At 34.7% G+C, this 60535-nt stretch overlaps 4 protein-coding genes and 1 long non-coding RNA gene across 6 annotated transcripts; 2 read left to right on the top strand and 3 right to left on the bottom strand.

The window, feature by feature from the left end:
• Positions 1–4606: 4606 nt before the first annotated feature.
• Positions 4607–7481, bottom strand: LOC148275300 (uncharacterized). Its single transcript, XM_088235867.1, has 2 exons — positions 6912–7481; positions 4607–5922 (listed from the first exon to the last, which is right to left on the bottom strand). The coding sequence occupies exons 1-2, from the start codon at positions 7444–7446 to the stop codon at positions 5018–5020; spliced, it is 1440 nt and encodes a 479-aa protein (XP_088091993.1). The 5' UTR covers positions 7447–7481; the 3' UTR covers positions 4607–5017.
• Positions 7482–9742: 2261 nt separating this feature from the next.
• On the bottom strand, positions 9743–17597 carry LOC148275299 (uncharacterized). 2 transcript variants are annotated; one of them, XM_088235865.1, is made up of 3 exons: positions 17490–17597; positions 12873–13478; positions 9743–11327 (listed from the first exon to the last, which is right to left on the bottom strand). In XM_088235865.1, the coding sequence occupies exons 2-3, from the start codon at positions 13435–13437 to the stop codon at positions 10354–10356; spliced, it is 1539 nt and encodes a 512-aa protein (XP_088091991.1). In that variant the 5' UTR covers positions 13438–13478; positions 17490–17597; the 3' UTR covers positions 9743–10353. The 2 variants fall into 2 exon arrangements, with proteins under 2 accessions (XP_088091991.1, XP_088091992.1); XM_088235866.1 differs by lacking the exon at positions 9743–11327 and adding an exon at positions 11748–12028 and having other exon boundaries at positions 12476–13478.
• Positions 17598–20779: 3182 nt separating this feature from the next.
• Positions 20780–30579, bottom strand: LOC148275298 (uncharacterized). Its single transcript, XR_015824057.1, has 3 exons — positions 30520–30579; positions 27595–27981; positions 20780–21839 (listed from the first exon to the last, which is right to left on the bottom strand). It is a non-coding gene; the product is annotated as an uncharacterized LOC148275298 (long non-coding RNA).
• A 14482-nt stretch (positions 30580–45061) lies between these two features.
• Positions 45062–48593, top strand: LOC148275297 (uncharacterized). The gene is made up of 2 exons (XM_088235869.1): positions 45062–45169; positions 45638–48593. Exon 2 carries the CDS (start codon positions 45649–45651, stop codon positions 47941–47943), a length of 2295 nt encoding a protein of 764 aa, XP_088091995.1. The 5' UTR covers positions 45062–45169; positions 45638–45648; the 3' UTR covers positions 47944–48593.
• A 6214-nt stretch (positions 48594–54807) lies between these two features.
• LOC148275296 (uncharacterized) lies at positions 54808–59994 on the top strand (the record flags this gene model as incomplete). The annotated part of the gene is made up of 3 exons (XM_088235864.1): positions 54808–55126; positions 57391–57727; positions 59901–59994. Coding segments are annotated over exons 2-3 (373 nt in total), but the record flags the coding sequence as incomplete, so codon positions are not given.
• Between the last annotated feature and the right edge of the window lie 541 nt (positions 59995–60535).

The following is a 60535-nucleotide window of genomic DNA, read 5'->3' as shown; positions in this document are numbered from 1 at the left end:
TTCGCTTCCATACATTAGGGTTGGTACCAGAACTCCATTATGAACTGCTAATTTAGCCTCTTGCGATAGACACTTATTTGCTACGACAGACTTTAAGGCACCATTAACTCTGTTACCGGCACTAACCCTCCTTTCAATATCCTTGTCTATATTTCCATCTCTAGTAAACATACTACCCAGATATACAGATTCTTCGACCTGTTTCAAACTATCTCCATTTACTACAATCTTACATTCAGTCATAGTTACATTTCTTTCAAAGACCATGACGTTCGACTTTTGCACATTCATTAGCAAATCACTCTCCTTGCACACTTCGTAAACCTTTGTAACCAAGGATTGCAGTTCCTCTTCGCTGTCAGCTCCTGCCAGCCTGCCAGCTTCATATACCTACGTGTATAATAAACACAAAAGCATAATATGTTTTTGGTTAGAAATATCTACTGCGAAAACCGTTCGTCGGTTAGGTTTAACGGGGTTTGTACGAACGTTAGGCGGCTAAGGTTAAGGAGAATTTTTTTTACACATTCCAGGCAGGGGTGGAAAGAATCCAGTGTTTGTTTTAAATTTTCCCTCACCGAAAACAGCAATGTACATGGTTAACTGAGCTTTCATGGGCATCTGGGTATATATATCTCTAATTTAGCATATTATTTATTATTCCTATTTCTTATTATAGTATAGAGCAAGTTTCTAGAAACCATATCTCAATTATCATTTCAATTAAATTTTTATATATTTATTTAATAAATTATTTTTCTATTGATTTGAATGTTACTATTATTACACTTATTTGTTTATAAATTTGTATAAACCACTTAATTTTTTTAATTACACTTCGACCGGTTTCGAGGTTACTACCTCATCGTCAGGAATTTAACTAACTTATAATTACACGCGTTGCTATTTATATAATAAAATATTGTATGAAAGAGACAGAAAATTTAAAGAAAGAGAGAGAAAGAAGATAAAATAAATCATAACGGGAATAGTTTTAAAAGAAGACTCGAAGTTAAATTTAATTGATTATTTATTATTTGAAGTTTTTGATTAATGGCTTTACTAATTTCTAATCGTTCTAAATTATCTACACGAAAACCATTTTTATTGACATGCAAAATTTCTACACACGTTTCTTGATTAAATTCATGGTTTTAGATATAAGATGATTTGCGAATTCTGAAAAATTATTATAACTCAGACATCTTATAAGTATGTTCTTTGATTCTAACTTTAAATTTACGTGAAGTTTTTCCAATATAGAAATTTGGGCAATTTAAACAATTTAATTTATAAATTCCCGAATGATTTAATATATCATCCTTATCTTTACAATTTGTTAATATTTTACCTATGTTATTATAGGTTAAAAAAAATTAAGTGGTTTATACAAATTTATAAGCAAATAAGTGTAAAATGTCATACCACAAAGTGAAAAATGTTTTTGATAACAATAAGACACTATTATTTTTTACATTTGATTACGTATGAATCTAAATTTGTATAATTCAAATTTTAATATTTATATAAGACTATCTTTTTTACATTGTATTCTTTGAGATTTTATTATTTATTACTTATAACTTGTTTTTCTGAATTGTTATTATATTGCATCACATGTCATTATAATTTAATCTGATTAATTTTACTATGTATTTTTTATTGTTAATTATTATGGCTTGACACGGGCATAGCCTAAAAAGCCTTAATAAATATATATATATATATATATATATATGGTTATTACCTAACTAAACGCAGCCCATCTCATTTGTCACCTTGATATTATATTTTTTAAAATAATATGTAACAATATATAAACTCAATTTATTTATTTATTTTATTGGGTAAACAATCAGCATGTACAAAATATATTGTCAATTTCTTCGTATATTAGTGTAGGACACTTTTATATCCATTGTCATAAAAAAAATAGCCTCGGTAAATCTAGTTATATTGCTCATGCGAGCAAGAATATGCATTCTCAGTGTTGTAGATAATTTTAACATTGATTCAACGTTGACGCGTTGTCTGCGTAAAACAAATTTTGTCTTGTTGGTCTAGATGGCACACGGAATGAGGAATAAATTTTGTTTGGTCCCAACACCTATGTATGGAAGTGAAACGTGGAACTGGCAGAGGAAGGATGAAAGCCGAGTGAACGCGGCTGAAATGCGATCTCTTAGACGAATGTGTGGGAAATCAATGTATGACAGGATTACGAATGATGAAATCAGGCGAAAGAGTAAATCAGAGTCAAGTATAATTGATAAGATTAAGAAAGGGTATCTGATGTGGTTTGGTCACCTAGAACAAATGGACGACGAAAGAATGGTAAAACAAGTAAATATGGCAAAAATGAACGGCAACGTGAGACGAGGACGATCTAGGAAAATGTGGCATAATCAGATAAACCAAAATCTTAAGCCTGGTCATGTCAAAAGTAGGCAGAACCGAAGGACATGTATGGATGTGGAAGAAGCTAGAAATGTATGCCAGGATAGACGTGTGTGGTGGTCTATTGTATCTGCTTACTCCTACGGGGAAATGGCGTGATGGTAGTAGTAGGAGTAATTTTATTATTTATTAATTTGAACAAAAGCAGCTGGTCTAACATTATTCTTTGATTTTTAAGAGAGTTTTTTTACATGTATATCATCAAAACTCTTTATTGCTCACTAGTTCAACCCCATCTAGAATACGCTTCTCCTATTTGGTCTCTTTCTACAGAACTCATATTGACCATATCGAGTCTGTCCAACACCGTTTTCTAAGAAAAGTGGCATGGTTGCTCGAATTACAAAGAGGTAATTATTCCTATTTTGAAATAGAGCAATCTCTTAATCTGTCTTCATTGGAGAGACGTAGAACTGAGATGGACCTTATATGCATTTTCAAAATACTTAATGCTTTAAGTGATGTCCCATCTCTGTTGCAATCAATTTCTTTTCATGTTCCCAACCGTGTCACCAGAAGTCAAAATCTGCTATTTATAAAATCTTCTAAGAGCAACTTTGGTTTTTATGCCCCAATGTCCAGAATGTGTAGATTAGTCAATTCATCACACGGCTTGGAATTTTTTGGAATCGATCTTCCGGCTTTTCGTAGATCTCTTCGCGACTAAACAGTCTGGGATTAAGTTGGATTGACATGGTTTAGCTCAAAGTTTTAGGTCTTTCGTTTTTTTAAATATATTGAATACAATTATTGTTTTGCCCTTGTTTGTCTTTGCTAAATAGTTTTATGTTCTTTTTGTTCAGTTTCTTGCATTAATGTTTCTTCGTGTAACTGTTGTCATTGGCTTAGGCCGTATATATAATAAATAAATAAATAAATGTGTGCTTTCAGCATAGTAAAGAAGTTTTTGTATTTGTATCCACACAATGTCTCGATGAATATATGTCGTAAATATTTGGCATTTGTGCGGATGTTGGGCCACCGGGACAGTAACCTGTTACTTGATGCCTGCACAGTAGTTAAATATGTGAGCTGTACTAATAATGTTATTTTGCTTTTTGTCTTACTATTATTTATGTATATAATCTGTGTGGATTTAAGTATGGATATGTTTTATTTTATGTATGTTTTTTAGAAACCATAAGTGGAGGAGCCATTTGGCCATGCGGAGCGGTGCGTGAGGGGTGGCCAAGGAAAACGGTTTGGATCCCAGCAGAAAGTTATAAGAATCTCCTACCTTCCGGATCTATCTTGTTGGTGACTGGAGGCTGGAGATGGCTCTGGGACACTTCACTTCTCACTTAATTTATGGTGGTTTTACGATGTGCGGTAGCGGGGAGGTTACGCGGTGCGGAGCGGTGAGCGGCGGCGATGTAAATGACTCGATGCTCGATTCTTAACTAAATTACTACTGGGCGGTGAGGGACAGGGACAGGTACAGGTGCGAGTGGGTGAGAATATCAACGTTAATGTGGGTAATATAAGTATATATAAAATTATAAATAAGTATATAATATCGGCGTAACCAGCGCGTCAGGCTGCCACGCAAGAGATCTCGGGTTCGATTCCCGACATGGTTGATATGAAATTTTTATTTAAAAGGGTGTTTTCACTCTAGAATATTTCACAGTCCCTGGATTGGTACCTGAAGCGTAAGATGGATCATCTTACCTTCATGTAACAAAATGATCAAGATACGCTGCGATTGGCTACCAATGCAGTGTCCTATGCACCATTAGGCACGGAAAGGGAATGATGTTTAAACACTTAGCACTTTTGTGTTGTAATTAGTATATAAATAACTGTTCAACAATATTTTGAGTTTGTACAAATTTTTGTAGACAAGGACTGGATTCAACTCCCTGGGGAGCTGTTTATATTAACATATTACAACAGAGATGAAGAACATTTAAGAGAAGGTAATATAGAAGTCCAGGCATCTACAGGGCTTATGACCTGTCAATGGCTGGTTTAAGTGGCCACTTTACACACTGTGTAACATTCACCATTCTGCCTATATTTGAACATCTATTTTCCTTAAATTCTTTCATCTGTTGATGTTTGTGAAGTTAAAGAGCTGAAACCTTTATTTATGCAGGTGAGATTCAACTAATTGAATTATTTCACCTACATACTAGGCAACGCCTGAAAATATTATTTTTTCAATTTCTATACTTCTTCATGGACCAGGTAATTTATCAACAATATTTTGACTTCGGACGTCAACCGACAAGATGGAGCGGCACAGTCACTGAATTATCAGAATCATCACTGACGAATGCCTATAGAAGAGCACAAGACCGTTCCAGATGGAGGGAGACTGCCCACAGACGTGCTTTGCCTGGAGTCAGGCGGAATCACCATCCTCAGACATGAGGCACGGATTGAAGAAAGAATAAATTATCCTTACAAGAAATATGACTGAAAATAATCATTCTCACGTCTTTTAAAGAACCCAGTGGTCCAAAGTTTTGGAACGCCAAACGCAGTGTACTTCGAACATCTGTTTTATGTATGTACACACTTGTACTGTCCTAAATAATCATTAATATTTACATTATTAACACGCGGATGGTTTCACGCCAGTATGACCCTTCAAGTGTTCCTTCAAACGAATTTTCCGTCGAGTTGTAAAACTACATTCTGAGCATCCAAACGGTTTCTCATTAGTATGTATTAACATGTGCTGCTTTAAAATATCACTTCGTCGAGCTTTGTAATTACACACTGAGCATGCAAACGGTTTCTCGTCAGTATGTATCAACATGTGATGTTTTAAAAGATCATTCCGTCGGCATTTATAATTACATTTTGAGCACGACAACGGTTCCCCGTCAACATGTGTCAACATATGCCGTTTTAAAATATGCTTCCATTGAGTTGTGTATTTACATTCAGAACATGCAAACTGTTTTTCACCAGTATGATGCCACATGTGCCGTTTTAAAACATTCTCCCATCGAGTTGTAAATTGACATTCTGAACACGAAAACTGTTTTTCGTCATTATGTATTAACATGTGCCGTTCTAAATGATCTTTTCGTGAAGTTGTGTATTTACATTCTAAACACGCGAGCGGTTTCACGTCAGTATGTATCAACATGTGCCGTTTTAAAATAGTCTTCTGTCGAGCTCTATAATTACATTTTGAGCATGCGAACGGTTTCTTGCCGGCGTGCATTGACAAGTGTTGATTTAAAATATCCTTTCGACGAGTTCTATAATTACATTCCGAGCATGCGAACGGTTTCTCGCCAGTATGCATAGACACGTGCTGTTTTAAAATATCTTTCCGTTGAGTTGTATAATTACATTCAGAGCATGCGAACGGTTTCTGATTGGCACTTGTCAAAGCAAGTTGATTACAAATTTTATTCTGTTGGATTTTGTACGCCTCTGGTATTGGTTCTCTACTATGAGACGGTAGATTTATACTCTTCACAAGTAATGTTGACGATTCAGTATCTGAAATCAAAAGAACATAATATTAACTAGGGAAATCACCCTTCTTGTAGACCCCGGCTAGGTTTAGAGGGGATATATCTATGAAAATTTGTACGTCTAGTTAAAATATTCAAAGAGGAATACCATTTTCACGTCCTTTTCATTATTCAGCCTATCTCTAAGTTAGGGCTGAACCAAACCAAAGGATAAAAAGTGTATCTTTAGAGCTGCTGTTTCTGCATATTATTTCTCTGCTCCGGGTGAATTGCCATTCCAGTCCGCAATAAGCTACAAACGCGATTTTATGGTGCCCAGAGAATACCAGTAAAGTTAAACTCGGAAAAACGCGGGAACGTCTTTAGAAACGAGGACACCTACTAAGTTATAAACAAATATCATGGTAAAATTGTTGCCTATACTGAGAAAAATCTATTTGAATGTTTGACTCAACAAAAGTCGTTTCCAATTTTCCTTATTCATATTTTAGACATCATACATACTAGTAGTTATTAGTTCCATAAAATTGATTCAATCAAAGAGATTTTTAAACAAAATATCTGGTAAACAGAATTAACAATCATTTTTTTAAAGAGCGTTTTTAACTAACTTTGAAACTAACCTATGAGTATTTTGAGGGTTTCATCAGTTGATGTAGCTCAAAAAATGACATGAACGGCATTTTAAAATGTTTTCACAAATGTTGTTATTTAGATGTTTTGATGATAATTTTTCAGTATGCTGACGATATATGTGTAAACATAAACACGTGTAACATCTAAGCCCTTCTATTAAGAAAAGAGAGAGATAATTTACACATTTTTTTAAATTTAATATATTATCTAAACGACATAAGATTTACGCTTGTACGCCCGACGCGCACCGCTTTATTTTAATTTAAAAATTAATTGAAATAAGAAAATAAAATGAAAAGCTAATCCACGTCGGAATCGTATCATTAAACAGATACCTATAGACTTTAAATTGAATTAGGCGGATGCATTATTACTCACTAGAATCATTGGTGAGAGAGGATTGCAAACATTCTTGTTTTATATCAGAATATTCTATGTCAAGTTTAAGCTGTTGAATACTGGTCCCCGGTTCAGTCTTTACGGTAGCAACGCCTAGCTCCTCGCTTCTATAGGAACATGACGCCCCTTTCCCAGTATAGAAAATATCTCCTAATTCATCGCCAGTCCCCGGTTCAGCCTTCACGGAAGCAACACCTTGCTCTTCACTTCTGTAGGGACATAACGCCCCTTCCCGAGTATGAAGAATATCTTCTTTTATACCGCCCGTCCCCGGTTCAGCCTTCACGGAAGCAACATCTGGATCCTCTGTTTTGTAGGAACATGACGGCTTTTCCTTAGTATTGATAACACATCTTTTTATGTCACCATTTTCTGGTTCAGCCTTCACGGTAGCAACATCTAGCTCCTCATTTCTGTAGGAACATGACGCCCATTCCCCTGAATGGAGAATATCTTCTCCTAAATCGCCAGTGCCTGGTTCAACCTTGACATTCACTGAAGCGATATGTTCCATAGTCGAACACAAACACCTCGCTATACTTGAAGATCAATCACCTGAAAATGTACACGATGCATCCATAATTTTGATTATTCATAAGACATTTTCATCATTCAGAACAATATTTCGTATGGGAGCATATCCGACTCCATACATAACCCCTTACTAATAGAAACGAGGACGAAAAGTACGTCTATGGTTTTGCAGTCATAAATATTATAATAGAAAATCTTATTATTTAACAGCTGAATTTTGATGCCGATATTCTCTCTGATTGCTCCGATGGTAGCAAAACATGTTGAATAATCACACCTGGTAAAAAATTTCGTGACATATGAACGTGAATATTATATTAAATGATATTAAATATTTGTACATAGCCACTTACCGACTTTTCTATGTCTACCGAATTCGAGACATACCCGTCTCTTCGTCAGGACACGAATTAAACCAACATGCAAAACCCACTATACACCTTCACCATAGTTGTTGCACAATAATATAAAACCAACACGACATGCATTTTAATAAGCACATGCACTGGTTAGGACAAACATGCGCTGGTTAAATTATGAAAATATTCTGTTGTTTAAGAAATAAATGAAAAAAGTAGAGGGGTTGGAGGCAGGGGGTAAGTTTAATGGGTTTAATGGGGTGATTATTACAGTGGAACATCGTATAGAGGACTATATCCTGTCTTGACGAAGAGACAGGTACGTCTCGAAACCGGTAGACATAGAAAAATCGGTAAGTGGTTATAAACAAATATTTAATAACATTTAGTAAAATGTTTGACCACAAAGTTAATGTTAACATATTACAACAGAGATGGAGAACCTTTAAGAGAAGGTAATATAGAAATCTAGGCATCTACAGGGCATATGATCTCTCAACAATCTGTGACCACTTTACACACTGTGTGTAAAGTGGCCACTTAAACCAGCCATTGACAGGTCATAAGCCCTGTAGATGCCTAGACTTCTATATTACCTTCTCTTAAAGGTTCTTCATCTCTGTTGTAATATGTTAATATAAACAGCTCCCCAGGGAGTGGAATCCAGTTCTTGTCTACAAAAAATTGGACAAACTCAAAATATTGTTGACAAAGTTAATGCTTTAAACATTAATAATGAATATTATTTATAGCACATGACGGATTTTTATTAAACTTTAATAGGGAGTTGAAATTTCCTTGTGTATGGTTAGTTATTTTTAACACGGTTGACTTATGTCAAAGTGTTTTAAATTTTAAAGGACAGGTATAATGTAAACAGTTCTCAAAATAAACTAAATAATATTATGTTCGTCGTGAATGAATTACCTACGGTACACCTTTGCCCACAAGATGTGCCTCAAAGGTCAATGAATACAATTTATCATTTTTCAAACTTACTTCATATTCTTACTCAACGAAGTCATCGAACAAGAAGGAAAAAGAAGAAGACGGTCGATCTATAAAATCATACCGGGCGGTGCATACGCGTGAAAGAATAGCCAACGTGCTGGGGCAGATTTATTATAATAAACTATCGTTTAATACAGACAACACTTTGGGAACGCGGAATATAGCCCGTAATGTTTGACGTGCGGTACACAGCACGTGTGACGCGCAGCCGCGATCGGCCATTTACATGAGGATGCACAGATGGTTACAGATTACAGACACCGAAGGAGGCACATAGACAATACTTCAACGACAACAAAGACCATAGATATAAGTTGTTTATATTTAAACAGTACTAATCTAAGTGTGTTCATAAATTTATTGTGCCCTCTTCAGGGTTATTAACACTTTGTATCCCGGATTTAGAACATGACCGTTCCTTTGTCAAAGCTAAAAATGAACGAAAGCTTAATATTTTTAATCTTACAAATAACAAGTATAAACCTTAAATGCATTATCTGCTAACAGGAGCTTGGAATTTTTGTGTCAGTTTTTCATAATAATGTAAAATTACATTCTGAACATGCGAGCGGTTTCTCGGCGAACGGTCTCACCTGTATGTTTAAAAATGTGTCTCTTTAAATCCTCTTTCCGAATTGCTATATATTTACAATCTATTGATTGATTTGGTGTTTATTTTGTATAACTCCATATTTAAACTTATAATTAGACAGACGCCGTAGAGCCGTGAAACTGGCGTCGCGGGTTCGATACCCGCCAGTTAGAAAAAATCCAACAAAGGTTTTTCTCAATTGGTCTGGGTGGTGTGATTTATTATTCATAACTTTCTTCCACATCCTTTCTTTCCCACCTGCTGACAAGCCTCTTATTCCTTTTAAAAAATACATTTATGAAATCAAACACTGATTTGAGTACTGAACACTTCATTTTATTTCTACAAATATAAAAACAAAAATTTCGTCACAATTGTTCGGCTTTGTTAGTGCATTTTCAAACGAATGTGAAGAATAGATGTATTGAATGTCCTTATATAGTTATATAATTCAGGGTGCTTTAGTAAAATAAATAAATTATAAACTATACCATGTACATTTATCATAATTGTGGGAAAAACCAATAGTTAAGAGCAAGGCCAAGTGTTTAATAGGTAATAGGGAATTTATGTATTTATATTTGAATGGCGGAAAAAATTATAAAAAAATAAGTATTTATTGACAAACATCTATGTATTGTGATGTAATCAATGAAGCTCTATAGTTTTATATCTTTAGATAATTGTTGTGGAAATTATATTACTCGTAATATTATTAAAATAGTTTGGTGTTCTTTTTTATTTTATTTTACAATTTGCACAATCAAACGTTTTTTAACACTTATCAATTAATATGTGCATTTTTAAATTACTATTTCATAAGTTTTATGATTACATCCTGAGCGTGCGAATGGCTTCTCGCAAGTAGGTATATGTTAACATGAGACTTAATTTCACTTTTCTGGGATGCTGTAAAATTACATTCTTAGCATACAAACGGTTTCTGACCAGTATGTTTTAACATGTGCCTTTTTACATCCGCTTTCTGATTTGCTGTATATTCACATTCTGTACATTTAAATCGTTTCTTACCAGTATGTATCAACACATGCTTTTTCAAATTACCTTTTCTAGAACATATGTAATTACATTCTGAGCATGCGAATGGTTTCTCGAGAGTATGTGTTAACATGTGACTTTTAATATCACACTTCTGTGATGCTGTATAATTACATTCTGCACATTTGAACGGTTTCTTGCCAGTGTGAACGAACGTATGCCTCTTCATAGCACTTTTCTGTGGAGTTTTATAATTACAGTCCGGACATTTAAATGGTTTTTCGTCAGTATGTACGAACATGTGCATTTTTAAATAACTTTTTTTAATAGTTGTATAATTACATTGTGAGCAAGCAAATGGTTTTTCGCGACTGTGTGAAATCACGTGACTAATGATACTATATTTCTGTGATGCTGTATAGTTACATTCTGAACATGCATACGGTTTTTCACCAGTATGTTTAGACATGTGTCTTTTTATATCCCTTATCCTATTTGCTGCATATTTACATTCCGCACATTTAAACATCTTCTCGCCAGTATGTACGGACATGTGACTTTTAATTTTATTTTTACGTGATGCTGTATAATTACATTCTGAACAAGCGAACGGTTTCTCACCAGTATGTACGAAAATGTGCCTTCTTAAATAACTTCTGCTAGAAGCCCTATAATTACATTCTGAACATGCAAACGGTTTCTCTTTAGCGTGTATCAACATGTGCTTTTTTAAACCACTTTTTAAGGGAGTAAGGTAGCTACATTCCGAGCATGCGAACGGTTTCTTGAGAGGAGTTTTTAATACACATTTATCATAAGATTTTTTCTTTCTTGGCTGTGGTTCTGCACTATGAGACGGTAGATTTATACTCTCTACAGTTAACGTGGTCGACATAGTGTCTGAAAAAAAAGTCACAATATTAACATAAGGGGAGCACTGGATCACCTTTTTGCAAATACCAGGGATATGAGCCTACTTGTGATAGATCCTAGCAAGATCTAGAGGGAAAATAATATTGATTGAACACTACTGTTCACACTTCTGTTCAATGTACTTCATATTCCTAACGCTCCTATATACCTGCGTGAAAAATTTCAACGCTTTATCAGTTCATAATTTACCTCTTCGTTCTAATTCTCAAAGTACTCCCTTAATACCCATCTACAACTTCTTTTCTAACTCAAATAGTGTCCATGCGGCTCGACTGTGGAATCACCTCCCATCCACCATCAAAGATGTTACTACATTATCTGTTTAAATCACGTCTGAAGAAACATCTCCTTTCTCTTCCTTAATCTCTCCTCCTTTCCTCTTTCCTCTTTTTTCCTTTTTCCCATCGAGTAATAATTTTGATTTAATGTAATTTATACACAAATACGTTTATTACTATTTTAATATATCTTTAGCTTTTTAATCTTATTTTCTATTGAATATGTTCTGTAACTTGAATTATAAAAATTAAACTATTATTTTATCGGCTAGTTGGAAGAAATTGCCATTTGGCAATAAGCCCGCCAATGCACAAATAACATTATGTACAAAAAGTAAAAAAAATATAGAGAAGAAACAGAGAAGCCTAAGCAACAACAGGGCTTATGACCTGTCATTGGCTGGTTTAGATGGCTACTTTATAAACTGTGAAACATTTACCATTTTGCCTTTGTTCGAACATCTGTATTTCTTTAAGTTTTCCATGTTCTTTGTTAAAAAAAAGAGCTGAAACCTCCATGTTGTAATATACTAATATTAATTACTCCCTGATGGTTTCAATCCAATATTAGTCTACAGGAATTTGGACAAACTCAAAATATTGTTTATCAAACCTACTCGTCGTGAAAGTAGTATAAAAATTTAAAAAATATTTTAAAGCGTTGTTTTGTCTGTAGGTGAAATAATATTCAGTCAGATGAATCTCACCCGCATCAATAAAGGTTTCAGCACTTTTACTTCATAAAGATCATACATAGGCATAAAAGTGAATGTTAGTGTGTAAAGTGGCCACTAAAACCAGCCAATGACAGGTCATAAACCCTGTAAATGCTTAGACTTCTATATTTCCATCTCTTAAATATTGTTGATATCTGTTGTAATATGTAAGATAAATAGCTCGATTAGAACTCAAAATATACTTGATAACTAATCATCATCATCATTCCCTTTCCGCACCTAATGGTGCATAGGGAACTGCATTTCTACACCAATCGCAGCGTATCTTAATCATTTTTGTTAAATGAAGGTAAGATGATCAGTCTTACGCTTCAGTTAACAGTCCAGGGACTATGAAATATTCTAGTGTGAAAAAACCCTTTTTAAATAAATATTTCATATCAACCAGGTCGGGAATCGAGCCCTGACGCTGACCATTATACCACGAGGCAGACAAACTGACTTGATAACTACTTGTTTTATTATTTACAAATACGCGTTTATACCATAATACTCACTAGAGTCACCTTCAGTGTTGCGAGAGGATTCCAAACATTCTTTTTTTATATCAGGATAGTCAATGTTAATTTCGACCGGAGTATCACTTCCCCTAATATACTGTTGTCCAATACTGGTCCCCGGTTCAGCCTTGACGGATGCAACACCTCGCTTCTCTCTTCTGTGGGGAGATGGCGCCCCTTCTCCAGTATGGAGAATATCTCCTCCTGCATCGCCAGTTCCCGGTTCGGCCTTAACGTTAGCAACGCCTGGTTCCACACTTCTGTAGGGACACAGTATTCCTTTACCACTATGGAAAATATCCCCTTTTACATCGCCACCCGGTTCAGCCTTCACGGTAGCAAGACCTGGCTCCTCACTTCTGCAGCGAGACGAAGCCACTTCCCCGGAATTGAGAATTTTTCCTTTTACATCGCCAGTACCCGGATAAGCCTTCACGGTAGCAACACCTGGCTTCTCACTTCTATAAGAACACTGCACCTCTTCCCCAGCAAGAAGAATATCTTCTCCTGCATCGCCAGTTTCGGGTTCAGCCTTCACAGTCACTGACACAATATGTTCCATAGTAGAATACAAACACCTCGCTTTATCAGAAGATCAAACACCTGAAAGTATAAACATTACATCCATGGATTCAAAACTCATCATCATTCCCTTTCCGCACCTAATGGTGCAAAGGGCACTGCATTTGTACGCCAATCACAGAGTATCTTAATCGCTTTTGTCCCACGAAGGAAAGATGACCAGTCTTACGCTTCAGGTACCAGTCCTGGGACTTTGAAATATTCTAGTGTGAAAACACCCTTTTAAGTAAATATTTCATATCAACCATGCCGGAAATCGAACCCAAGATCTCTTGCATGGTAGGTAGTTTTATTACTATAATAAATGTACAACTTATTTCGCGCAAGAAATATTTGTTCATCATACTTAAATATTAAATTCTATTCTATATGTGCTTCAGTATGGCGATGACCACCCCCGAAAGCGACAAATGTTAGTCTTTATTGGGGAGGTAGTACCTCGCATACACATACTGAAGTTCCTGACAAAAATATATTGAAAGGCCCCAGGAAGGGCCGCCAAGTTAACATATGCCGCGTTACGTCGGCAACAGTAACCAAGCATACCCTGGAGGAACTCAGTGGGATAAAGCCATGGATAATATCCGCACTCCCTCGTGTAGAGAAACCGAAGAAATTTCTCCAAGAAACTCTCCACCATAAGAAAGTACTTCAACTCACACGGTCCCCAAATCATCGAGCCACTCTCGAGTCTACTTCGCACCAACGAGTTATAAAGAATTCTCAGTACTCGTGTACTTGCAAAAACCCTGGCAGTACGCAAGACGAGTCCTAACATCTTCAACGAACTACCACAAACTGTTTCGGTCTGATCATGAAATGTCCGGGAACTCACAAAAGTGATGCCTAGATCTTTAACCTTCGCAATCCGCATAAGATAGCGGAAGAAAAGCATTTTGTGGGCCCTGGTGAAAGACATAACTGAGCATTTTGAAATATTGAACAATAATTTATTTCGTCTTCCCCATTCAGATACTTATTTATTTATTATGGATAACTTAAATATTTCTAGTCTACAAAAACGTAGAACTAATATTGACTCCATATATATGTTCGGCATACTAAATGGTATAATCGATGTTCCATCATTACTGGGACAAGTCAAATTCAATATTCCGACTCGTAGATTGAGAAACAATAAAGTACTGTTCATCGATCAGCATAGAACAAACTATGGCCTAAATTCTCCAATGACCCGCCTTTGTCGTATTGTTAACTCAAGACAGGATCTGGACTTTTTTGGTTTAAGTTTACAACGATTTAAACGAGCACTAAATAAATAGTCCAGATCTTGTCTCGATGTCCCTTATGTTTGTCAATGCTTCTTTCTTTTTTCTTTAAATGTTTTAAACTACTCTTTTATTGTAATATTTAAACCTTATAAATTGTATACATGGACAATGTCCGTTAATAAATAAATAAATAAATAACTTATACAGCGCCATTTTCGTAATAAAATACCTCAAGGGCGCTTTACATAGTGATTCTATTGTTAAGTTAATTTAATTGAAGCTTTTAAATTTGTAATTTAATTAAAATAATTTATTTTGTTGTCACGTGCTACGGATTTATTCAAATGATTTAGAGAACAAGTGGGTTTTAAGTTTTTTCCGAAACATCACTTCACTTTCACAGCCTCGCACCTCTGCTGGGAGAGCATTCCATGCCATAGGGCCTGCGACCGCAAATGCGCGTTCACCAAATTTAGTGCGCTGTTTGCGTAGAGGTATAATAACTTTTCCTCTCGCCGTAGACGTAGCTGATCTAAGCGTGAGACGCCTGTCAGCTAGTTCATCTGGAATGCATAGTTCCCTTAGATATTCCGGAGCCGAGTTGTGCAGTGACTTATACATAAGGCAACAGAGTTTGTATTCGACCCTCTGTGGAAAACGTACCCAGTGTAGTTCCCGAAGTAGTGGAGTGATATGACTGAACTTAGAGATTTCGAAAATAAGTCTCGCTGCGGCATTCAATACAGATTGTAGGCGAGTCATTTTGTTCATTGGTAGACCTGCATAGATACCATTACAATAATCGACTCTAGACACTACAAACGCATTTATTAATTGACGGGCGGCATAACCGGCAAATTTTTGCGTATGCATTTAATTTGTCTCAGCTGGTAGAAGCATGAACTTATCGTTCTACTAATTTGAGCTTCAAGAGATAGGTCAGAATTGAGTAAAACTCCCAGATACGTTTATTATATCCGCCTGGAGAGTACGAAAATCATCTATTCTGTGTAATTCCGCGATTGACGTCATAATATTACGCTTGTGGAATAAGGATGTTTAGTGCTATGGGAAATTGGATATAAAAAGGTTTTCTTACATGCGGTAAAAATTAGAACAGTTAATTGTAAAGCAAAGTTTCTCGAAAAATTGCATGAAAAAATTAATAAAAATTAAGAACTTTATACTACATGACAAGTTTTTGTGAATTAAACCAATCAATTACATTACACAATACAATTACAATTAGTTTTTATTTTTTTAATGTTTTTTTTTTCTTTTTCTACTCGGTATTTTGCTATGTTTTTTTAAATTTGCTTTTTGCTATACACATACATTCATTTTTTTTACTATGACTTTAAATATGTTTCTTCTTACTATGTATTCTGTTTTTATTTCGCATTTTACTGAGTTTTAAAAGATTTTTATTTGCATATTTATATATTTTTAATGTTTTTTACAATGTTTTTACTACATTTATTACTTTGTTTTTACTATGTTTTTGCTTCATTTTTTTACTACATTTTTTACCATGTTTTTAATTTATTTTTCACTTTGTACTCTATCCTTTTCTACATATTGATTACTGTTTTTTTATATTTTTTGGCTGTCTTAGAACGGGGTAAATAACCCTAGTTAGGCAGTCAAAGCAACTTTGTATAAATTATGATTTTGTGCATGTAATATAATATGACAATAAATGAATAAATAAAATAAATTACAGTGTTTTTAGGAGTTCAGATATATATTCGGTTTTTGAAGCCATATTTTTTACTTTTGATTTACAACTGATATGGCTCAAAATTAGACAGAGGAGAGACTATCACTCCCTCTCATTTCTGTTCAATGTACTTCATAGTCCTAACGCTCCTATATACCTGCGTGAAAAATTTCAACGCTTATCAGTTCATGGTTTACCTCTTCGTTCTCATTCTCAAGGCACTCTCTTAATACCCATACACAATTCCTCTATCTTCTCTAACCCATATAGTGTCCATGCGGCTCGACTGTGGAATCATCTCCCATCCACCATCAAAGATGTTACTACATTATCTCTGTTTAAATCGCGTCTGAAGAAACATCTTCTTTCTCTTCCTTAATCTCTCCTTCTTTCCTTTTTCCTCTTTCCTCTTTTTTCCTTTTTCCCATTGAGTAATTGTTTTGATTTAAGGTAATTTATAAACAAATACGTTTATTTCTATTTTTATATACTTTCAGCTTTTTAATCTTTTTTTTCTATTGAATATGTTCTGTAACTTGAATTATAAAAATAAAACTTTTATTTTATTGGTTGGTTGGAAGAAATTGCCATTTGGCCAATGTACAAATAACATTATGTACAAAAAGTTAAATAAATAAAAAATAAGTATTTTTCAACGTTTGCCATATTTTCATAGCTACGGGGCTCTACTTTTACTACCGACGAGAACTTGTGACGTCACGGGCGGAGTGATTTAAAATAACAAAACTTTAAAAGTCCTAGCGATGAGAATACGACATATAAATATTTTCAAAAATATTGCCTTAGTTTGATAGTCAAATACATATTTTTTAAAAGCACTGAACTTCCTTGTTATAATAATATTGATCGACAATCGCGCATTCTTTAGATTTTTATTTATAAAGCCATTAAGCAAAAGAGAAAAAGAAGACGGTCGATCGATACAAACTGATTGCGATCAAACCTAGCGTCTGTCAATTTGCCTGCAAATCGGTGCTCACATAATACATGAAGTATGCTTTACAATATATTGGCCGTAATATAAAAACACCACAAATACTAAATAAATCAGTTACTTACATGAATTAACGCGAGTGGGAGTAATGTGCCGTCGTTATTAAAGTGTCCCGACCTGTACACGCACTCCTTTCCATGACACAAGCGGCCATTTCGAGGAGACACATAGACAATATAGGTCATAGACAAAATGGTTTACTACTTACCCAGTACTTACCTAACGAAGCATATGGATTATGATCGATTTTGGTTCAGGTCTGTATTTCGCCATGTAATCAGTTAAAAGCATAGAATTAAGAATAGTCCCGCAATAGAAACCGCATACGCGCATCAAACAAAAGGCGACTAAACTACTCTTAAAAGAGTGGTTTAACGTTTTGACTTATTAGTTTTTTTTATAGACGTCGCTCAGTACGCAACTCCCGATTCGAATTCAACTATGCCGTGTTGTGTCGTTTTAAAGTGAAGAAATACTGCTGGGATCTCAATAAAACAGGATGAGATCACATTTAATTTTATTTGTTTTATTTTATTTTATTTATTTCGAATACAAACAGATGTATAGGTGAAATTAATATTTTTTAAAAAAAAACTATATTAAATGTATACATAGTAGGGCCTGCCATCCAATTATATGTATTCACTAAATAATACTGTAATAAAGCGACAACGGCTTGAAGTTTAAACTATATAAATAATAAATATACTTTATATTAAAATAAGATAAATATGGACAAAACAAGGAGATAGTGGAAAGGAAAAGAAGGAAATTGATAAAGAGTGGTAAAGGATGATTGAAGGAAAGTGAGAGTGGAAAATTGCATTTGATTTAATGATTAAATGAATTATGAATGAAGAGCATGAATCAAGCCAATTAATTCTCTTCTGTACATATTGTATGGAGTGTTAAATATATCAATACTATTAAATTTTTTGTTAAATGTTTCACATATAAGAGGGGTCATAAAATTTATAAGTAGCAAATGCATTTGCAAGTACCAAGTACTTTACTCATTTTTTAAATTATTTTTACACCTATCAGATTGTCAAAGAAAACAAAATGGATATTTCGTAAGTGTTTTTAGGGTAGTATTTTTTACCCTACTTTGCTCATCTAATGAGAGAACTAATGAAAATTGTATCTCGGATTAAACAACTCTGTGGTGGACATTTGACCGACATTATCTATAAAACATAAAATATTATTTGACATTATATAAAAATATCCGTTTTACTTAGAATATATTTTTTTAATATTTTAAATTTAAACTTCATTAATTCAATTACGCTTAATAAATGAGCCTTTTCTTATTTACTCTGTTATGTCAATCAATATTTCTAAATCGAGTATAAAGTCTACTCTAAATCGAGTATAAAGACTCATACCAAAAAAGTCCAGATCTTGTCTCGAGTTTACAATACGACACAGTCGGGACATTTGAGCATGCGAGCCATAGTTTGTGCTGTGCTGATCGAGGAACAGCGCATTATTATTTCGCAACCGGCGGATCGGAACATCGAATGCCACCTGTTCTAGTAACGATAGTACATCAATTAAGCCATTCAGCAAATTAAACATAAATATGGAGTCAATGTTATTTTTTCGTTTTTGTAGACTTGAGATTTTTAACATTGAGTCCATTTCTCCGTAAGTGTAGTCTACCCTCTCGAGCATGGGTGATTGGCCATGCTACTTTTCTTAGCAAGCGATGTTGCACCGGTTCGATATGATTTATCGGCCTATGTAGAAGGGAGACCAGATCACGGATGCATATTCTAAAAGAGGACGAACAAGTGAGCGATGTGGTGTTTTAACCGTGAACATATTAGTAAAGTCACTAGATGTCCCGCTAACAAAACCCAAGAGTTTTAGTGACTTGTTAATCATAGTATCAATATGTTCATTAAAGGTAAGTTTACAGTCCGTGATAACTCCGAGGTCCTTAATAGACTTGACTACATCTAAATTAATATTTTCTATTTTGTAATCAAAGGAGATATGTTTTTTCATTCTACAAAAAGACATTATTGAAAAAAATAAAAAAAACATTCTAGGTAGCTGGCTTTGCACCACATATTAAAAGAATCAATATCTGACCGGAGCAGCAAACAGTCATTTGTATTTTAAATTAAATTTAAGGATTTTACTGTCGTCCGCAAAGAGCCAAAAACTAGTAATGGAGAATACATTTTCTGCATCGTTAATAAACATTAAAAAGAAGGGGTGCCAGGTGAGCACCCTATAACAACAACATGTTTGCATACCACTGATTTTCTCAAATTGAATGGTTTGGGTGGGTAGGACGAAATTGCCTTTGGGCAATTAAGTGTAACCGGTTTGTGCGCATTTTTGCTAAAACTCAATAGAAACTTTTCAAATTGTGTTTTCTTTTTTACCGATATTAATTTATTAACTACTTATGTATGTATATGGTTATCCATAGAATTAAGAAAAGTCCGGAAAGAGCGTAGAATCATATTAAAATACATCGGACTGTGTCCAAAAATCCCCCCACTATGCCCCCACTTTAAACACGCGCATTCGTGGTGTCACCGCGTAATGTTGCATGATGGGAAAAAATATAATCATTACACAAATGTAAGGTAAAAAAAGCGATTTGTTAATTTCTCTCAAATGCGTGCATATTGATCGCGGAAACATTGATTGACACAACAGAGTAGATAAGTAAAGGGTCATTTAATAAGAGTAATTGAATCAATGAACTTTTAACTTAAAATATAAAACAAATTTTATTTTACATAAAACGAATATTTTTAAGGCATGTTAAATAATATTTGATATTTTAAAGATAATGCCGGTTAAATTTCCACCACAGAGTTGTTTAATTCGAGGTCCAATTTTCATTAGTTCTTTCATTAGATGAGCAAAGTAGGGTAAAAAAAAAATCTACCCTGGCAAAACTAACGAAATGTCCATTTCGATTTCTTCGACAATCTGACAGATGGAAAAATAATTCAATTTTTAATTAATGTATTTGCTACATGCATATTCATTCGCTAATTACACATGAAATGTGATCCCATCCCGTTTCTTTAAGATCCTAGCAGTATTTCTACACTTTAAAAGGACACAACACGGCATAGTTGAATTCAAACCAGGAGTTGCGTACTGAGCGACGTCTACAAAGAAACTAATGCGTCAAAACGTAAAACTACTAATTTATGAGTAGTTTAGTCGCCTTCTGTTTGATGCTCGTGTGCGGTTTCCGGACTATTCTTAATTCTATGTACATAACATATTTTTTTACAAAACTGTTATTTTTTTATTTCAAATACTTCCTACTCCGTGTTCAACTATTGAAAACGGTTTGCATTCAATAAAATAATATGCGTTTCATGGATACATTTTTATTGACAGTATGCCGATTCGCATTAAGAACAATTATATAAAATGAAGCATTATTTCTAAGCGAACGGTTTCTCACCATTGTGTTGAAACATGTGAATTGATTTTATATCTATGCGATGCAATATAATTACATTCTGAACGTGCGAACGGTTTCTTGCCAGTATCTATCAATAAGTGCTTGTTTAAATGACTTTTTCTAGAAGCTGTGTAACAACATTGTGAACATGCGAATGGTTTCTCGCAAGTATGTGTTATCATGTGACTTTCAATACCATTTTTATTTGATGCGGTATAATTACATTCTGAACATGCGAACGGTTTCTCACCAGAATGTTTTAAAATGTGAAGCTTTAAATTCTCTTCCCAATTTGTAGCATATGTACAATCAGCACATTTAAACAGTTTCTTACACTTATGAATCAACATGTGCATTTTTAAATTACTTTTTCTAGAAGTTTTATGATTACATTCAGAGCATGCGAATGGCTTCTTGTTGTTATGTGTAATCATATGACTTTTAATATCGTTTTTCTTTGATGCAGTATAATTACATTCTGAACATACGAACGGTTTCTCGCCAGTATGTTTTACCGTGTGACTCTTCAAATCCCTTTTTCGATTTGTTGTATATTTACATTCTGCACATTTAAATGGTTTCTCACTAGTATGTATCAACATGTGACATTTAATCTTATATTCATGTGACGCGGTATAATTACATTCTGAACATGTGAATGGTTTCTTGCCAGTATGTATCAACATGTGCTTTTTTAAATTACTATTTCTAGACGTTGTATAGTCACATTCTGAACATAAGAACGGTTTTTCCTTAGTATGTACCAACATGTGCTTTTTTAAACGACTCTTTAGGGGAGTTATGTAACTACATTCCGAGCATGGGAAAGGTTTTTTACCAGAGTTTGTTAATACACGTCTATTACAAGATTTTTTTTTTTCTGTACTGTTTTTACACCCTGGTAGTGGTTCTAAACAATGAGATGGTAGATTTATACTCTGCTCAGTAAATGTTGTTGACTTGTTGTCTGAAAAGAAAAAGTCATATTAACCAAGTGGGTGTCATTAGACCACAATTTTGCAGAAACCAGGGACATCAGCCTACCTGTAACAGATCTTGGCTAAGACTAGAGAGAAACATTATATAGTGATTGGGGTTATCTATGCGAAAATAATTATTATTGGACTTCTTCTTCTAGTGCCTTGCCGGGTCCCCCGACGTTAGCGATCACTACAGCGAAAATATATGTATCGGTCTAGCGCTACTTAAATATTTCGCAGCCTGGACGACGGCTTATTGATGTACTCGCCGTAGTGATTCCTGGGAAAAGATGACCAGAGTGGTTTCCCGTTGCTTTCTCTGGTGGATTTTTCTGTCCGGGGTTACCTTCCCTTAGCTGGTTGGTTTTTGGTTTTGAGGCGCCTTTCATTCTCTCGTTATTTGCTGTAATCACACCACTATGAGTGTGATCCCATTGCCCGGGGTTCGCGACGTGGACGCTAACGAGTTGGACTAGTCAATAGTGCTGCCGATGGAAAGCAACTGGGCATTTGCAGCATTTTATAGAATTGCATCCTCCAGCAAGATGTGACTCACTGCGACCCTACTGACAGTTTGAACCCCATTATTGGACTACTGCGTATTAATAACTATGATTTTTTGCATCCATACTACGATACAAATATTATACACGTTTTCAGGGCCAGACCGCGAAACTTTACGGGAACATTCTTCATGGTAAGCTTTAAAATGAAAATCTAAATATTTTTTTTCCAAAATGTTATTTTTAAAAAAAAAATGTAATCTCAAAGTGTGATAAATCTCTAATTTACTAAATGTTATTTATTTATTTATTTTTAAGAACCAACAGTCGACAGTGATACAATAACATAAAAAAATACGGTTTAAAGACAGACCAGCGGAGTTTTTAAATAAAAATCATACATATTATTAAATTATGTTACAACAAAAGTGTGTGTAATTATGTGTATTTGTATGAGAGTAAGTGTAGATGAGTGTTTATGTGTATTAGTGTGGGAGTAAATGTTTAGATGTGTATAAGTGTGAGCATCATTAAATAGTACATGGGATCGTATCGCAGCCAGAAATAATAAGTGTTAATTTATTTTTAAATAAATTAAGGTACATGAAAAATATATCAGTAGATGAAAAAAAAACATTATAGTTAAAGCAAGAACGATAGAGGAAAGAGTGTTGTGCATCGTTAGTGCTACAGACTGGCAGATGGAATAAATACTTATTTCTTGTCACGCGAAAGGGGACATTAAATAAGGGAAAGGGCGGCCTCCGTCGTGTAGTGGTCATGACGCTTAACTCACGCACGGAAGGTTCCGGGTTCGATTCCCGGTGAGGACACAAAAATTAAAATGTGATTTTTCTCAAGCCTGGGTGCTCTGTGATGTAATTCACCACTGTAATTAGGCCTCCTGGCCTGTTGTGGTGCAAAAAAAAATGTAAAAATTAAGTTATAAAATGTTTGTAAAACCACTTACCGACTGTTCTATGTCTACCGGTTTTGAGACGTACCCGTCTTTTCGTCAGGACACCAATTAAACCAACATGCAAACCAACATGCGAAACCCACTATACACCTTCACAATAGTTGTTGCACAAAAATATAAAACCAACACGACATGCATTTTAGTTTAATTGGTGTCCTGACGAAGAGACGGGCACGTCTCAATACCGGTAGACATAGAAAAGTCGGTAAGTAGTTATATACAAATATTTAATAACATTTAGTAAAATGTTTGACAATAGCACTTCAACAATGTTTGAGTATGTCCAAATGCTTGCAGACTGGTTGGATTTCCTCCCTAGGGAGTTATTCGTATTTAAATTTATTGTAACAGAGAGGGAACACATTTTTGAGAAGGAAATATGGAAGTATAGGCATTTACAGGGCTTAAGACGCCTGAAAACAATTTTACAATTTTACTTCACAAAAGTCAACAGATGGAAGAGTTGAGGAAACGTGGATGTTTAAACACGGTTAGAATGGTGAATGTTACACAGTGTGTAAAGTGGCCACTTAAACCAGCCAATGACTGGTCATACGCCCTGTAAATGCCTAGACTTCCATATTTCCTTATTTAAGGTATTCTCCATCCCTGTTGTAATTTGTTAATCTTAACTCTTAAAAGACTGTGCTGAATAATCCCTTTGCAGCCGGTGTGGTAACACAATGTGACCACAAGCATAAGTCGAGATATTTTGAAATGTAAGCTAAAATACCAAATTATTTACAATGGTATGTGTTAAAAATGATATTTATTCAAAGATGTTACATAAAAAATATAAAATTAAAGCATATTTATGCAAAATAAAGTTAGAAATTGTGTTCATTCCTTTTAAAATCCCGCCAGCAGGCGCTACCGCACGCGTCTGGTTGTTGACTGAATTCCGAATTACATTTACGACTGAATTTAGCGGAAATAGATCAACCGGGAGACTAGAAAGTATGCTTTGCTAATACAACTTTTATTTAATGCAAAAAAGAATATCAAATTTTTATTGCAAATAAATACTAGATTTTATTAGAATAAATAAAAACGCTGTTAAAACATATTCTTAGAATAATATTGAAATAATACCTAAAAAAATAGCAAAAAAAAACTTGTAATAAATATAATAATAGTACGTAATACGTAATATAATTATCATAATTACACATACAAAAAAATGACAACGTAAACACGTGTTTTAAAACTAGTTACGAACAAATTTTTTGAACACTTTAAATTAAATAACTTTGGTTCTATTTAACGGTTAAAAAAAGCTTTGAACATACTTTACAACAGTTTGTTATAACTTCAAAAAATATACGTAGAGTTGAAAAATCTTTTTAATGTCATTACAAATCGCTTCTTCAATAAACGCTTATATAAATTATAAAAGCCTGTCCAAGAATTGAGTCAAAACTCTTAAGCATTATAATTACTTAATTAATTTTTTGGGCACCTCAAAACACACAATTGTTTTCCTTTAACGTCGATAAATATTGCAGATTTAGTTTCGACGAGTTTCAGAAAATGCACTATGTTTATTTGGGCATTTTTACACCATCCTGTTTTTCTTGTTACATCTTCTGAACTTTCGTGTGTTGGCAATTCAACATCATGGAAATTGATGGTTTGGTGCAAGAAGAGAAAGAACATGAATAGTACGTTTCTAAAAACATTTCGGTAGCGTTCGTTTGCTTTCGGTGGAATTTCACACACTATGTTTACGTGTATTTACGTTAAAAACTACAAATTGTAAAGCTAACGACCGCGGAAAGAATATTCTTAAACTTCTATCGTTGATTCTCTAATCAGTGTTTTTTTTATCCATAATACAGTTACTTTATTTATATTTAAATCAAGATTAAAATGTCACTATCTAAATATTTAAATTGTTCCTTTATCCTTCTTCTTTCCTTCCCACCCCCTCTCCGCTCTTCATGGTAAAGTAAATATTTTTACACTAAATGTTTATTTTGTTAATCTTTCTTTTTAATTTTTGTATAAAATTGTAAGATTCAATATGTCCATGTATTTATAATTTTCTCAAACTGAACGGTTTAAGTAGGTAGAAAGAAATTGCCTTAAGGTAATATGCCCGCCCTTACATGTATATATATATATATATATATATATAAATATATTTATACATATATATATACATATATATATATATATATATATATATATATATATATATATATATATAAAGTGTCAAATAAATAAAAATAAAGGAGTTTAAACAAGCAATATCCATCAGCTCCATCAAAACTCTAAGCAGCCACCTTCAAGTTTTTCTCATACAAGAATATTATCTTGTTAATTTGTCTCCAATATCCACAACTACTTTTGTAGGGTTGTAGTGAAGTATAATTTCTGGATTTTTCGCTCCCCTCTAAAACGGTTTCTCTTTATTCATTATCATTATCTGATTCTAAAATTTGGTCCCCCCTCAAACTCCTTTGGAAGGCTCATTTTCACTTTCTGTATCTGTATTTTCACACTCAATATTGTCTTCCACGTCTAATACATCTTCTCTATTTTCCATCTCCATGTTACTTTCATCACTTGCATATTAAATGTTCTCAATTTCTTTGTTATTAAAATTTCGAGACATCGCTCATCCGGGGCAAAAACGACACAACTAACTTTTTTTTTAAAACCGTGATAAGTATGTCACAAGTCTTATAAATACGTGTTTTATCCGGTGCAAAAACAGCAGAATGATAGTTTGACTACAAACTACCAGGGAGCATTTGTGCCAATGAAAAATTTGAACAATTTTGTAAGTACTAGTGACAACAACGCCTGATTTGTAAGTTGCGCGCGGGGACCTGCCGAAAGCGCTTGTGTCTGTGCCTGTGTAGACATAAAGGTGATTGTGACAAACTATTTGTAATTTTTTTTGTGTAACAACGACCCTACTGTGATTTTTCAGGACCACAAAACTGATGGAGGACCATCAGCACCACAAAATATTAACGGAGATTGGATGAGTAATGTCTGTAATTATGACGAAGATTTCTCGCTAACTGATAGTGGTGATGAATTTAAGCCTGCAGAAAAGGAAAAAAGAAGCCTTATATCAACATCAAGCTCATCATCGTCATCATCAACCTGAAGCTCATCATCGAGTAGCTCGAGTACTGATGTATCAATCATACGCGATGAGCCAAATAATGATTAAAGGAACCCTAACTAAAATAATCAACCAATAATGTCAAATAGTATTGAGATTTTTTTTTTTAAATAATGAGATAATAGTCTTTCGATAAGTGAATTTAAATAATAAATATATATTATCAGTTGATCTTATTTTCACCCACAGGTAATAACTTGCCATAATTGTCTAAAAATATATTATCCCAGTACAACAACGACGTAAATATAAGTATTAATATTTTTATTGGTATATTTTAAGATCATTTGAAGTAATTTTTGAAAACTTTTTGCAATCCGTTAACAAATTAACAGTCCAAACTAACGTAATATTCAAAAAAATTGTGAAAATATATTTAAAAAAGTAATTTATGACTATAACAATCTTTAATAAAATAAAATCATATTCACTGCAGTTATGTCGTTATTGCACCGGATAAGCGACATGATAAATTATGTAATGTTGTAATAACTTATATTTACATATAAGGTTTTAATCAAAAATCCTTGGGCACACTTCCACTTATTTGTTTGACCAATTAGCGCTTTCATCCTCTAATGGACATCTTCAGACTGGCGAATATTATACAATGTAAGGATGATTTACAGAAATCAAAATATTATCTTAAGTGTGGAAATGAGTGAAAGTGTACCAATTATTTTTGATTAATAACTTATATGTAAATGTATGTAAATATTACATCATTACAATGAAATTCCATGAAGAATTGTCAAAAAGTAATTTAAATCAGATAAATTGTGAATAAATTGTAGAAACATTTCGGGAACACGGTGTGTTAAATACAGCGTCAGCTTAGTATACTACAAAAAACTTCACGCGACTAATGTGTTCTCCATCCAGTCTTTGGTCTACGAACATTTGGACTAACTCAAATATTGTAATGAAACCAACCGGTCCAAGAAATGTGTTCAATAAATGTTGCAATAAATTTCAATATTATTAATAATCCTTAATTTCTCTTTTTTGCAACAAATTTAGACAGTCTGCCCAACCACACCTATTTTATCGACAACAATAGTGTTCTATTCTAAAACGTACATAACTCCCCGAATGGTAAAGTAGATTACAGCAATACTCACTAGAGTCACATTCTTGTTTGATATCGGGATAATCAACGTCAATTTCCGTAAAGATCTGAATATCACTGTCTATAGCATACTGTGGTCCAGTACTGGCCCCCGGTTCAGCCTTCACGGTAGCAACCTTCAGCTCCTTGCTTATGTAGGGACATGGGGCCCCTTCCCCAGTATGGAGAATATCTCTTTTTACATCACCGGTCCCGGGTTCAGCTTTCACGGTGGCAATACCTGGCTCCTCACTTTTGTAGGGAAACGGCGCCCATTCCCCAGCATGAGGAGCATAGGAGTATCCTACTTCGCCAGTCGCTGGTTCAGCCTTGACACTAACTGAAGAGATCTCTTCCATAGTCAAATTCAAACAACTTTTTATCTCTGGAGATCGATCACCTGAAAATGAAAAGATGCAAATGGAATATTCAATATCCACTTTAACTCCTTAATATATTCTGGCGTGCAAGGCGAGTTTCTGGCGCCTTTAAACCAGAATTATCCAGCTAAGGCTACCTTCGTAACCCTGACAGAAAAATCTACCAGAGAAGGCAACGGGAAACCACTCTGGTCATCTTTTCCCGGGAATCACTATGGCGAGTATACCTAATAAGCAGTTGTCCTGGCTGCGGAATACAAGAGTAGCGCAGTACCGAGATACTTTCGCTGTAGTGATCGCCAACGTCAGGGGGACCTGACAAGGCACTGCAAGAAGAAGAAGATGCATACTAGTTATTTTTTTCCGAATCATTATTAATTTAAGTATCAGCGATACCACTATAACCCTAATTTACATTTGCAGTAGACAAGTAGGTACTGAAATTAATGGACTAATAAATTAATAAAAACATCTTCGTTCATGGAAATCGTATTTTTTTTTTTGCTAAGTGACGTTAGCAGGCGCTACTCAGGGCCGCTTTTGTGGCGTTCCGATATTAAACATCGAAGGTTCTTAACTCAAATATATATCATTATATATTGACATTGTGATCACGATCAGTGATCAGCAAATTCTAAGCTGATGGGTTTTTTATTTGATTTTTTCATGATCATCATTTTATACTCGTAACAGAATCTCCAGTACGGCGGTGAAAAGGCCATAAAATAGAAGAAGAAATCACTTAATAAAAGACAACTTTATAAAATATTGCAGGAGGCAAAACTAGCAGTTCACAATGGAGTTCTAGTGCCAACTCTAATGTATGGGAGCGAAGTATGGAATCGGAAAAATAATGATGAAAGTAGGTTAAATGCTGTCGAAATAAGATCCCTCAGGCAAATGTGTGGTAAAACAATGTATAATAGGTGCACAAATGTCGATATCCGTGAACCATCTGAGGCTGAGACATGCATTTCCGCCAGAATTAAGAAAGGGATGCTGCGTTAGTTTGGACATGTGGAGCGAATGAAAAGCAAAAGAACAGCTAAAAAGATCTTCGATGCGAATGTTGATGGATGCAGAAAACGAGGAAGACCGAGAAAGACATGGCACGATCAAGTCCATCAAATACTTGAATATGGACATGTCAAGAGTAGGAATAATCGGCGTGCGAGTGTAGAGGAAGCGAGGTATGTATGCAAAGACAGAGTGACATGGCGTTCTATCCTCTCTGCCTACCTAAATTCCTAGCTTCTTCCTTCCACACTCATACATCTTGTCATACATGCCCTTCGGTTCTGTCTGCTTTTGACATGACCAGACTTAAGATTTTGGTTTATCTGATCATGCCACGTCTTCCTTGGCCGTCCTCGTTTCACGTTACCGTTCATTTTCGCCTTATATACTTGTTTTACCATTCATCCGTCGTCCATTCGTTTTACGTGACCAAACCAATAATATATTATATATATATATATTATCAATTATACTTGACTCAGATTTACACTCTCGCCCGATTTCATCATTCGTAACCCTGTCATACATTGATTTCCCACACATTCGTCTAAGAGATCGAATTTCAACCGCGTCCACTCGGTTTTCAGCCTTTCTCTGCCAGTTCCATGTTTCACTTCCATACATAAGTGTTGGGACTAAAACTCCGCTGTGCACTACCAGTTTAGCTTCGATTGACATATTTTTATTAGCAATTACTGCGCTTAGTGCTTCGTTCATTTTGTTGCCCGTATTCACTTTCCTTTCAACATCTTTTTCTACTCTTCCATCCCTTGAAAACATGCTTCCCAGATACACAAATTCTTCTACTTGCTCGAGACATTCATTACAGTTACAGTTTACATTTATTATGCAGTCAGTAAATATCAATACCCTTAAAGCTCTCTTCTGTTCCCTAGTTCGCCCGCACCTAGAGTACTCCTCTGTTATCTGGTCTCCGTATTATGATGCTCACATCAAGAATATTCACTCTCCTTTCAACATCTTTTTCTACTCTTCCATCCCTTAAAAACATGCTTCCCAGATACACAAATTCTTCTACTTGTTCGGCATACAGTAAGGTATTATTTTATGCAAGAATATAAAACCAAACAATACCTACCTTCCTAAATCCTGGCTTCATGAAGCCATGAAATAAGTAAGTCGATCTACGAAACACAACTGTGCCGATTGTCTACGGTCAAACATAGCTACTGTCATTATTTGTCACACCGAACGATGCTCACGCGTAGCGTTACCATCAGTCACAAGGTCGGACGTAGAAAAAAAGAATTTAAGACTTAAAACTAAGCCGCGCGGATCTTTATGCATATCTCGACTTGCGCCGCGCCCGCGCTACTCAAGGGCAAAAAGGAACGATGGAAGTAAGAATATAAAAAGCCTAGCATGAACGGGCCGGGCGCAGTCAAATTTGGCCCGACAAGAGGTCAAAAAAGCCTAAAACTGACGGACGGACGGCAACGCTACTCACGCATATAATAATAGCCTAAAACACTGTCCACGATATGAAAACACAATGAAAACTAGACGATTCAGGTACTTACATTGATCACAACACGGCGTATTGTCGTGCGCACTCCATCCACGTATGACACGCGACACGCGACCATTCCGAGAAGACGTATAGACAATATACGTCATAGACAAAATAATGCGCACAGTACTTACCTGGCCTGGCTAATTCATATATAAAGATACTATTACAAAAAAAATACGTATCCCTTACTATATGAGGCCATGAGCCTTGTGTTGAGTTGAGACATAATACAATAAAAAATATTGTGCTGTACTTGAGGACAAGACAATGGACAATTTATTGTTTTACTGATCTAATGGAACGTCGAAATTTATGTATTTTTTTATTGTATTTATATTTATTTAAGAAGGAAAACATGAACAGAGAATATTAAAGGAAAAATAATGAAACCTACTGAACCGCAAAACCGGCTTGTCAGCAGGATTCTTATTTTTCCTTTGCAAAGAAAAACGTTAAAGAAATTATATAAATTTAAAAAGTAATATTGGCATTATTAAGAATTAAAAGCACACGTATTTTTTACATAAAATTCATTTACAAAAATTAAAAAAGATGATGACTTTTAACATGAAATAATCAATATAAAGCTTTGTTACATATTAGCCATTAAATTATTTTTTTCTTAAAAGTTTTGTCAACATTTTCTTTTAAGATCTGCTTAGGAATCTTATTGAAAATTTTAGTAATTGTATAATGAAGTGTTCTTTGGCCATACTTGTTTACAACATGGGCAGAATGGTGAATGTTAAACAGTGTGTAAAGTGACCACTAAAACCAGCCAATGACAGGTCATAAGCCCTGTAGATGCCCAGACTTCTATATTACCTTCACTTAAATGTTCTTCATCTACAAAGATATGTTAACAGTGTAATATGTTAACTTCCTGTGCCTCGATTATGAACGCTATCTTCATCTGTATATATCGAGACGGTATACTTAACTTCTGTACTATCTGTGTCACCTCGGTATGTTCTACCTGCTTGTCATATCCACATCATATGATCGAAACAAGCCAATAGAATGACCGCAAACAATTACTCCGCGTTCCTTACGTCATTAACATTTAAAATAGTTCTCATTTACATTTTAAATAGGCTTCTGTAATAAAAAGTGCTCACTTCAAAGCGATTATAAACTCCGATCAATCCCAATTCAAACAAAAAATGCTCGCTTGAACATGAGTTTTGCATGACTTTTGGAAATCACCCAGACGGTACACTTAACGAGCGTCTGTATGTAATCACCATGCGATGATATTTCTTCACAGAGTATCGAACATCTGTTATTTCAGTGCCCATTTTTTAGTTTACAGCGCCATAATCTTGAAGCAGAAAGCGGGAAAGACAAAATATCCTTAACAGATATCCACACTGTAGTTAAAAGTAGTTATCACGCGCCATTGTTATTGGACTACATTGTTATTGGCAACAATGGTGATTGGACTCATAAAGGTAATAAACCAAAATCAGTGATCGAACATCCCATTTTTAAGACAAACAAAAACGATATTTTCCGAGTACCTTAGCCTTGTACATGACACGTAAGGCTACTAAATACAGGAGTCCAAATATATATATTTATTTAACTTTTTGTACATAATGTTATTTGTACATTGGCGGGCTTATTGCCAAATGGCAATTTCTTCCAACCAACCAATAAAATAAAAGTTTTAGTTTTATAATTCAAGTAACAGAACATATTCATTAGAATAAAAAGATTAAAAAGCTAAAGATATATAAAAATAGAAACTAACGTATCTGTTTACAAATTAATGTTCGAAAAAAGAGGAAAGAGGAAAGGAGGAGAGATTAAGGAAGAGAAAGGAGATGTTTCTTCAGACGTGATTTAAACAGAGATAACGTAGTAACATCTTTAATGGTGGATTGGAGATGATTCCACAGTGGAGCCGCATGGACACTATATTAGTTAGAGATGAAAGAGGAATTGTGGATGGGTATTAAGAGAGCGCCTCGAGAATTAGAACGAAGAGTTAAACCATTAACTGATAAGCGTTGAAATTTTTCACGCGGGTATATAGGAGCGTTAGGACTATGAAGTACATTGAACAGAAGTGGGAGGGAGTGATAGTCTCTCCGCTGTCTAATTTTGAGCCATTTCAGTTGCCTACGATAATCGAGGTCGTTCAAGTTTATCGAGTTCTACAGGGTGGTCTTTAAACCCTGTCACATCCGAAACCGCGATGATCAGTATGAGCAAGAAGACATATTGGCATATTTAAAAAAATATTTAGAACGCAGAATATTTTTTTAAATAAAATATTTAAAAAATATATGGTTGCTTACTTCTGCAGGGGAGAAGCGAAGGGGCGTGACCATGTGGTTGACGGGGTATTAAACTCCCCCCTCCCCTCTCCTCGCTTCACCCTTGCAGAAGTAAGCAACCACATGTTTTTTTTAAAATTTTATTTTTGTAAATTTTATTCGTTTTAAAAAAATATTTTAATGTGCCAATGTGTCTTCTTGCCAATACTGATCATCGTGGTTTCGGATTAGTCTCTAGAATGTATGATGTATGCCTGGAGAGCGAATTGGCGATGAACGAAAGTAAGTCAAAAGTGATGGTATTTGAAAGGGATAGTGAGGTTACTGACTGCATAATAAATGTAAACAACGAATGTCTCGAGCAAGTAGAAGAATTTGTGTACCTGGGAAGCATGTTTTCAAGAGATAGAAGAGTAGAAAAAGATGTTGAAAGGAGAGTGAATGCGGGCAACAAAATGAACGGAGCACTAAGCACAGTAATTTCTAATAAAAATATGTCAATCGAAGCTAAACTAGCAGTGCACAACAGAGTTTTAGTCCCAACACTTATGTATGGAAGTGAAACATGGAACTGGCAGAGGAAGGGTGAAAGCCGAGTGAACGCGGTTGAAATGCGATCTCTTAGACGAATGTGTGGGAAATCAATGTATGACAGGGTTACGAATGATGAAATCAGGCGAGAGTGTAAATCTGAGACAAGTATAATTGATAAGATTAAGAAAGGGTCTCTGAGATGGTTCGGTCTCGTAGAACGAATGGACGACGAGAGAATGGTAAAACAAGTATATATGGCAAAAATGAACGGCAACGTTAGACGAGGACGACCAAGGAAGACGTGGCATGATCAGATAAACCAAAATCTTAAGTCTGGTCATGTCAAACGCAGACAGAACCGAAGGGCATGTATGACAAGATGTATGAATGTGGAAGAGGCTAGGAGTGTATGCCAGGATAGACGTGTGTGGCGGTCCATTCTCTCTGCCTACCCCTACGGGGAAATGGCGTGATGGTAGTAGTAGTAGTAGTATATATAAAAATATAAAAAAGTACGATGCGTAAAAATACAATTTAAAAATTGACTCGGTTTGATATACACAACAAATATAAAAAAATAAATAAAAACCGCCAAAATTTCTCATCAAAGGAAAAGCCGAAGACGAGTTAATGGTGCCCTACGCACCATTGGGCGCGGTGAGGGGAGTAACGTTGATGACGCTTCGTTGACCTAGTTAACATAATGACGTCACGTGCTTAACTTGCCTCAATCAAGATCATTCGACTGGAATGTTCGGTTGAACAATTTACCCCTTTACTAATTTTAGTAAAGGGTCGCGCAGGATCGATTAACAGGAATCGAATAATTCGTAATCGATTTATTAAATAACGTATTAAGGAAATATCCTCAGAGTAATAATGCGCCAAGCTATAGAGGAGCCCAAACGTGGGAAAACCTTTCTATGACTCAACAATATTCCAAATTTTTGTAGACAAGGACTGGAATCAACTCCCTGGGGAGCTGTTTATACTAACCTTTTCTTATATATTATGTGTCATTAGATTTACAGTGGATTTTTTTAATTGGCTCTAATATTGTTAATATTTTTCTACTTATTTTGTTTATGTAATAGCTGTAAAAATCCCAAATAAAATAAAATAAATAAATAAACATATGACAACAGAGACGAAGAACATTTAAAAGAAGGTTATAAAGAAGTCTAGGCATTTACAGGGCGTATGACCTGTCAATGGCTGGTTTAAGTGGCCACTTTACACACTGTGTAACATTCACCATTCTGCCCAGATTTGAATAACTATATTCCTTCAATTCTTTCATCTGTTGATGTTTGTGAAGTTAAAGAGCTGAAACCTTTATTTTGCAAACATCAACATTCATGGTCATGGGCCCTGTAGATGCCTGGACTTCTTTATTACCTTCTCTTGAATGTTCTTCATCTCTGTTGTAAAATGTTAATATAAACAGCTCCCCAGGGAGTTGAATCCAGTCCTTGTCTACAAAAATTTGGACAAACTCAAAATATTGTTACTCATTCAATTTAAGCTTTTTATTTAAGTATATTTAAGTTTGTGAAGTTAAAGAGCTGAAACCTTTATTTATGCGGGTGAGATTCGTGTAATTGAATCATTTCACCTGGGAAATTGAAAGGTCATTAACATCACATACAATGCAGATAATGCATCCATAGTCATGATGAGAACATTCATACACCGATGCACGCGCGCCGATTATTACGAGTTTTGACATGTCCATCTTCGAGTATCTGTCGAGTTTGGTCGTGCCATGTCTTTCTTGGTCTTCCTCTATTTCTGCATCCATCAACATTCGCATTGTAAATATTCTTAGTCGTTCTCTTGCTGTCCGTTCGTTCTACATGTCCAAACCAGCGCAGAGCTCCTTTCTCCATTTTGTCGATAATGCTTGTCTGAGCCTTACATAATGCACGGATCTCAACATTTGTGCATCTATCGTACATAGTTTTACCACACATTTGCCTGTGAGATCGCATTTCGACGAAATTCAGCCATCTGTTGATGTTTGTGAAGCAAGCATTTTCATGGACACATTTATATATGGAAAATTATCATAAAAAAAGTAGAAAGACTCGACGGTTTATAGTAGACTTTGTGGGAGTGGGAGTGGAAGTGGGAGAGAGGTGTTTAGAATTAAATTTGATTCGGTGATCATTTGAAAGAAGACAACTTGTTTTCAAAAAAATCAAGACTGGTATGTTTGTTGGCAGACCTGAGAATTCTGGGCATAGGGGAATGAAAACCATAGTTAGTTCTATGGTTATCGGTAGGAAAGAGTCAGTTTTGTCTGAGGTTTCTAGTTGGGATATTTAATTTTATCGAGCTCAGTAGTTCAGACGCATCAAAGAGAGAATTTGAAACAGGACTAGAAGGTGGGATTTATTTCGACGGTCTTGAAGAGAAGATATATTAAAGGTAGTTTCTAACTCATTATACGTATATAGGTCTCTGGATAAGCCCAACCTCCAGCCTATCTTTCTCAAAAATGGATGTGGAACTGATTCAATATTCTTGATGTGAACATCATAATACGGAGACCAGATAACAGAGGAATACTCTAGGTGCGGGCGAACCAGGGAACAGAAGAGAGCTTTAAGGGTATTGATATTTTTGAAGTCAGCTGTGCTTCTGTTAATAAATCCAAGAAGTTTTAAGGTTCAATATGAATTGTAAAAGAAAGTTTATTGTCAAGTATAATACCAAAATCTTATATAAGACCCAGATGATAATATTTTATCGTTCAGTGAGTAGTCGCATATGATTGGATAACCCTTCAATTATTTAAGTCGAGATGTAGATTGTTATTAAATTATTAGACCAAGTGCTAAAAGACAATAAGTCAGATTGTAATATATCTTTATATATGTAATTCTTCTGTACGTGTGTGGTCGCTAAACTCCTTCTTAACGGCTTTACGTGCGGTTTTCAGAGAAATGTAGATCTTTGCGCTGCGTGTGTTCATAGATATTAAAATCTTCCATCTAGTATGTAAAAAAGAAATTAGGAGTATGAATGTTTTACTCTTCGATCTACCTGGGTTGCATTCGACGAGAATGCAGATATAAAAAAAAATGGAAGTTTGTTGTTTTTTGTGTATAAAAAAGTTTGTTTTTTAATGTTTCCAAACAATATTCGCTTTTTATGGATGGATGGATAAAATGCTGGTTTTAAAAATATGTTTAGCTTGATTATGTTACATATTGTAATTTAATATAAAAATTGTTTTTAAAAAATGATGTGTGTTTTAATTCAAACTGCTTGTACTTAAAATAAGAATCTGCTATCACAATTTTTACAAAAACCAACGCAAACGCAGTAAACTTTATATAGTATTGGGTGTGCGCATATTTTGTTCATTAATAACGATAATTTTATTTTGTACTAGTTCAGTTTGTATAAATACATACATGTAATTTTTAATCTTTTTATATTTTTTAAATTTCTTTCCCAGATTGCATAATGTATACATCATTTTGAATTTATTTCCTTGCCTAGTGTTATGTTTATTTTGTTATTTTTAACTATTTTTCATACCCTTTTTAATTTGTAGTATATCATAATTTTAATTTTTCTGCTTTTGTAAATAATATTATAGTTTAAAATATAAAAACGTCTTTGACTCTTGTGTGGCTGTGATTTCACACTAGTCGACATAGGACACAAGATTTGATATTTCTCTCTTATTTTTTTAAATGATGAATTCGTATTTTTTGTAATCTTCAAATGGACGTTTTCACACCCGATTTGGAAAGTAAAATTTGTATCACTATGCTATATGTAAATACAAAAAATATTTAACCTTGCTACGCGAAGCATGAATGTCCGCTAATTCAGCAACACATATATACAGATACCTTATACAAGACAGAGCACGAAGATAGAAGTCATAACTAGGAAGACTGAGACGCTGTTCTGCGGTGGGTGTCATCTAAAACAGATTTAGTCTTCAGTCGGTTGATGACAATGATGGGGGACGCACGCGCGTAACCTGAGCGGCGTATTTGTGATTTTTAATTTATTTTGCTATAACAGGATTAAATTATATGTTTATTCCCATAAATTACTGAAAAGGAGTTATTTAACAGTAGTCTCCATGTTTTCCATTTTTTCAAATGTCTGAATTTTAGAATATTCTGTCTTTTACTAGTGGTAACACGATGTTACATCACCGCGCGCAAAGGGATTATTTACCACAGTCTTTTAAGAGTTAAATAAATTTGTTATCTGTTTGTCGGAATATTGTATATAATTATGTATAATATGTTTTCAATTTAAAAAAAAAAAAAAAAAATACTGCATTTTAGGCTGTAATAATTCGCAAAATAGCAACTGGTTGCCCGAAAACAGATAATGACAGTCAAACGGCTTACTTTGACCGAGATGTTCAGCAAGCAATGGCATTCATTTACAGTACGGTACATACATACTGTACCAATGTACTGCGCTTGTAACTAGGCTTTACATGTAAAAGTGTTGCCTTTTCATTTGATTAATTAAAAGCTCATTTTCATTTTCAACATACATTCAATAATTAATTAAAACAGACCCTTTTTTTCTGAAAAAAAAATATCCGAATCTTTGATTATTCGAATGGGGTCCGGTCCCAATTGATTCGGATAATTGGAGTTCTACTGAATTCACTAACATTTTCGAAATCGAGTAAACTTTCGGCATACATTACATACATACATATTGTCGGCCTCGTGGTGTAATGGTCAGCGCGTCAGCCTGCCATGCAAGAGGTCTCGGGTTCGATTCCCGGCATGGTTTATTTGAAATATTTATTTAATATTTCAAATAAACCAATTTTCCTTAATCTCTCCTCTTTTTTCCTTTTTCCCATTGAGTGACAGTTTTGATTTAAGGCAATTTATTACGTTTAATTCTATTTTTATATATCTTTAGCTTTTTAATCTTATTTTTCTATTGAATATGTTCTGTAACTTAAAGAATTATAAAAATAAAACTTTTCTTTTATTGGTTGGTCGGAAGAAATTGTCATTGGGCAATAACATTATGTGCAAAAAGTTAATAAATAATTAAAAATATTTCATAGTCCCTGAAGCGTAAGACTGATCATCTTACCTTCATGTAACAACAAAATATCAAGATACGCTGCGATTGGTGTACCAACTCAGTGCCCTATGCACCATTAGGGGCGGAAAGGGAACGATGATGCGATGGTGAATTCGGTTATAGAAACGGTTAAATTATTCGATTGCAATAACCTGTTATTCGCTTATGTGGGTTTAGTTGACTTTTCTAATTCAAACATGTCGGTTTACTTTGAGACGATATTGTAATATTAATATTAGGGTATTTTATTGCGTAATTTTGATTAATGTAGGCGCATTTGTGGAATTTTATATTTCAAGTGATTGATACGTGAGTTAGAGTTTATTGGATTTTTGTTATCGGGTGGTGGTGTCATTGCGTTTCTCATAAAATGAACGGGAAGGCAGATCTGAATAAGATAGAAAGTGAAAGGGACGGAAGAAAGAATCGCTTCAAGAAATCAACGCGCAAGGAAGCCACGCGGCCGTCGTCCATCGTATCCAATACCAGGACGACTGTGAGGACCCAGGCGATCAGGGAGAACGGGACGCTGCACTGCCGGTCCGGCTCCATTTCGCGAACCTCCATTCTGTCGGAAGAGAGAGACTCCGCGGCGGTGTACAGCAGCCCGGCGCCGAGGAAGACCGTCCGAGCCAACTCCCTCCCCGCCGCGTGCAGTCGCCGGTACTCCTTCGAAACCAACTTGCGGCACACGAAAACGACGGCCAAGAGGTCCGGCCAGAGCCGCAGACTCAGAGACTTCGACTGCAGAAGCGACGAATGCATCTTCCACCAGAGGGTGTCCCTCGAACTCTCGGAGTTCGCGGACTCCGAGGGCGAGAGCAGGGACACCGTGCAGGCCGCGAAACGCACGGAAGGCCGCCGGCGACGGAGCGTCGAGAAGGCCAACAGATCGGATAGATTCACCGGCTTCGGCGTCCGGAGCTCTTCCAACTCGCCCTGCTCCAAGCTGGCCTGCCCCTGCGCGCGCGCGCTCACGAGGCGAAGCTCCCTGCAAACCTTCCACCCGAAAGCGAGCTCGTTCGCGTCGAGCTTCGACCGGTACACGCGGGATCGCGACCGCCGCAGGACCAGCTCGGCGACGACCCTGCGCAAGTCCTCGCTCGGCTCCGGCCTCTCGCGGCATTCGGACCTGATGTTTTCCCCGGACTGCACGTCGGACGCCTCTTGCGACTTCTCTCCTTGCAAGCCGTCGCCGAACGGGGCCCCGGCCGACCCGAAACGGAAACGCGACTCGCTCATTTCGAACGGGACGAACCGAGCCACCGTCAGCCCGAACAGCCAGATCCCCTGCGTCAGCTCGAGCTCCAGCTGCTACACTAGCTGGATGGAGACGGAACAAATCTCGGGGAACAACGAGTCCGTGAACTCCAATTTAGGCGAAAACCCCCCGAAAGAAAAGGGCGAATGGAATAACTTTTGGCAAAACTACAACAATTCTTTGGCCGCGTTTCCGGAGAAATTATTTTACGACGACTGCCCCACGCCGTTCTACGAGCCGGACGAAAGCGCGGACATGAAAACTTTCGAAATCGACCCGGCGAAAATCGAAAACGGTAACAAATGTGCCGAAAACGCGAACCAACTAGCGGCGAAGGCTGCGGCGTCCGACGGGAGAACCGTAACTCTCACCAGGAACGAGACCAAGGAAATGATCCACTGCGCTCACAGACTCGCCGAAATACTGACAGGCGTGCTGGAGAGGAACAGTTCTCGGTGCGCCAGAGGAGCCGCGAAGGCTCCAGAGGGCGGGACGGGTGGTGCGGAGGTTGTCAAAGACAAAATGGACGCCGCGGAAGAGAAAAAAGAAAGCGATCAAAAACACGATCGCAAGAGACAAGAATTGAAAGACATAACGGTCATTCGGGGAGATTCAAAAGATGTTTTGCTGTGAATTTTTAACCTGTGTGACGAACACAATAAAAATTTGTTTAATTTATGTTTTGATGCGGATATTCATCTCGCCCTTCTATTAAGTGATCTTGAGATGTGCCGTAAAAGCATACAACATGAGACTTGAATGTAATTTGAGACGAAACTTCCGCGGCACATAATATTATTACATGTGGTAGCATTGCTACTCTGGCAGTGTCCTTCCAAAGTTTTTGCATGTGAACGTATAATTGCTGTCAAAAGGAAATTTAGAATTTAGTAGTTAAAATTTATTTCAAGAGAGAGGGAAAACATTAGTGAAAAGGGAATATGAACGTCTAGGCATTTACAAGGCTTATGACCTGTCATTGGCTGGTTTAAGCGGCCAACAGGTCATAAGCCCTGTAAATGCCTAGACGTCCATATTCCCTTCTCAATAATGTTTTCCCTCTCTGTTGAAATAAATTTAAATACGAATAACTCCCTAGGGAGGAAATCCAGTCAGTCTGCAAGCATTTGGACATACTCAAACATTGTTAAATTAACTACCTGGTAAAAGAAGTATAAAAATTGGAAAATTATTTTCAGGCGTTTCCTAGTAGGTGATTTGGTTCAGCCGGATGAATCTCACCCACAAAATAAAGGTTTCAGCTCCTTTACTTCAAAAAAGTCAACAGATGGAAGAGTTGAGGAAATGTGGATGTTTAAACATGGGCAGAATGGTGAATGATACACAGTGTGTAAAGTGGCCACTTAAACCAGACAGAGTCTCTTTCGTGTATTTTTTTTTCTTTTTTTTAATATGTACGTATTGAATATATTTTTGTAATGTATATGTTATATTTAAAATAAATTAATTGAATTGAATAATTGAATAATTGAATAATTGAATAATTGAATTGAATTGAGTAAATGAGAGGTCGTTAGCCCTGTGAATGCAAGACGTCCATATTCCCTTCTCAAAAATGTTTTACTTCTCTGTTGAAATATATTTAAACATGAATAATTCCCTAGGAAGGAAATCCAGCTAGTCTTCAAGCATTTGGACATATTCAAACATTGTTGAAAGTAAGAAGTATTTATGGAGAAATCGACATATATTTTTAATTCAAATATATTTCTGAATTTATGCCTCAAAACTCTATATTAGTAAAAAAAGCTGTAGTGATCTTAATCGATTTAATATTACGATCTCGTGGGCACTTTTCCGTAAACAGGTCAACGCCATGTTTGACACTTTCGGCGTAGGTTGGAAGAGTGAAACTAAAAATTCAGACAAATTAAACCATTTTTTTGGAGGGTAAATTGAGACTATGTCTAAAAGAAACTCTTCATAAAATATTTAAGCTTCATATAGTAAACACTCTTTATAAAATAAATTATACTATACAAATATATAAAAAAGAAAAAATAAAAGAATTTGAGATGAATAAGTCACTCAGATACCAACATAATATTAAAATTCCTAAATTCCACACAAGTCATGGTCAAAAAAGCTTTGTATTCAAAGGTGTAAAAAATTATAATAATCTTCCTAACGAACTAAAAACTATTAAAAATATTATATCAATAAATAAATTTTAAGTTCATCTAAAGAATTTTTTTTAACTCGTGTAAAAACAACATTAAATTTTTATTAGTTTGAATGTAGTATTGTTTTATGTTTTTTCTTTATATATCCTATGTTTTTATTTTTCTTTTTATGTACTCGTATTTAAAATTATATAAACTCTTATAAATAAACAACTACAACAGTGTAAGTCACTCTCCAAGCACAAAAGTTAGTCTCTTTTTGGAGATTTATTTTATAAATAAAACACGAGTGATACTTTAATCCACAAATTTGGAATATCCAGTGACCGGTTTCATCGCTTTCGCGACATCTTCGAGACTGGTATCTTTATTAAAAAGTTAAATGTATTTATACAGAACAGAGGTGAGGATACATAATTCAAAGTTATATGTAAGTAAATTAAATAAAGTTACATTATCGACAAATTTTCTATGGGTTAACTAATGAATGGATATAATGTTATTTTAATGAGTTTAAGTATTTTATTTTATTGTTGGTGTATAAATAAAATACTTAAACTCATTAAAATAACATTATATCCATTCATTAGTTAACCCATAGAAAATTTGTCGATAATGATCCTTAAGATAAAAATAACTTTATTTAATTTACTTACATATAACTTTGAATTATGTATCCTCACCTCTGTTCTGTATAAATACATTTAACTTTTTAATAAAGATACCAGTCTCGAAGATGTCGCGAAAGCGATGAAACCGGTCACTGGATATTCCAAATTTGTGGATTAAAGTATCACTCGTGTTTTATTTATATAATAAATTACAATGAACTTCCATCAAGAATTTTCACTTACAAACTTAAATGTCTTTTTGGAGAGTTACAGTGATAACATTTACTAGATGTGTAAAAGTAAATATGTTTGGAATTTTACAAAAAACGTGTACTTTTTATGAAATTTATGAATTAAAAAAATGTCTCAAATTAGGTGCATAAGTCTCAAATCTCTACTGATAGTTATGTTTAATAATTAGGAGAAAATTTAATTCTTTTATACTTAGGTACGACCACGGTAGTTAATTTATTACAGAAAAGTACAGACTGTGAAGATAGTAGGTATATGCGTTTCAATTATTGTTTATTATTCAAGTATCATACATGTCTCAAATTACACACTCTCAATTTTGTTATTTTTTTACGATTTTTGAAATAGGTTTAATTTTGTTTTGATTGGATTTTTTATTTTATTTGACGTAAGCGTTTGAAATTATATCATGCTTTTTAAAACTGAAAATTGTTTTATTTATTTTTTTCTATTTGTGCGTGACATATTTACAATATTATTAGTGGAAACTGAATATTTGTTTCCTTTTTATTTATTTATTTTGTTCATCAATAATAGTTTGACGAGCAGCTACAAAAAAACATGATATTGTGGACTCATAAGATGGTAAAGAATGAGGAACTTCAGCCCTACGGGAAATTGGACACAAAAAATGTTTTCTTACGCGGGGTAAAAATTAGAGCATTAAATTTTACGGCAAAGTTTTTTGAAAATGTACAGAAAAAATAATAAAAAATATTTTGATAAAAACGCACTACTTTAAATGACGTCACTGGTTCATGTGAATCAACCTATGATCTGAGAGCTATGGAAGATTTCCGGTCTGCTTGTCGCTTCTGGACCCAATAGGAAGAACCGAATGAGAATAAGCGGAAATGAACCTCTGACGTCACACGCGAAGTTATTTCAGAAATACAAAAAATCGTAGCGCCGGTAATACGATATGTAAAAATTTAAAAAAAAATTGTTTGACTTAGTTTAACAGTCTATTGACAAATAAAAAAATTGAAAAAGACCACTGAACTTCCACATTGGACAGACAGCCGTTCCATAAGTGATGCCTAACCTACGCACTATGCAGTCTCGGTATCGATGAAGTGTTTTGTCGGTTGGAAGAAGTACTGGAGCAATGAAGCGATAAAGTACTCAAAAGAAGAGTGAATGCGGGCAACAAAATGAACGGAGCACTAAGCGCAGTAATTTCTAATAAATATATGTCGATCGAAGCTAAACTGGCAGTGCACAACGGAGTTTTAGTCCCAACACTTATGTATGGAAGTGAAACATGGAACTGGCAGAGGAAGGATGAAAGCCGAGTGACCGCGGTTGAAATGCGTGGGAAATCAATGTATTTTAAAAAAAAAAATATTTAACTTTTGTACATTGGCGGGCTTATTGCCAAATGGCAATTTCTTCCAACCAACCGATAAAATAAAAGTTTTATTTTTATAATTTAAGTTACAGAACATATTCAATAGAAAAAAAAGATTAAAAAGCTAAAAATATATAAAAATAGAAATAAACGTATTTGTTTATAAATTACCTTAAATCAAAACTATTACTCAATGGAAAAAGGAAAAAAGAGGAAAGAGGAAAAGGGAAAGGAGGAGAGATTAAGGAAGAGAAAGGAGATGTTTTTTCAGACGTGATTTAAACAGAGATAATGTAGTAGATGATTCCACAGTCGAGCCGCATGGACACTATATGAGTTAGAGAAGAAAGAGGAATTGTGGATGGGTATTAAGAGAGTGCCTTGGGAATTAGAACGAAGAGGTAAACCATGACAGGGTTACGAATGATGAAATCAGGCGACAGTGTAAATCTGAGACAAGTATAATTGATAAGATTTAGAAAGGGTCTCTGAGATGGTTTGGTCACGTAGAACGAATGGACGACGAAAGAATGGTAAAACAAGTATGTATGGCGAAAATGAACGGCAACGTGAGACGAGGACGACCGAGGAAGACGTGGCATGATCAGATAAACCAAAATCTTAAGTCTGGTCATGTCAAAAGCAGACAGAACCGAAGGGCATGTATGACAAGATGTATGAATGTGGAAGAGGCTAGGATTGTATGCCAGGATGGACGTGTGTGGCGGTCCATTCTCTCTGCCTACCCCTACGGGGAAATGGCGTGATGGTAGTAGTAGTAGTAGCAATGAGATCATTAATAGTTCTTCTTTCAGAAAGTGTTGTGAGGTTGAGCAGTGTTAATAAATACCGTAAAACGCTGCAACTTTTCCTACCGGCCACAACTTTTCCTGTTTCGTTACGATTACGATATTTCGCATTTGATTGGCTTTTTCTCACTTTTTACCATTTGGTAGTAATTTTTCATTGTCCTGGCAACACCTTTTTTATTTTTCATAACGCCAACTCCATTGTTGCGCTCTCAGTTGAGCGATGAATGTCGGCAGGAGGAGTCGTGAAATTTTGGTCTCCTAAAACTTTTAAAGTTCAAGAAAAACCAAAAGTGTTTTTGAAAAGTAAAACCGTCCCGGGGTAAGAAAATACTGTATATTTTTCGTATTGTTTGATACTTTTATCAAAAGTACACGATTTCATCAAAAAAACTTGCTAGGCAATGTTGTGCAGTGTTTTGAAAACACGATTTGTACTTTTTGCCTGGTTCTAGGGTTATCACTAGTAGTCAACGTGCTTTATCTTAAATTTGATTTTTTCATTTAATTTAATTTTTTTATTAAACGAAATTTGAATTTATTTGACTTTATATAATTTACCCGGATAAAGTTTTTTTCGTTTATTTCTAGTAATACAAATAAACTTTTAATTATGATTTAAATATGACACACTACTTATATAAGTGTTCGAAACATAACTTAATTCAAAGTTTATCTCTATCGATGATCGTTATAATAAGTTTACAAAATATCTCAAATCTATTGATAAAACGATATTTCGAGGACAAATTGAATACTAAAAATTATGGAAATCTTAATTCTATTGCAGTTATGTGAAAAATGGCAAACAATCAACAGCGAAGAAGGCGTAGAGTAGGAGCTCGTAGTTATTCTGATTACTCGAAGGAAATGCTGGAAGTTGCTGTAGATCTCGTTCGAAGAAAAATTATTTCATCATACGAAGCAGAAAAGCAGTTTGGGATCCCACGTCGGACAATTAGCAACAAAGTCAAAAGCGTACATAATAAACCATTTGGTCGACCTACAGAGTTTTCAACTGAGGAAGAAGCTCACATAGCGGACGTGGTGAATATTTCAGCAGAATTTGGTTGTCCTCTTTCTCTTTTAGATTTGCGTATTGTAGTTTACAACTACCTTTTAAAAAGTGGAAAATCTGCTCTTTTTAAAGGAAAAATGCCTGGTGAACGCTGGGCCCGTTTTTTCTTAAAACGACACAATTTTTCACAAAGGGCAACACAAAATATAAAACGAAGCCGTGCTGCAAAAACAGTAGAGGAAATGGACGAATACTACAGAAATTTGAAAATTTCTCTTAAAGATGTTCCCACCAGTAATATTCTCAATTTTGATGAGACAAATTTAAGTGACGACCCCGGATCTAAAAAATGTATTTTCAAAAGAGGCACAAAACACCCAGAAAGGGTAATTAATGCAAGCAAAAGCTCAGTATCAATCATGTTCAGCGGAACTGCTGACGGAATTTGCCTACCACCTTATGTGGTTTACAAAGCAGATCATTTGTGGTCCAAGTGGTGTGAAAATGGTCCAAAAGATGCTAGGTATAATCGCACCAAATCTGGATGGTTCGATATGATTTGTTTTGATGATTGGTTCAAGACTATAGTTATGCCATGGGCAGACTCTCGTGACGGCGTAAAACTTATTATCGGCGATAACTTGGCATCTCACCTAAGTGTCGAGACAATTCAAATATGTCAAAGTCAAAACATTAGATTTACTTTTCTTCCAAAAAATGCTACACACCTTACTCAACCACTAGACGTGGCATTTTTTGGACCAATGAAACGACATTGGCGTGAAATTTCAACAAATTATAAAGCTGCACACATCACTACAAGCACAACCAACAAATGTCATTTCCCGCAGCTACTGCAGGAGCTAATGTCAAAAATAAACATTACAAAAGAGATCAACATATGTAAAGGATTTGAAGGATCCGGAATATTTCCTTTCAATCCCTTAAGAGTGACATTAAAAATGCCAACACTACAAGAAGAAAATTTTCGTCAATTTGATGCTAGCCTTTTGGAGTTTTTACAGCAAAATAGACAATCACAACCAATAAAAACAGGCAAAAACAGCAAGCTTCCAGTCATACCTGGTAAATCTATTTCAACTGAACAAGCAGAAGAGCTAGCTAAAGCTAAAAAAATAAAGAAGGTTACGAAAATAAATACACAAAAAGAGAAAAAAGACTCAAGTTTACCAGGACCGTTGAAAATAACATATGTCAAGAAGAAGGAAATAAAGTGTCCTGAAACTAAAAGTCCTGACAGTCTTTGCAAGCTTTCCATAAGTGCCATAAACGTTTACATGCAGCCTTTGGCGACAGTTTCAAATAAATTCGTACATTGGCTGAGGAATTTAACAAAGAATTCAGAAATGAATACTCCGTTTTGGGTTGACACACCAGAATGCCTGGATTTGAAAATAGTTAATGTACCTAAAAATGACTCCCCGAACAAGAATAAAAAACCGAAGATAATAATTACGTCTAATATAGTTTTAAAAGAAGCTTCCCCCAAAAAAAACGTTTTACGAGATATAAATACACAAATGACTAAACGAAAAAGAACTTCTCAAGGCCAATCATCCAAAATAAGAAAACAAAAGAAACATGTGTACAACAGCGACTCAAGCCCGGTGTCGGAAACTTCTTTTCATGCTGCAGACGACTCCGACTACGAAAATTTTGATACTTATATTGCGTCATATTTACAAGAACAAGAAGACTTTGAACAAGAAAGCATAATATCCCCTTTCGAACTGAGTGACATTAATGTTGACGTGAAAGATTGTCATGAATTTCAAGAAAACAGCTGGATAATAGCTAAATTCGCTGCGAAAAAGAGCACTAAGCACTTTGTAGGGAAGGTTTTATCAATAAATGAAAAAATTCCCACAGTGAAATTTACACGAAAAGTCAAAAATTCTAAGCGTGATAAGGGATCAGTCTTCATCTACCCTAGTATTGAAGATGTATGTGCTGTACAAGATTTAAAAGATGTTATTGCAGTATTACCTGATCCCCAAATTTCCCGACGAGGACATTTCATATTTCATTTAAATCTTAATAAGTATAACATCCAATAAGTAAAAATGGTATTACTTACCTAACTAATAAATCAGACGAATATTTTCACAATCGTCTTGGTCAATCTGTCGAAATATTTCCCTTATCGTATTTTGAGTAATTATTTTAATAATTTTGTATTTTGTTTGAGATTTTTTGAAAATATTTCTTTTCTTTTGGGTACCTAAAGATGTACCAAAATATTTGATTTTATAGTTTCCGTACCTAAAGTTAGTAATATAATAATGTTCCTATTCACAAATAGGATATTTTGTTATAACATGCTAATTTTATACTTAACGGTATTTTCAGCAAAATAAGACTATTATTAGCTTGTTTGGTTTTAAGCATATCTAGTTTTTTAAAATATATTCTTAGTGGTTTCTAAAAGTAAAAAGTAACGATGTTGGTTAAACAGTTAGCTATTTTTGTTTTTCGTTTTATTTTTTACGTATGTTTGTTTAGTGTCATAGCTTTTAATATTGTTCCTACTTTGTGTTGCTGAAATTTTAATTACCTGCCTAAAAAGTAACTTTAGGTTTGAGAGAGAAGACTACCTATTATTATAGATATAATAGACTGATATTAATACCTACTGTTACCAACTTTATTTAGATTTACTTCTGATTATTTGTTTAACTTAGGAAAAAATAGAAATAAAAGTGGAAAAAAAAAATCTTTTTTTGGCACAACCCTACACTTACCGACATGTTTGTATGGGAAGTTTGTGGTACCTGCTACAACTTTCCCCATTAGCTGTGAATAAAAATCTATTTCCTTAATGGCAATAATTTGACTGCCGGGGTCAAGCACAGCGACTCTTGCATATGGAAAAAAAATACTATAAAGAGAAACATTATATTTACTGAGGTATTCTTCGAGGCAAAGTTGCGCCTTTTGCACACAACTTTGCCTACGACTTTGAATGCATGTAATTAGGAAAACTTGCAAGATTTAAAAGGATTTGGAACTTATACGGCTAGGCATTAGGTCCGTCTTCCATCTAAAACGCATTAACAGCCATAATAATAAATAGGTTCAGAGATATCTACAAAAAAAGTCAAAATTGCGGCAAAGTTGCAGCGTTTTACGGTAGTCATAATTCACATTTTGTATTGGAATGTTTAATTTGTGAGTTTAACATTTTTTGGTTCGTGCACCTGCACACAAATCTGGATTTTCTCCCAAGACGGGAGTAGGTATATATTTTTATTTATATCCCTACAGAGATGAGGTAGAATTTTTTTCAAATTCAAGGTTCAGGATTATGGATATTCGAGCGTTTACAGGGCTTATGATCTGTCATTGGCTGGGTTAAGTGGCCACTTTATGTAGGTACTACAACATTCCCCATTACGCTTATTTAGCGAATATCCACACCAGGTAACATTTTTGGTTTTTGTATATATGCTACGAATCAAGAACCCATCCACAAGCGAGTTGGAAGCGCCATCTATGCATTGATATTGAAGTTAAGTATTTAATTAGCAGATTACTTTATTTTATGTAGTTAAGACTCATCAGCCGAGTTAAATTAACTCGGCTGATGAAAAATTCTACCTCATCTCTGTAGGGATACAAATAAAAATAAATAAAAAATTGTGAGTTAATTAACTCTCATTTGCTAGATTACTTATATGTATGTATGTACATGCAGGTACAAATTATGAAAAAAATTAAAGCTTACCCATAAAAAAGTCACCGTTCGCCGCTGCCATATACATATATTTGAACTTTAAAGAATTACACAACAATTTACAGCCTATAAAAAGCTTCTTGTTTGATGGAGTCAGATGGTCGAGATCAAAAATCTTTTTAGGTACACCGGGTAGGTCAATGTTCGTTGCAAATACTTATGTCATAAACAAATGTTTTGAATATTGTAATTACGCCCGTGTTAAATCTCTCACTGACTGCGCGAAAATGCAATTCGATCTCGACAATTTTTTTCATTTGATATATTTGACATAATTTAAATTATTGTCTTAGGTGTAAACAATTTCGAGGGTGTGTGCATGGTGTCCTACGAATATCCTACACTAATACACATAGAAATTGTCAATATTTTTGTATGTACCGCGAAACCGTCCAATTTTGCCCGCTTTTTTGCAATTATGTTGATTTATTTATGTATTTATTTATTCATTCGAAATTACAAAATTAAATATTTATGAACTTATTAAGGCTTTTTAGGCTATGCCCGTGTCAAGCCACAATAAATAACAATAAAAATACATAGTAAAATTAATTAGATCAAATTATAATGACATAGAATCACAATCTAGAAAAAAAGGTAAATGTAATAAATAATCAAATTCCAAAGAATACAATGCAAAAAAGATATTCAGAAATAATTTTTAAAATATAAATTATACAAATCAAGAATCACACATGATCAAATATCCAAAATAGTGGTATCATTAAAATCAACAAAATAATAGTATAATATGGTAGTATTAAAAATAAAATAAAAAACACAAAATAAGAGCATGATTTAAATCAACAGATAAAGAACATATATATATATAAAAGCATAATTGAAATGATAATTGAGTTATGTTTTCTAGAAATTCACTCAATTATAGTAAGAAATATATTAAGATTATCTCCAAAAAAATGTATGTGGTGCTTTACTTTTTAATTACGAAGAATGACCTTGGTGTTTATTGAATTGGGTTACAATTGTAAATTCAGTCATATTTAAATGCGATTTCAAGCAATTTAAAATTTTGATGGCGGGCAAAATTACCTGCATGTTCCTCCATTTTTGCCCGCAACCATTATTTGTTGAACTGTAGCTCATACGACGTTCTTGTCTAAGAACTACTTTCTTAAATTATTAATTCAAGGGCAAAATTGTCGTTTGAGCATATTTTCAATAGCTAACTAATAAAATATTCGTTGAAAAACAATTGGGCAAATTTAGTCGCCAAACTTTATTTGTTTTCATACAAGCAATTTATAGGCCTTAGGGTTGTCAAAATCTGGTTAATAACTTAAGAAAAATTAATAAATCTTGTATATTTAAAGAAATTATTTATTCAAGTACACATACCAATACTCCTTGTCTTAATTACGTAAATGACATTTTTTAATATCAGGTAGGTACACACATTTTTCGAAATGGTAAATACTTATACATATAGGTGCGAAGGTTTTCACGGTTACTGTTATCAATATTATGTATCTTTTTTGGGTGATACCGTGTATGTTGGATTTGATCCGACGTTTCGGCTACCATTGCAGGAGCCATCTTCAGGGAAAACTGTGTGTTTTATAAACATGGTTCCCAGCACTACATATGACAAAAACGAATGGATATGTGCCTACTGCCGGCTGCGACACAGTACAAATTACTAGTACATAAACATAATTATTCTTTCCTACAAAACTAGAAATGTGCCTACTGCTGACTGTGACACGGTACAAATTACTAGTAAATAAACATATACATTTCTTTATAAAACACTGAGCTTTCCCTGAAGATGGCTCCTGCAATGGTAGCCGAAACGTCGGATCAAATCCAACATACACGGTATCACCCGAAAAAGGTATATAATACTTATACATATGTTGTGAGAAATAATAACTGTTTCAGGAATATAGTTAACGAACAACTGAGAAGGTTAAAACTAGATGACATCAATTAAAAAAAATAATATAAATTATTTCGGAATCTAAGTCCATACCTACGAAAGAGAAAAAATATCGTTTTAGGGTGGATAATAATTGAGGCTGGTTGACTCCAAATATAACGAAAATAATTTAATATGGAAACAAATTGTATACCATACAAAAAATGAGAAATAATTCAGAATCTATTAAAAAGCAAAATAGGGAATATAAAAACACATTATCAAATGAATTGAGAAAGGCAAATAAGAATTAAATTTAAATATCCACAATAATGATAATATTTTTGAAAATCTAAAATACCTAATATGTGCAAAACCTTCGTAATAGTTTTAATTTAATTTTTACTAATTATTAAAATAAGAAAGTGACAACCCAAACAATTTTTTTCGTTTGGGAAAAATTGACAACCCAGAGGTTCAACTTATGCCTTTTAATTTGCCCATCGTCATAATGAGGAAGTTCAGTTGTTTTTTTTAATTTTATTATTTGTTAAAAGACTATTAAACTAAGTCAAAAATTTTTTTTTACAATTTTTATATATCGTATTATCAGCGCTACGATTTTTTAAAGTTTTGTATTTCTGAAATAACTCCGCGTGTAACGTCAGAGGTTCATTTCCGCTTATTCTCATTCAGTTCTTCCCATTGGTCCAGAAGCGACAAGCAGACCGGAAATCTTCCATAGCTCTCAGATCATAGGTTGATTCACATGAACCAGTGACGTCATTCAAAGCAGTGCGTTTTTATTAAAATGTTTATTATTATTTTTTCCGTACATTTTCAGGAAACTTTGAGGTACAATTTAAAGCTCTAATTTTTACTCCGCGCAAGAAAACATTTTTTGTATCCAATTTCCCGTAGGGCTGAAGTTCCTCATTCTTGATTTAAGCTACTGACAGCACATGATATAAACAGGAAATGATCTAAATATCTTTGTCTATATTATGCAACAAGAAAAACTTACCTTTGTTTTTGCTATCGAGCAGTGTATTAAAAAACACAGAGTCGTAATTGGCCCGCAACAAATTACACGCGCATTTTGACAGGTTTTGACAAGCCACTGAGTAAATTTAGTGACTAAAGCATCTGAGGGAAGTTAATGACATAAATCTACTTTCGTCCTTAATGTACCAAATTTACCAAAATCAAATGGAAATATATTTTTTTAAAGGTTGATTATATATTAGACTTTTTGGGCAAAATTGGACGGTTTCGCGGTACTGTTAGTTTACCCAATAAAACGGATAATTTTGGCATATTAATTATATAAGTACTTGCAATTTTCTTTACCCCAATTTTTCAATCTGATATGACGATAGCCGGCTTTTCTTGCTAATATAAAAACTATTCCGAACTCCCAAATGGCTTTTATGCTTTCCACTCGTTAAATATTAAATATCCAAGGCACCATCACGTGAGGATAGATTTCCAATACTATTTATGTGGATGTCGATTAGAAATTAAATAATTAATCAACCTACCCCGATTACAGAAAAAATATTACGCACAAAACGACTCTTACAATAACGGGTATGTTATAGAAGCAATCGAATAACTCCTAAACGAAAATGAGAATAACATATTGAGAAAGACACTATCGATTAATTGTATGCAATACTTTTTTTTTAAACATTCGTGCTGCTATAAGATATGAATATATAATTGGTAATTTACTTTAACCTCAAATTATATTTTTTCATGTCTTAATTTATACAAACATTACAATATGTCAATAATAAACTTGTTTTAATCGGGTGTTATGATTGTCCGGGCGGATGGAGAATACAGTTTTGAATGTGAAATAGAACCACATTCAAAACTTGAAAAACACATACATAAATACATTATTCAACCACTTTTTTTTTTTACAATATTTTTAGTCTGTCCAAATGTATGTAGACAAAAAACTGGATTTCACCCCCTAGGGAGTCACAAGATCAACAAATTACTACAAAGATGGAGAACATTTTAGGGAAGGGAATACGGAAGTCTATGCATTTACAGGGCTTATGACCAGCATTTTGCCAATTTTTCAAACCCAGGACCTCAAGAATGGTAGGCAAATGCACCAACCACTGTACAAACAAATTATTGAATAGTTTATTCATTTATCAATACACAATTCCACAGTCGCACAATAATTCAATTTCATGTCCCGGCTCGCTAGAAAATAGTAAGTTAGTGTTTGTGCTTCGCTTGTTATCCAGCTGTATTCTCCAGACAAAGTGTAAATAAAAAAAATGTAATATGATAAAATGTATAAATAAATAAAACAAAATGTAATTTTCTTCAACTTTACATGAAAGGGGTTTCATTTTTTTGTCACCTTACGTCGCAACTCGACAAATGTACATTTTTTGACACTTGGATTAGTTACGTATAAATAAATTTTTTCAAGCCTGGATTACAAAGTTTCTGTAAAACATTTTCAATGCCAAATATAAAAGAATGTCACTGTTGCATTTTTCGCACATCCGTCGTTGTTCTACAATTATGACAATATGAGTGATTTAACAATATCATGTATCTAAAATTTGTAATTTAATTAAAATAATAATTTCATTATCATTCCTTTTCGGCACCTAATGGTGCATAGGGCACTGCATTGGTACACCAATCGCAGCGTATCTAAAAAAAAATTATCATCTTGCCTTCATGTGAAGGTAAGATGTTCAGTCTTACGCTTCAGATACTAGTCCAGGGACTATTTTTTTTTAAAGAAATATTTGTTTTCTTATGTTCTACCCAAATACTTAATTTTGAGGGCCAGTTTCAATGAGCTGTAAATAACTCACTATTAGAAAATGGGAATCAAGTTGGAGTAGAGTGGGATTCAAACCACGGGCCTTTGAGCCGTGAGTCCGAGACACTATCCACGGGACCACAACCCGATTTATTATAGTGTCAAAACACCCTTTTAAATAAATATTTCATAACAACCATGTCGGGAATCGAACCTGAGACCTCTTGCATGGTAGGCAAACGCGCTGACCATTACACCACCAGGCCGACTAACATTTTTTTATTTGTTAATTTATTGCATAAAATTAGTATACATATTTAATAACAGGGAATCTATAAAAAATATGTATAATAAAAAATAACGTGTATAATAAAAAAACAAACTAATTCTTCATTCGAACTTTCATTCGAATGAATAGAACGATTATGCGTCAGATAATTCTCGTCCGAATGACGTCTCAATACGTATCAATTCAATCTATGGTTATCTTGTTTCTTGTTTTTTGTTCAGATGTCACTGCGGAGTATCGGCCGCTAATTTGTTCTAACCGCGCTCGTTCTCCACGCAAAACGGATATAACAAGGACAAATTTGACGAAATACCTCTTGTGCATCTGATTTTAATTCATCAGACGCACGTTGCCGGCGTAATCGCCGAATTGCTGGCAATTCGCGAACGGCAGCCACATCCCGCTGACACGAAAACATGTCGTCAACAATCTCGTTTGATGATGTATGAGATTTACGGGCAGAGATTAATTAGTAAGTTGGGCGGTGTTTTCGGCCGGAGTTTCGACGATCTAAACCGTCGGCTTACAACTATAGAGTGAGTTGATTTGACGTATTATTTATTTAAACCAATCGACGCGTTATTGAGAAAAACCTTCTGAATTTGTATGTAAACAGTTAATCCTCCGGTGCCAAAGTAGCATATTTGTTCGAGACATTTTTTGTTAATAATCTTTTGTACATCCGCTCCTAAGTGGAGCATGTGGACATCACCAGTTGCCTCCAGGAGACCCTAGCGCCAGCCCGCACTCTCGCTTCTTCCCATGTCAATCCAGCCCCTTGATTCCGCCGAATAAACTCGAAAGATTGTCATCGACGGCTTTCCAGTAGCTCAATCACAAACAACTTTCAACGTGCTTAAAAACATGCTAAGCATTTGAGCAATCACAATGAACATGCTTAAGTTATCGCGGTCATAACGCGTGTCGGTTTCTTTTTTGTTTTCCTCGTAAATAAATACAGTTCACAGGCGAAAAATCGGCGTTTGCTTTAAAAAATAATACAATATATTGCTTGATTGATTTGGTGTTTATTTTGTAGAACTCCATATTTAAACTTATAATTAGAAATCAAACACTGATTTTAGTCTACTGAACACTTTATTTTATTTTTACAAATATAAACATATAAAAATAAAAACTTCGTGACAATTGTTTCGCCTTATTAGGGCATTTTCAAACGAATGTGAAGATTATTTGGATTGAATGTCCTTATATAGAACGATTGTCGAAACAATTGTCACGAAGTTTTTATTTTTATATGTTTATATTTGAAAAAATAAAATAAAGTGTTCAGTAGACTCAAATCAGTGTTTGATTTCTAATTATAAGTTTACAATATATTGCATTTGCAAAATAGTAAGGAGCATCTAATACAAAAAAGTGAAAATTAAATTACAATTATTATGGCGACTGCTTTTCTTGACATTTGGCTCGCCAACCACCGGCTAAATGCAATAAATAGCGTGATAAATAATATATAAATTTTAAAAATAGTATAAGTCACTGCACAACTACTCCGGAATATCTAAGGGAACTCTGCATTCCAGATGAACTAGCTGACAGCCGTCTCACGCTCAGATCAGCTACATCTACTTCGAAAGGAAAATTTATTATACCTCTACGCAAACAGCGCATTAAATTCGGCTAACGCGCATTTGCGGTCGCAAGCCCTACGGCATGGAATGCTCTCCCAGCAGAGGCGCGAGGCTGTGAGAGTGAAGTGATGTTTCGGAAGAAACTTAAAACCCACTTGTTCTCTAAATCATTTGAATAAATTCTTAGCATGTGGTGACAAAGTTAGTTATTTTTCTTAAATTAAAAAGTTAAAATAAAATTTATATCTTTATATAATCACTTTGTAAAGCACCCTAGAGGTATTATATTACGAAAATGGCGCTATATAAGTTATCGATAATTATTATTATAATATTACAATTTGACATTTTAATCCTTAGTATCAGTATGAATGAATACTTTAGTGAGTTTTCAAAAACAAAGATTCGCTAAACAAGAATAAAATATACATGAAATGTAAAATGTTTTTGACGAACGATGACAGTTCAATTATAGGTTATTCTTACAGAACTGATATAATTTATGTTTGTAAACGTTAAAATACAAACTTTTTTAATTTACAAAAAAATAACATTCTTTAATTTTTTTAGAATATGCATTTCAGTCGAATGCAACTCTGGAAAATCGATGAAAACACAAACATGCTTCTAACTTTTTTCTACTCAATATATAGAAGATGTTATTATTTGTAAACCTTGAGTATGTAAATTTGAAAATTTTGCAAAAAACCGCACGTAAATCTGTCAAGCCATTTTCGAGTTTTTGCGAGACACAACACGGCGATTCATTTATATATATATATATATATATATAGATAGATAAACATATTACAACAGAGATGAAGTTTAATTAAAAATTTTAATTAAAAAGTTAAAATTAAATTTATATCTTTATATAATCACTTTGTAGAGCCCCCTTGAGGTTCTGTCGGCTAATTTATTTCAGTTATTTCAGAAATACAAAACTTTGAAAAATCGTAGCGCCGATAATACGATACATAAAAATTAAAAAAAAAAATTTTGACTTAGTTTAACAGTCTATTAACAAATAAAAAATTCAAAAAAAACCACTGAACTACCTCATTGCTTTGGTGTCATAAGTTGTGATTTGTGGAATATTTGTTACAAGGTTTGTATATAAAAAGATCACATGAGTATTTTATTAAGAAATCCAGTCTTTTGTCGACACACGCTTGAAAATATAGTAATAATGTGTGTTTTTTCAGGTGTCAAGTATAAGATGAGTGCGAGTGGCCGGGTGGTCTGACGCGTTTCGCTCCAGCTATGACGTCGCCGGAGGGCGCGACAGCCCTGCCGCCGACGCCGGCCGGCGTCTCGCTCCGCTCGCCCGACAGGCGCCCGAGGGCCGAGCGCCGCGACGACCGGGAGCGCGACGCGAGGGCGGGGGCGGGGGCCGGCCGCCCGCGCTCCGCCTGCGAGAGCCCCGCCGTGTTCTGCTTCGACGCCGCGGACCTCGACGCCGTCGACCGGGCCGGGGACGCGGCGGACGCGCGCGAGCGGGAGAAGCTGCTCGACGACGAGGGGCGGGTGTTTCAGACGAAGGTGCGTGCGAGCACTTCTTACTTTACAAAGATAATAAAAACTACTCCAGCCTGTCCAAACATTTGGACATACTGAAAATACTGTTAAACTTAATTATTACGAGGAAGACGGGACCGACTGAATTAAAATTGGTTGCAACAGAGAGGGAAAACATTTTTGAGAAGGGTATATGGAACTCAAGGCATTTACAGGGCTTATGACCTGTCATTGGCTAGTTTAAGTGGCCACTTTACACACTGTGTATCATTCACCATTCTGCCCATACTTAAACATCCCCATTTCCTCAACTCTTATGCTGATATTAAGTTCATGTTAAATATTTCTAGTCTACAAAAACGTAGAACTAATATTGACTCCATACATATGTTCGGCATACTAAATGGTATAATCAATGTGCCATCATTACTGGGACAAGTCAAATTCAATATTCCGACTCGTAGATTGAGAAACAATGAAGTCCTGTAATCGATCGGCATAGAACAAACTATGGTCTTAATTCTCCAATGTCCCGACTTTGTTGTATTGTTAACTCGAGACAAGATCATCTGGACTTTTTTGGTTTAAGTTTACAGCGATTTAAACGAGCACAAAATAAATAGTCCAGATCTTGTCTCGATGTCCCTTATGTTTGTCAATGCTTCTTTCTTTTTTTTTAAATGTTTTAAACTATTATTTTATTGTAATATTAAAACCCTACAAATTGTAAAAATGGACAATGTCTATTAATAAATAAATAAATTAACTCTTCCATCTGTTGACTTTTGTGAAGTAAAAGAGCTGAAACCTTTATCTCGCGGGTGAGATTCATCCGGCTGAACCAAATCACCTACTAGGCAACGCCTAAAAATATTTTTCCTATTTTTATACTCCTTCTTTTACCGGTTATCAACAATGTTTTGAGTGTGTCCAAATGTTTACAAGCCGGTTGGATTTTCTCCACAGTGTGTGAAGTGGCCGCTTGAACCAGCCAGTGACGGGGCCATAAGCCCTGTAAATGCCCATACTTTCATATTCCCCAAAAATGTTCTTCATCTCTGTTGTAATTTGTTAACCAAAGTTTGGTACTAAATTTGAAATTGTGTAATCTGTCGGTCGAAAAGTAATTATATTTTAGTCATATAAAACTTTTAAGTACATTTTTTAACAGAAATGCCTTTGAAAATTATTGTTTTTATCTTATGCATGTTTTTTTATTATTGCGCAATTTAAAAAAAACCCAGTTTTAAAATACCAAAAATTGACTACAGCATTAATATATGATGTTACTCTTGTCGAAACTATTTAATCTCCTACATGCCCGGGGCGAATCGTCAAAGTAAGCGATTATGCACAGCTTACCATTATATTTGACTTGAAATAATAATAAATTATAGTAACCATGTTTATGGGAAAAAAATAAAGTAATTGTCATTTATTATAAATCACCGTTTATATCTTTCTACAAAAAAATATCTATGAAGCGCGCCCAGCCCATTCTTACTGAACGACGAAACTAGCCGATTACCTCAGCTTATTCTTCCATACAAAAAAGTACACTGTATTTTTCGTCTTTAACCCAAGTCGGCTTTTTTAGTACTAAAACAAACTTGCAGATTACAAATATCTTTAGGAGATTCTGTATTTGGAAACTAGTATTTCGAACATTATTTCCGAAGGACTATTTTTCTTTGATGGGATACCGTTGACATATTATGTATCACATAGGACAGGTGGCGTTCGCAGTGGCCGTTTTAGGCATTATTCATTTTAAAAGAAATCGGCCAGTGCTCAAGTCTCGACAGTACTGTCAATGACAGATCATAATGGAAATATCTGCGGAATGTCATTGTGGTATTTGTTAATAAACTTTTGTGCAAGTATTGTATTAAAATAGTGTAGAATAAAACTACGTTTATCGCGTGGTTAATAATAATTGTTATTTGAGTTGATTTTCACAGAATTACAAAAAAATAGTCATTTATAATTACATTACTTACATGTTATGTAAGTACTTATATGTAGTACAAATTAATGAACATTTTTAATAGATTACCTATAAAATAAATCACGGCTCGCCACTGCTACATGCAGGATGTTATAAATAATTCATACCCTTGGAATACCCTGTATCATACCCTGCCCACAAAAATTTGTACAAATTCAAAATATTGTTGAAAAAAACTTTTTTTTGCAGGGGCCTCAGCGGACTACGGCCGGCCTCCAAATGGCCTTACAGGACACGAGGTCTGTTGCGACCTCCACACCGATCGCAACCAACTATGGATCAGGTAATTTATTATGGAATTTCTGGGTCCCTCCTACTCCCCTTCCTTATTTACATTTAAGTCAAGATTGAAATGTCACTATCTAAATATTTAAGTTGTTCCTTTATTCTTCTTCTTTCTTTCCCATCCCCTCCCCTCTCTTCATAGTAAAGTGTTAATTTTTTTCTGTGTTTTTATTTTCTTAATCTTCGTTTTTAATTTTTGTCTAAAATTGTAAGATTCAATATGTCCGTGTACTTGTAATTTTCTAAACGGTTTGGGTAGGCAGGCAGAAATTGCCTTAAAGCAATATGCCCGCCCTTATATGTATATAAACTGTATATGCATATAAAGTGTTAAAATAAACACATTAATAAAATATATATGACTTCAATAAATATAATAATTCAATGATAATTCAATAATAATTCAAAATAATTCAATTAGATGAATCTCACCCGCATAAATAAAAGTTTCAGCTCTTTAACTTCACAAACATCAACAGATGAAAGAATTGAAGGAATATATCGGGTTGTGGTCCCGTGGCTAGTGTCTCGGACTCACA

This window comes from Micrasema longulum, unplaced genomic scaffold (assembly GCF_059751315.1).
Source record: "Micrasema longulum isolate JH-2025_06_02 unplaced genomic scaffold, ASM5975131v1 h1tg001462l, whole genome shotgun sequence".
NCBI lineage: Eukaryota > Metazoa > Arthropoda > Insecta > Trichoptera > Brachycentridae > Micrasema > Micrasema longulum.
This window is presented reverse-complemented; position numbering and strand designations above follow the sequence as displayed.

Excerpts from the sequence above, each read along its gene's own strand:
- LOC148275297 (XM_088235869.1), top strand. The coding sequence starts at position 45,649 with ATGGCAAACAATCAACAGCGAAGAAGGCGTAGAGTAGGAGCTCGTAGT.
- LOC148275299 (XM_088235865.1), bottom strand. The coding sequence starts at position 13,437 with ATGGAACATATTGTGTCAGTGACTGTGAAGGCTGAACCCGAAACTGGC. Across the intron at positions 11,328-12,872 it reads CAACACTGAAGGTGACTCTA|ACACTATGTCGACCACGTTA; the intron begins GTGAGTATTATG and ends CTTTTTTTTCAG.
- LOC148275300 (XM_088235867.1), bottom strand. The coding sequence starts at position 7,446 with ATGGAACATATCGCTTCAGTGAATGTCAAGGTTGAACCAGGCACTGGC. Across the intron at positions 5,923-6,911 it reads CTCTCTCACCAATGATTCTA|ATACTGAATCGTCAACATTA; the intron begins GTGAGTAATAAT and ends TTTTGATTTCAG.